Source organism: Rhinatrema bivittatum, chromosome 7 (assembly GCF_901001135.1).
Source record: "Rhinatrema bivittatum chromosome 7, aRhiBiv1.1, whole genome shotgun sequence".
NCBI lineage: Eukaryota > Metazoa > Chordata > Amphibia > Gymnophiona > Rhinatrematidae > Rhinatrema > Rhinatrema bivittatum.
The window spans coordinates 157,268,277-157,340,365 of record NC_042621.1 but is presented as its reverse complement, the minus strand read 5'-3'; positions in this window follow the sequence as shown (position 1 = coordinate 157,340,365).

The following is a 72,089-nucleotide window of genomic DNA, read 5'->3' as shown; positions in this document are numbered from 1 at the left end:
GCTTTGGAAAGGAAAAATGTTTTACAAGAATCCTGTAAAACTGTGCAGTGGCTGACCATTCACAAAGCTTGGGGGCAATTACATTGTGTAACCACACAACATTAGCAGGCCGCTCCAGCATGTGAAGAGAAAGGCATGCCCTGGTGCTCTGGCATCTACACCTAACAGTACAAGCCATTTAGCAGGTAATCAAGGCAGTTACCTCCCCCTAGCCCCCTCCTTGTCCCAGCAAGTTGATGCAAACACAGAGCCAGAGAATAATTAGTAAAAGAAGCATGTGTCTTAACTACAAGCCAACCATCATCATAGAGGCCATCTTCAAAATCTTCAAAGAAGCCTGATTGCCTAAGTATAAAGGAATTGTGAGTGGATCCTGAGTACCTGGCCAAAATGTCGAGTATGTGCAGTTGTATAGGGATGTGCATTCATTTTGGATGAATTAGACAATTTCAACGGAATTGTCTAATTTGTCCCGGTTCGGAGGACCCAAAAAATAATCGGAATTTTTCTGAAATTTTGGAAATATTAATTTTTCAGGTTAGCACTCACTAACGGGAATGCGCGCTAACCCAAAAATCGGGGGTCCCCGAAAAATTAAATTTCCCGCGGCGGGACGAATCCAAAGCCTGGAATGAATATTTTACCCAATGCACATCTCTACAGTTGTGCATCACAGGCCATTTGCATGTTGATGGAGTGGAAGAGCTTTCTGTTGTGATAGATCTCCTCCCTGTTATGTGGTGGGATGATGGCTATGTGAGTGCAGTCAATAGCTCCCTCAACATTTGGAAAATGTGCAATGGCATAAAAGGCTTTCTTGACATCCATCAAGTGCTGGAATATTATGTAACAATCATGCAGTTGGATACAGCTGCTTTGACCTGGCCCAGACAGAAGGAAAAGTGCTTTAGGACATTCCGCCAACTATCCCTATTGTCGTTTGGAAGGAGCCAGTTGACAGTAAATGCAGGGTGGCCAATAGTTTGGAGAGCCCAGGAACAGCTTGAGACCAGTCCGTGACTGGATCCAAATACCCTCTGATTTCATCATATAATTCCATGATAGCCCAAGAGGTGAGGCAATACTTGCTTACCACATAATCTTCTGGCATGCCCAGTAAAAAGGTTCATGGAGGGAAGATGTGCTCCCTGTATCTTCTGTGTAGTGGACAATTGCATGTCAAAACCTGTTGTGGGCCCCAAAGCTCTCTGTGTGGGACCACTGACTCACACTTGTGTGCTGAGACTTCCCGAGGATGGGCTGGATATTCCCTTTCATATTTAGCGTGTAATGGTTGGGCTTCTTCTTCCTTGTCTTGTTGTTGTCTGTGGTGATTCCCCTCAAGCATCCAGTATTCACTCATAAGTACACTTGCCAAAAACATAATGGATGAAGGAAGGGCAGTCCAGGTGGGAACTGTTGATTTTATTGGCACAGGAGGGCCTGGTAGGTGTGTTTGCAATAAGGTCCAAAATTATCACGCGTGGTAATAGACGCGAACAGTGATAATGGCCTAACATGTGTGATAAAAACGTTTTTCCCCCGCCCACCCAAAAAAATAGGTGTAGTTATTTCTGATGTTAATTCTTACATTACTGTGCATTAATTGGATGCGGGAAATGGTAGAAGACCCTCTTTTGCATTTACGCCTCCTACTCTCCTCCAACTTGCACGGTCAAGTGTATATTTGCATATACAATTGTGTTACGGTATTTATCAAATGCATTAGGGCTTTATCGAGTCCATTAGCTTGTTACGTGTGCATTAAGACCCTATTGCAAAATGATAAATGGCATGGTAAAATTGCAGCAAAATCCTCAATATTAGTATTTCTTTCCTTTACCCTTTCTTTTACCCAGTTAACGTCTAAGTTTCACCTGTCACCAGGGTTCATCAGGGGAATATTACACATTCAACCTACAAGTAACATAATGGCACAAAATATGCAATACAAAATGTGCACCTGAAGTTCTTTGTACAGGTCCTACTGGAATTAATCCCTTGTAGTGTGTCATGTTACATTCATGTTGTTCCAAATGGATTGTATATTCTGTATATGTTATCGATTAATGCTTCAGTTCTCAGTGAGAGTTCCAAGAGCTTTAATTCCACAAGGGGGTAGACAATAGTTGCAGCCTGTTACCACTGTCAAATAAAGAAATTAATAAATCTTTTTAAACCACTCGGTTCCAGTGGCTTAAATATACAAATTCCATGATTTTTCAAATTGTATTTTTTAGAATTTTTCCTACTCCTACTATAACAATATACCTTTATTGTGGTTATAATTCAACTACATAGCAGAGCACACCATATCCTTTCTCTTGCTCATACATCAAATTGAAACAATAAGAGGTTTTAATGTGCATTCCGGCAGTAAATATATAAGTAAGAGCAGAAAAAATCCTTATTAACCTCGCATGTCCCCAATGTGCAAAACATGCCACCTGGAACCTCCCCCATCAATAGTTACAGCCATGCTTTCAGTAACATCTTAAATGAAACACATAGGCCATGGGATTTGATCTCCCTCCTAATACCTCTAAACAATGGCTATACCAGCAGTCAGACATCCAGTTCCTAAAAACATTTTTTTACAGCCAAAAACTATATTAAGAAAACTTTCTAACACACCTCTTATTTTCAAAAGCAATCCCTCCAGTTAGCTGTGTGTTAGAAATTCCTGCTGCCCTTTGTCATTGGCTTAGTCATCACTGATTTAATGGAAAATCTCTCGCTCAGTTCTTGTTGATTATTGGTTATAACCAGCAAAGCCATGACAAATATGGAAACAAACAGCAGAAAAGCCCCAGTCAACTGCTATTCTGCACATTCTCCAAAACTTTACACTGTGTAGCACGACCGCCTGACTGGCTATAACTGTACCTTAAGTGAAAACAGAGATTGGATCACATCGGCCACAGCCACCCTCCTTTCTCATGGCCCCTCTGAGAGTCTGATATACCTGCAGGCAAACGTTCATACGTGTATTATTCCTATGCTTAGAATCCTATAACTTTATAGGCTAACACTCCAGCCCAGCCCATATTACAGACACACATCCTAGTCTAGATCCTGTGCTTTAAATCCAGTAAATTTATAGGCAAGTGTTCTAGGCCAACCCAAGTTACAAGCTACAAACTTTCAATTACTCCAAAATTCAAGATCCTATCTGCCATTATTATTATGCCTATAATCCCTGTCTCAATAAAATACTTCCCACTCAATTCCCAAATCCAAGCCTTTTGGGGCCACTGTCTGCTAATTGAGATATATCACTGTTCCTATCACCGCAGTACTATTTATTTGTTTAAGTCTTTTATATACCGTCATTCATATGTACATCATGCTGGTTTACATATAACATAGATAACTGGAAAAACGGAGTTACATGGAACTGGTTCAGGGTTAACAAAGGAGTTAGGAACTTAAAAAATTCATCTGTACATCATGCCGGTTTACATATAACATAGCACTAGGAATAAATCACCCCCTCTAATACATTGCATTTGCTGAACAATAAAAACACACACATCATCTTCTGCTGGTATAGTTTTTCAACTAACTTTGTGCAATAGGGGCCGCTACCTTCCTCATTCTTATATAACTTCTTTTTTGTATAATGTGTATCTTTAAAGTTCTCTCTGTATGACTAGTGTATTATTCATTACAATGTCATATTATAGCATAGATTACCTGCATGGAATTGCAAGAGAAATTCCCTCTCACCTGATGCTTAATTTATAAATCTGAGTATTGAAATGATCTGATTTGTAGTATGTTGGGACATACTACACAGTTCTCACAAGGGAACTGTCTCCAAATAGGTACTGTCCCCATATAGATGGATTTATCCCCATTTTAGTCGCATCAGTTTTAACCAGAACATCCCTCAAACTACATTAACTAGTGTTCATGAAAATAAAGTTATTCTTGAAGACATCATAATCTGACAGCATATGCTAATGTTTTAGAATTATTTCCTGCACCTCCAATGTACGAGTGGAGTAAGGTAATACACAGATCATTTGATCGATTGGATTCTTAACAGAAGGTTATAATTAAACTCCCTGTTAGCATAAAGTGCTCTCTTAATAATTGACTGGGAATATCCTCACTGTCTGAACCAATTCTTCATCTTTTTTTTGCTTGATCCTTGAAATCTCCCACTGAGGTACAAAGATGCTTCAATCTTAAAAACTGCCCCACTGGGATATTTTCTTTAAGTCTCTGCAGATGATGGCTGTAAAAGAGAGTAACATATTTCTGTCAGTGTCCTTGTGGAAAATTGATGTACACAGATTATACCCCTCCTTAAAAACCATAATTTATTTTATTTATTTATTTTTAATTTTTATATACCGACTTTCTTGCATAAAATGCAAATCAGGCCGGTTTACATTGCAAACTGAACAAGCAGGAAATATAATTCCTTAGTCGGATACATAGAACATCTAGAATTAAAAATGTAAAAGCAAACTTTTTAGACAGCTTAATGTCCAAAAAGGAACCCTCTCTTCACTGTTTTGGAATGTATAATGTAGGTTTTCATTTCTAGTCGGCTCAGTGTACTGTGGCAGTCAAAAAAGCAAACAGAATGTTAGGAATGGTGAATAAAATGGTGGATGTCATAATGCTCCATATCACTCCATACCTTGAATACTATGTGCAGTTCTGATCACCACAACTCAAGAAAGATATATTTGCCTGGAGAAAGTACAGAGAAGGGTGACCAAAATGATAAAGGGGATGGAATGACTCCCCTCTCAGAAAAGGTTAAAGAGGTTAGGGCTATTCAGCTTGGAGAAGAGACAGCTGAGGAAGGATATGATAGAGGTCTACAAAACCATGAAAAGACTTGAACAGTAGGGGTGTGCATTCATTTCCAATGTATTGGTAATCCGCAACGTATATGGCCATATTCATTGTATTTGTGGGGAAGCGAAACGTATCGCGATTCCCCACGAATACAAAGAATCTTCGCCGAATTATTCGACCATCTAAAGGAGCAAATTTAAACAAACCCCCTACCCTCCTGACCCCCCCCCAAGACTTACCAAAACTTCCTAGTGGTCCAGCGGGGGATCCAGGAGCCATCTCCTGCACTCACACCCTCAGCTGCCGGTATTCAAAATGGCGCCGATAGCATTTGACCTTACTATGTGACAGGGGCTACTGGTGCCATTGGTCGGCCCCTGTCACATAGTAGGAGCAATGGATGGCCCCTGTGACATAGTAAGGTCAAAGGTTATCGGCGCCATTTTGAATACCAGCAGCCGACAGTGTGAGTGCAGGAGATGGCTCCCGGACCCCCGCTGGACCACCAGGGAGTTTTGGTAAGTCTTGGGGGTTCAGGAGGGTGGGGGGTTGTAATTAATTCAATTTTAGCCGGAAAACAAATAAGAATTAATGCATGAACGTATCGGGGGCCCCCCTTGCCGAATGCAACGTATCTGCCCCCCGTATCTGCCTGCACATTCCTATTGAACAGGTACATTTGAATTGGTTATTTACTCTTTTGGAAAATATAAGGACTAGGGGGCACTCCATAAAGTTAGCAAGTAGATCATTTAAAACAAATCAGAGAAAATTATTTTCCACTCAACACATAATTAAGCTCTAGAATTCATTGTCAGAGGATGTGGTTATGGTAGTTAGTGTAACTGAGTTTAAAAAAATTCTGGATAAGTTCCTAGAGCAGAAGTCCATAAACTGCTATTAATCAGTCTATTGATTATTCATTCTATGGGATCTATTCATTTAAGAGTACATTTTTAAACCCCAGCACGTGTAAATCACGGTGTTTACATGTGTGGCCGGGCCTTACGTGCGCCGGGCCCATTTTCAAGTGGGCCCGGCCATGCGCATAAACCCCAGTACGCATGTGTATGCACCGGATAGTGCATTCACATGGAAGCGCGTACGTATTTTTTTTAAAAATCTACCCTTTAATGTTTGGGTTCTTGCCAGGTACTTGTGACTTGATACTGGGCTTGATGGACCCATGGTCTGACCCAGTATGGCATATCTTATGTTCATATGTTCTTATGTATTATACCATCCCTCAAAATCCACTAGCTCCCTCCTACATGCCATCCAGATGAAAAAAATATCATCAATGAATTTGACCCAAACCTTTATATGGTCCAAAAAACTAGAGGGGTAAACAAATTCTTCCTTAAAATATGCCACATACAGGCAGGCTATTAAAGGGGCCGTAGTGATCCCTAATGCTGTGCCCTTTACTTGGTGAAATATACTATGCTGAAATAAAAAAAATAATAATTTGGGCAAGGCATGCTAGCTCAATGATCTCCTGGAGGTACAGTGGGAGAGATGTGCTACTATGGACCTCCTCAGTAACAGACACTGCTGCTACTTGTTGTATATTTGTGTACCTTTTGTAATGTCTGCTGTCACAAGTATCCATGAGTCCTGAACTTCAGTGATCATTTCAAGTATTTGGAGTAAATGAGTGGAGTCCCAAATAAATGATCTACTCAAAGGGACAATGGGTCTTAGAAAAGAGTCCACATACTTTGATAAACGTTCAAGTAAAGATCCTATGCCTGACACAATAGGCTGTCCTGGCAGATTTTCTAAAGACTTGTGGATTTTAGGGACCAAATAGAACTTGGGCATAATTGGATGTTTCTCTAGAAAAAAAGTAATATTCTTTCTGAGAGATAATCCCTTTTTCCTTAGCTTTCTCCAGTCTCCCATTAATCTCTCCATACAGCTGATCAGTAAGAACCTCCTCCAGTCTCTCATAAAGCTCTGTATTATTTTATTGCCTCCGCGTTATATTTCTCCACATCTTGTACTACCACCCCACCTCCATTATTCACAGGATGGATGACAATACTGGAATTAGATCTCAGAAATATGCACTATGTACGTGGATGGTACAAAATATATATATTTTGATCCAATCAATTTGGAGAGATTTTTGGAAGAGCATAGAAACCAGAGAGGGCGGGCAGAAACTCCAGAAATCAGACCTTGCCCTGAATGTTGGAAATGTATTGAATGAATAATCAGTATTAATTCTGTCTGTTTTTGGATAAATTTAAGTTAGAAGATTTGCTCTATAGGCTCTTCATTTGTTTAGTAACATGGAATCAGGAGATTGAGTAATTTAAATTTATGTTGGGAAAATGTTATGTTCAAAATTGATAGTGAATTCACTATTCTTTCTGATTCCAAAGAATTCAATGTGAATTGAATACAAATATGAATGGTTTGTGTTGTAAACTTAAATTCATAAATAAAGAATTTAAAAAAAAAGAAATATGCAGGCTTCTCTTTCAGCTTTACTCAAATTATTATGACAGGCCAGATTAGTCTGTTCCATACTCTCCAGATCTCTTAAAATCAACATCTTAAATGAAGTGATTGTTGAGCGTCCTGTCCATACTCGGCCAGCACCCGGGCCTTCTCTCCTCTCTAAGACCTCCGCGGGTACCGGGTTGGGCTCCCCAGCAGGGCAGCGTATCCAGCCAGGTCTCGGCATCCCATGGTGGCAGTTGCCGGGCTTTTCTCTTCCAGCCAGACCTCACGGTGGGGCTCGGCATTCTCCATGGCGTCGGCCTCACCCCTAGGCACGTGTGCAGACTGCCTGGCCCCTTAAAGTGCCAGGGGTGGATCCCAGCTCCGCGGCGTGCCCTGATCAATCTCAGCATAAAAGGAAGCTCCTGCCATCACTTCCTTGCCTTGGCAATTGGGTCGATCACATTGTGATTTCTAGTGTGCCTCTGCATTTCCAGTCTGTGTTCCAGCGCCCTTCTGTTCCAGCGCCCTTCTGTTCCAGTGTCCTCTCAGAATGTATTCTCGGTACTGACCTCGGCCTGTTCTTGACTACGTTGATCACTGCCTGCCTCTGACCTTCTGCCTGTTTCTACGACCAAGTCTACTCGCTGCCTGGAACTGACCTCTGCCTGAACTCAACCACGTCTGACTACTTCCTGGAACCTGACCTTTGTTTTGGCTGACTACCCACAGACTGATCTCTGGCACTGACCCTTACATTGTCTGACCACGGTACCTTGACTCTGGCCTTGATCCTTGCCATACATTCAGAGACTCTCTTTTTGGCTTCTCAGGAACCCCGAACTTCTGGCCTGAACATTGACTGTGCACCCTTGATCGTAGTGGGCACACTTCTAAAATTTCTCTCAAGGAGATCCTGTGAGACCCAACTAAGATCAGGCAGCCCGGGTAACCAAGGGTTCAACCCGAGGGAACTCCGGGTTGCTAGTGGTGAAGCTCCAGCTAGCCTCTGTCTCCTCCTGTGCTCCACCTCCTGGTTGCAGGCGCTCTCTGGGTCCGACCAGGAAGCCTACGAATCCTGCACTAGGCCAAGGGTCCACCTCCTGGTGCAACAGTGATAAATGGGGCAGGATGGCCTGAGGGAACCCACCCCATTCTATGGGCTAAAACATTACTGTCTTTTTCAGAGGAACTTCTAGCAAAATAACGTGCTACAAATTGGATCAAGCATCTGACTAATCTATTCATTAGTAGTAGTTATGATCAATATCATTAGATCGTAGGAACATTTATTTAAAATAGTGTTCCATTTAGTCACAAATTTTTCATTGGTTAAGTGCAAGAAAGGATCCTTATATATATGCAAACCTCTTGGTACTCTTTTTACTCTACAGTACTCGTTTAAGGTAGCTGATTGCAAATCTGCATGTATCACTCACTATGAAAATGTCCTATTGATGACCAGTCTGTCTCACTATACCCATCCTCTGTTGGATTATCAAATAATCTTATCCCAGATAGAACTGTAGATGCCTCTTGCTCCAAGTAACTAAGTAGGGTTGGATCATTCGCATCCATTAGTGCCAAACAATATATTAACTATTCAGAAAACATTTTTTGGCAGTGTCCTAAAGTTGGGTCATAAATAAGTTATAGACAATATACCAAATCAAAGAGACATCCAACATTTTACATATTGAAACAATATCTTAATGCAAAGTCTTTATTCATTTTGAAGGCACATAAAAATTTGAAAACACTTTCTAGTACCCATCTCATTGGCATCCATCCCCCCATATGTTAATATCCAACTCACTCATACTCCATACATACTACAAATGAAATCTCACACTCAGAATATCACACTAAAATTGCAGCAAAACCCTCAAATCATTTTAACCCCTAATACACAAATTAAGCATCAGGTGATAAGGCTTTTCTCTTGCAATTCCATGAAGGTAATATATGCTATGTTATGCCTCTGTAACAATTTATACATTGGTCATACAAAGAGAACTTTAAAGACACACGTTATACAACATAAAAGTTGTATAAGAACCAGGAAGGTAGAGGCCCCTATTGTACAACATTGGTTGGAAAAGGGGTACACAGAGGATGATGTTGTTTTTATTGTCCACAAATGCAATGTATTAGAAAGGATGATGTCTCTATCCCTAGTGCTGCAGCGATATGAACAGTGATACATCTACAATTGGCAGACAGTGGCCCCAAAAGGCTTGAATTTGGGTATTGAGTTTGAGGTTTTTTACTGCGACAGGGATTATAGGCATAACAATATTGGCAGACAGGATCTTGAATTTTGGGGTAATTGAAAGTTTGGGACTTGTAACATGAGTTGGCCTAGAATGCTTTTCTATAAATTTACTGAATTCAAAGCATCGGATTTAGACCAGGATGTGTGTTTGTAATATGGGTTGGGCTGGAGTATTTGTCTATATAGTTATAGGATACAAAGTATAGGAATTATACACATATGTACATTTGCCTGCAGGTGTATCTGACTCTCAGAGGGGCCATATGAAAGAAGGCTGGCTGTGACCCATGTGATCCGATCTCTGTTTTCATTAAAGGTACAGTTGTAGCCCCTCAGGAGGTGGTGCTACACAATGTAATATTTTTGAGAATGTGCAGAATAATAGTTGACTGGGTCTTTTCTGCTGTTTGTTTCCATATTTGCAGTAGGTTATAACCTGTAATCCACAAGAACTGAGTGAGAGGTTTTCTATTGATTTAGGGATGACAAAATCAATGTCAAAAGGCAGCAAGAATTGCTAACATTGAGCTAACTGGAGGGATTACTTATGAAAATAAGAGGTGCATTAGGAAGTTTTCTTAATATAGTTTCTGGCTGTAAAAAATATGTTTTGGAACAAGATATCCAGCTGCTGGTGTAGCCACTGTTTAGAAGTATTAGGACGGAGATCGAAGTCTGTGGCCCATCTGTTTCAATTATGGTGTTACAGAAGACACAGCTGAAACCGTTGGTGGGGGAGATACCAGGTGCCATGTTTTGCACATTGGGGACATGCAGGGTTAATGAGGTTTTTTCTGCTCTTAATTTTATATTTACATTGTGAATGTGCATTAAAACCCTTGACTGTTTCAATTTGATGAATGAGCTACAGAAAAGATAGGGTGTGCTCTGCCATGTAGTTGAATTGTAACCACAATAAAGGTATATTGTTATAGTAGGGGCTGGAAAAATACTAAAAAAGACAATTTGAAAAAACATAGAATTAGTATATGTAAGACACTGGAGCCAAGTGATTTAAAAAAGATTTATTAATTTCTTTATTTGACAGTGGTAACAGGCTACAACTATTGTCTAACCCTTTGTGGATATAAAGTTGTTGGAACTCTTGCTGAAAATTGAAGCATTAATCAATAACATATACAGAATATATAATCCATTTGGAGCAACATGAATGTAACATGACACTCTACAAGAGACTAATTCCAGTAGGTCCTGTTAAAAGAACTTTAGGTGTACTTTTTGTATTGCATATTTTATGCCATCATGTTACTTGTAGGTTGAATGTGTAATATTCCCCTGATGAACCCTGGTGACAGCTGAAACCTAGACCTTTGTTGGGTAAAAGAAAGGGTAAAAAAGAAATACTAATATTGAGGGGTTTGCTGCAATTTTAGACCTAGATTTATCATTTTGCTATAAATCTCACCTGAATAGCGTCCTCGATAATGAAAGAGGTGTGGCTAGGGAAATTTTATACCACTGTAGAAGGGTCAACTGGTAAGTCAAGGTGAGATTTTGGTGGTGGTCTAGGGTTTGGAAGGCAGTTTTACATGCATAGTCAGAGGTACGAATGACATAGTACAAATCAGGGAATAGCCACTGCTATTAATTGCATCAATAGCATGGGATGTTTTTGGTGTTTGGGTACTTGCCAGGTTGTTGTGGCCTGGTTTGGCCTCTGTTGGAAACAAGATGCTGGACTTGATGGACCCTTGGTCTGACCCAGCATGGCAATTTCTTATGTTCTTAAGTGAAGATTTGATGTGATTTGGAGTGAGGAAAGGTACACAAAGATGAGATTTGTACGATGTACTCTTGACCTAGTTTGATGCATGCTCTACCAAGCTGTTATCAAGCTACGGTGAGAGTACATCGTACAAATATCATCTTTATGTACCTTTCCTCACTCCAAATCACATCAAATCTTCACTGATGTGCACTGTGCCATTCGTATGACTGTGCATGTAAATCTTCCCCCCCAAAACCTTGTCTACCACCAAAACCTCACCTTGAGTTACTAGTTGACCCTGCTACAGAGAAGAGATGGCTGAGGGGGGATATGATAGAGGTGTTTAAAATCATGAGAGGTCTAGAACAGGTAAATGTGAATCAGTTATTTACTCTTTTGGATAATAGAAGGACTAGGGGCACTCTGTGAAGTTAGCATGTGGCACATTTAAAACTAATCGGAGAAAGTTCTTTTTCACTCAACGCACAATTAAACACTAGAATTTGTTGCCAGGGGATGTGGTTAGTGCAGTTAGTGTAGCTAGGTTTAAAAAAGGATTGGATAAGTTCTTGGAGGAGAAGTCCTTTACCTGCTATTAATTAAGTTGACTTAGAAAATAGCCACTGCTATTACTAGTAACAGTAATATGGAATAGACTTCGTTTTGGGGTAATTGCCAGGTTCTTATGGCCTGGATTGGCCACTGTTGGAAACAGGATGCTGGGATTGATGGACCCTTGGTCTGACCCAGCATGGTATGTTCTTATGTTCTTATGGTATAAATAGATGACAGGTGTGTGTCTCTCTCCCTCTCCCTCCTATTGCAACTCCTGTTTTGGGCTTATCTAACAGCTTAAACCCAGAAAAAAATGTGCAGTAATTTCCAGCGTTAAAACATGCGATAATGTGTGTTATGCTATCACATGCAACATCAAATACCCCTCATTTTATAATCTCCTCCCTTTTGACTAAATTAAAAAAATTGGCATACTCATCTCACAATGCGTTTTTTTATCTTGGGCTTTATGGCGTTATCGCGAGCGTTAGGGCTCTAACATCCATGACAACGCCCTAATGTAATTTCATAAATGACCCTGTTAGTGTGGTATCCAAGTGTAAATTTTTATTTGTCATGTATGATATATATAGCATATGAGTGAATAGTATACTATGGATATTAACATAATGGGGTTATATGGATGTCATTCAGATGGATACTAGAAATGTTTTAGAATTTATATGAGAGTACAAAGTGAATAAAGGCTTTGCATTAAGATATTGTTTCAATATGTAAAATGTTGGTTGAACCAACTTTAGGACAATGCCAAAACATTTTTTGTGCATAATAGACAATAAGTTTTACAACAATATTCCTGGTTTTGTTTGGTATGCATATATAGCTTTCAGTATTTCCTGTTGTAAAGGAAGAATCTCAAATGTCCTTCCTAAGAAAGAAAGCAAAGTATTTATCTTGTGCATTTATTCACAGAAATAGATGACAAACAGTTGTTTTGTTGTTATGATTTTAAATGCTAAAATACAAAGCTAAATTTGGATTTATTTCAAATCACTAAGAATATGTTGTGCTAACATTTTATATCCAGCTCAAGTGAATACACAGAAAGAGGTAGAAGTCCGTGGAATTATTGCACTCCGCCTCTCCCTTTCTCACTTTCTGACAACCACTGTGATTAATTTTATTTGCATATGCAAATGAAAACACTGTGTACTCATGAGTTTAAATGTGTTTTTCATTAGGTAAATGAAGTAGGCATTGGATGCAGTACAAGGGCAATGATTATACAGAATATAAAGAATACCTGAAAGTTTAAAGATAGACTTTGGAATATGTATTCTCAAGATTTTCTAATCAAACATTCATTTTCCCATTGATAGCTTTACATGCATTATTACTGAATAAGCATGTTGTTATACTTTCTTGATACTATGAAATTATTTCTCTTACTGGAAATGACAAGAGCTAGTAAATTATGTTATGACCTGAAAACAATTACTTTTCTTTTTAATTACATTTTGAATATATTTTGCTATCAAGGTAGACCAGTTTGTATAATACACGAGACAGTCTACATAGTAGCATAGTATCATAGTAAATGATGGCAGAAAAACACCAATCAGCTCTTCCAGTCTGCCCAGTTGTTCTTGGCCACACTGCCATATCCCGGCTACCATCTGTATTCTATCATTCTTTATATAAAACCTTTTGTATTCCTCCTCCGCTGTATTCTATCCTCCTTGGTAGCTGAACATCAGGATTTCCATTTTAGTTCACATTCAGTACTCTTCCATGCCCCAGGTACCACAATAATACAAACAGCCCTAAGCACCTGCACAGCTGTTACTAGCCTCCTAGATCCCCCTGGCCATTCCAGAGGGCAATCCTCCACTACCAACATTGAACTAAGCCTATCAACATAAGGATGGCATAGCTGCCAGAAAGAGTCAGATATATGAGCTTCTGTGATATCTTTAGGACTTCTAGTTATTACTGTTGCTGCAGCCTGTCAGAAAGATTCTGCTGCTAATTAATTCTTGTAATCTATTCACATTTTTGCAACTAAGCAACTTCTCTGCTTATCCCATGTCATCTTGAAATCTGTTTCCATTTTAGCCTCCACTATCAACTTCAAGAAAGCATTCTAAATATCCATCACCCTCTCCGTGTAAACATATTTCCTGAAATTTCACCTGAGACTAACCCCTTGGAGCCTCATATCATGACCGGATTTTTTCCATTACAAAATGTTTACTAGTGATCAGGTGTAATTGTGAACATGTAGATATATATATATATATATATATATATATATATATATATATATATAATTTTGAAAATAAAAAGTATGCATGAAAATGATCTCCCTGCCTCAAATCTGCACCCCAGAACATACCTTTGCAGTGCTCATAAAAGTATGCGTGGAATCCCTTTTTTAATGTATTTTATGTAAACAAATCCTGGACAATTTTTAAAAGCCAACTAGGTTTTATGCGCATAAATACTTTGGAAATTCAGACCTTATTGTACACTATTTCATTTCTGCATGCACTATTTTGTATATACTATTTCATTTTTAGGGTGCAGTATTTCAAAATAGTGTAAGCTAAAACCAAACTGACACAATGAAAGAAAAAAAAATGAAAAATGTCACCTGATTGTCCCTATGGGGTATACATTTATTTAATTACAAATATTTAGAAACTGCCTTCTACTTTTAAGAATCATCCAAAGTGGTTACAAAATCAGCATACAGATTTTTTTTGAAAAGGTTAATAAACAAGTAGACAAGGGTGAACTGGTTAATATAGTGTATCTGGATTTTCCAAGGGGTTTAACAAAGTCCCTTAGGAGATGCTTATCAGGAAATTAAAGAGTCATCATATAGGAGGCAATGTCCTATTGTGGATTGGTAACTGGCTAAAAGATAGGAAACAAGGAGGAGGACTGAATGGTCATTTTTCTTATGAATAAGGTAAATAGTAGGGATGTGAATCGTGTCCTCGATCGTCTTAACGATCGATTTCGGCTGGGAGGGGGAGGGAATCGTATTGTTGCCGTTTGGGGGGGTAAAATATCGTGAAAAATCGTGAAAAATCTAAAAATTGAAAAATCGCAAAACCGGCACATTAAAACCCCCTAAAACCCACCCCCGACCCTTTAAATTAAATCCCCCACCCTCCCGAACCCCCCCCCCAAATGACTTAAATAACCTGCGGGTCCAGCGGCGGTCCGGAACGGCAGCGGTCCGGAACGGGCTCCTGCTCCTGAATCTTGTTGTCTTCAGCTGGCGCCATTTTCCAAAATGGCGCCGAAAAATGGCGGCGGCCATAGATGAACACGATTGGACGGCAGGAGGTCCTTCCGGACCCCCGCTGGACTTTTGGCAAGTCTCGTGGGGGTCAGGAGGCCCCCCACAAGCTGGCCAAAAGTTCCTGGAGGTCCAGCGGGGGTCAGGGAGCGATTTCCCGCCGCGAATCGTTTTCGTACGGAAAATGGCGCCGGCAGGAGATCGACTGCAGGAGGTCGTTCAGCGAGGGTTCCGGCGCCTCGCTGAACAACCTCCTGCAGTCGATCTCCTGCCGGCGCCATTTTCCGTACGAAAACGATTCTCGGCGGGAAATCGCTCCCTGACCCCCGCTGGACCTCCAGGAACTTTTGGCCAGCTTGTGGGGGGCCTCCTGACCCCCACGAGACTTGCCAAAAGTCCAGCGGGGGGACACATCCTCCCTGACCCCGCTGGACCTCCAGGGGGTCAGGGAGGATGTGGTATATGCTGACTGCATATACCACATCCTCTGGCAACAAATTTAATTGTGTACTGAGTGAAAAAATACTTCCTGTGATTTGTTTTAAAGGTCTTACATATCTATAAGTATAATTTCACAGTGCAGTAATAATAGTTTCATAGGAAAAGCTTTTCAAAAAACAAAACAAATGAAAACAGAAAAAGGAAAAGCTTTTCAAAAAACAAAACAAAGGAAAACAGAAAAAGGAAAAGGCTTGTTAACTATAACCATATATCACTATTAGCAATGTAGATAAGATATTGTTTATCCATAGATATAAGCAAGATGGATTGAAATTATTCTTTGGGATTGTACTAGGTACTTGTGACCTGGATTGGCCACTGTCAGAGATAGGATGCTGGACTTGAAGGACCCCTTTGATCAGACTCAGTATGGTGTTTCTTAAGTACTTAATTAAAAGACATCACATAAAATCATAAAACAAAACAAATGAAAACAGAAATTGAAAAGGCTTGTTAACTATAGCCTGCAACAAGGCCAATATCCAGCACTACTTAGCCGGATAAATAGGGACTTATCTGGCTAAGGTGCAGCGGCTGAATATCTGGTCTTGTTCAGCGGCCACCACATAGCTGGATATCTAGCGTTCTGGGGAGAAACTATCTGGCTAACATAGCCAGATAAGTAGGGATATTCAAATTTATGTTATGCTAGCTAGATAAGTTAGACTTGTTCAATAGCAGGTTTAAACTCAACTGGTAAGACTTATCCAGCTAACTAGCAATTTATTTGAGTATGTTCAGTGGCTTAGCTGTGCCACTGAATATCTTGTGTGAGTTAGCCAGATAAGTCTTATCCGTCTAACTCAGTAAGGCCTAGATTTTCTAAGACACCGTGGCGTAGTGAATCGTGTGGTACAGGGGGCAGGGGGCAAAGCGGGGGGCAGGCTGGCTTTTGCACCCAATAGCACCATCATAAAAGGTGTTGCTATTGGGCATGAAATAGGCAGCAAAAAGGGTTCTTACCTTTTCGCTCTCCACCATGTCTTTGCGGCGTCCGCCCCGGTGCCGCCCCAATTCCTCCTGTTCCGGTCTTGACGCCGCCCCTTTTTAGGGATCGCATGCATGTGATCGCTTTGAAAAATGACCCCTAAAATGGGAATGTTTGAATATCTATCCCAAACAAAGTAGGTGGTAACCCAAAATTACTGGTATACTTCAGGGATAGTAATAGTGATTGGGACAAAACTTAAACAACAAATTCAGGACTACAATAGCACAAATATTCAAGAGATTCATCAGCCCCATGTGTGAAATGTCCCATCCTACCCCTTGATCATCCTAAGTTACCACACCAAGAAATAGAAGTTCTAGAAAAGTTCAATAACCTGGATCCATTTTCAAAAATTTCAGTCCTCATATGAATCATCATACTGTCTTTAACAGAAGTAATTCTAAATTCCTGAAGCTGTGAATTCTGAACATCTATAGAATTTATTCTTTCATTATGGCAAGAAAGTAGTTTGTTCAACAGCCAAAATGTCCTTAAAAAGCTTCATAAAAGATGAAAGATCCTCAAGTCTCCTACTCTTAGTTTTCTCTAAAGATGTTATAGCTTTCTAAACATCATCCAATGTGGTAATGGTAGGTCTTTCCAGATTGGATTTTTAAGGAGCTACAGACTGATTTAAAGAAGAAGTACCCACAATAAGTAAAGTTGGTTCAAAACTAGTGCCAACCATGACAGATGCATCTAATCCATAATTACTCTTGGATTCCAGAGCAATCGAAGAGTGACAACTATCATCGGGACTCAAGGTCATTTCAAGCTCAAGCACATCAGCCGCTGTCTCTCGAGGCACCTGCAGTGAGCATTGCTCCTGACCAAGGCTGTTCTACACTTCCAATCAATTGAGGAATATTTGGTTGAGAAGAACTAGAAGACAGTAAATGATGGAGATGACCTTTCCTCTTTACCATATCTAGAGGAAAGGAACAGCCATTCAGTGATTAACAAAGTTCCTGCACCAAAGAAAGAAAGGAAATTATTTCCCTAGGAGTATGCCCCTTAGGCTGCAGCAGTGGCACATTGGCAGTGGTGCCACAGCATGCCTCCTTATGTTGGGATCCTTAGGACCTCCCTCTGACATCAGCTGCAGAGCACCTGGAATCAAGCAGACAGCAATATTCCCCAGAAACCATGGGAGCCAGATGGTAAGCCCTCCAACCTCCATGGTCAGCTGCAGGACACCTCCTTATATCAGGAACTTCAGGACCTCCTTCTGATGTCATCCCCAGAGCACCTAGAGCTGAGCAGATAATGATGTTCCGGGAATATCAGGAACCTCAGGACCTCCTTCTGACATCAGCTGCAGAGCACCTGAAAATGAGCTGTCAATGTGCCAGGGCAGTATGGGAGTCCAATGGTAAACCCTCCAACCTCCTTCTTACAGTTTTTTAAACTCCCATTTTCTGTTTACAGATGCAAAAAAACAGCAGTTACATTCAGCAATGAGTTAAAGAAAGACAAGCCCCTGATGCAGCAATCAAAATGTGAAATCATGTCAGGCATAAAGGGAAGAAATGCCTCATGGACTTTTTCAATGCAAATTGAAAAACATACAAAAATATAGTATTCAACACATTACTCACATTATGAAAATTTACTGTGGAAAAAGGTGATGACATGATTATGCATGACCCACAGTAATAAAGGAACATATGTTTTGGCTACATTGCAAGCGTGTTATGATGGTCCCATTCCACATTTTTCATGCTAAATACTGCTGAGTTAATGTATAGTGTAGTATACAACAAAAAAAAGAAAATATTATATATAAAATGCTATTAGTAAGGTTATTTCTGTTCTAAGAGAATTTGATTTTTTCTGACTCATTATTTGGTGATTAAAATAATTGTACTGATGTGGACCCTTGGTCCGGAGAGTACTTACCGAGCAGTCCTGATGAACTTTTCTCCAGGAGGTGGGAACTAGGTGTTGAAAGGTCCCCGAGGAATGAGTACCACTAGAGCTCCGAAGCAGGTGGCTAGGTGAAGTACGAGTCCAGGCAATGGTCACGGCCGGCGGCAAGCAAAGCAAGTCAGAGTCCAGGCAGGGTCAAGGCAGGTGGCAGGCAAGCAAAGTTGGATTCCAGGCAGGGTCAAGGCAGGCGGCAGGCAAACAAAGTCGGAGTCCAGGCAGGGTCAAGGCAGGTGGCAGGCAAACAAAGTCGGAGTCCAGGCAGGGTCAAGGCAGGCAGCAGGCAAGCAAAGTCGGAGTCTAGACAGAGCACAAGCACAAGCACAAGCAGCCACTAACAAACCTTGTTGCAATGCATCTGCTCATTTCCGGGGAGAGGTTTAAATCTCCCCGGGTGATGATGTCATCTTCCGGGACTGACCGAGTCTTCCCGCCGCGGCCCCTTTAAGGGGAGGAGCCTGCCGCACACTCCTCGATGCTGCTCGAGGAGGCGCTGGAGAATTTGTGCTGCGGCCCGCGAGATCGGCTGCCTCTAAAACAGGGTCCCGTTCGGCCACATTGTACCAGTAGGGGTCCTGGCCGGGGGCTACAATGGTCAGGAATCACAACAGTACCCCCCCTCTTATGCCCCCGCCTGGAAGGACTGGGCTTACCAGGGTGTGAAAGATGAAAGTGCTGGAGTAAGGTCTTATCCAAGATGTTCGCCGATGGTTCCCACGAGTTTTCTTCTGGACCAAAGTCTTCCCATGCAATCAGAAATTCCCACCGTCTGTGGTTACAACGGACGTCAAGAATCTCACGTACTTGATAGATCAGATCTTCCTCTGATGCAACGGCCTTTGGTCTAAATGAAGCAGCATGGAACGAAGAGGAGATCACTGGTTTGAGCAAGGAGACATGGAAAGAATTATGAATACAGAGACTGGTAGGCAGCCTCAAGCGATAGGTTACCAGTCCCAGGCGTTTACTGATGAAGAAAGGTCCAATGTACTTGGGAGCGAGTCTCATGGATGGAACCCAGAGACGTATGTGGCATGTACTGAGCCAAACTGGGTCTCCCGTATTAAATAATGGAGAAGGCCAACGATGATTGTCCACCATCTGCTTGGTGTTTGCGGCCGCACGTGAAAGCTTGGCATTGGTAACCTTCCAGAGGTCATGCAGTTGTAGAGCAGAAAGGTGAGCTGCCAGGGAGGCAACCGAAAGGGGCAGAGGAAGGGGAGGCCAGGGCTGCTTGCCCTAGACAATCTGGAATGGAGAACTTCCAGTGGCAGTGTGTCTGTGGGAATTATGCGAGAACTCGGGCCAGGGTAAAAGTGTGGACCAGTCATCTTGGCGATCATTTACAAAAAGGCGGAGAAACATCTTCAATCCTCTATTGATTCGTTCAGCCTGCCCATTCCCTTGGGGGTGAAAAGCTGTGGTAAAATCCAACTGCACACCAAATTTCTTGCACAACACACCCCAATATTTAGTGGTAAACTGTGGCCCCCTGTCCGATGTGATGCGGAGTGGGAGACCATGAAGGCAGAACACATGGAGGGAGAATAGCCCTGCCAATTCAAGGGCGGATGGTAACTTGGGTAGAGGAACAAAGTGTGCCATCTTAGAAAATTGGTTGACCACACCCAAATGACCTGAGTGCCAGAAGAAGGCGGGAGATCCACTACAAAATCAGTGGAAACATGGGTCTAGGGTTCCTGAGGTGGTGCTAGGGGTTGGAGGAGGCCCCATGGCCGACCAAGTAATGGCTTCTGTTGAGCACACTTTGGACAGGAATCAACGTAGGCATGCACATCCCGATGCAAATAGGGCCACCGGTAGTAGCGGGATAATATTTCCAAGGTACCTGCCCTCCCGGGATGGCGAGCTGTAAAGGAATTGTGTGCCCATGAAAGTACCTTGGGACGAAGGCGGAGAGGAACCACCATCTTCCCTGGTGGTGCAGTCTCTGTAGTGGCCAAAATCACCTTGGCAGGATCAATAAATTAGCTGGGGGTGTCATGTGTGTCTTCGGTTTCGTGCAACTGGGAAAGGGCATCTGCACGAATGTTCTTGGTTGCGGGGCGATAGCATAATACAAAATCAAAGCGACTGAAGAATAGTGACCATCGAACTTGGCGTGGGTTCAATCGTTGTGCTTTACTAAGGTATTCCAAGTTTTTATGGTCTGTGTAGACCGTAATTGTGTGTTGTGCTCCCTCCAGCCATTGCCTCCATTCCTCAAAGGCCATTTTTATCGCCAACTACTCCTTGTCTCCAATCCCGTAGTTTCTTTCAGCCTGGGAAAATTTGCAGGAAAAGTAGGAGCAGGGGAGTAATGTTCCTTGGCTGGAATGTTGGCTAAGTACTGCCCCTATGGCAATGTCCGAAGCATCCACCTCCACAATAAATGGTCGCGTGGAATCTGGGTGACGGAGACAAGGTTCTTGTAGAAATGCAGTCTTGAGATTCTCAAAGGCCTGAACAGCCTGGTTCTCCCTCAGGCTTTGAAGAACTCTTTGGACATCTGTGCGGTGAGCAGCCAGACTCTTGGAATAGATTTGTATATCATCAAGATAAATGATTACTCCTTGAAGCAACATGTCCTGAAATACCTCGTTCATTAAATTTTGGAACACCGCCAGATCGTTACAAAGTCCAAATGGCATTACCATATATTCGTAATGACCGTCGCGTGTGTTAAACACAGTCTTCCATTCATCTCCCGGTTTTATCCGGACCAGGTTATAAGCACCGCGCAAGTCCAATTTAGAAAATACTTTAGCTCCATTAAGGCAGTCTAGTAATTCCGGAATCCGTGGGAGAGGATATCGATCCTTGTGAGTTATTGCATTAAGTCCTCGGTAGTCAATGCATGGTCTCAACGACCCGTCTTTCTTGGGGACAAAAAAGAACCCCGCTCCCGCCAGAGACGACGAAGGTCGGATAAACCCTCATTCAAGATTCTCTTTAATGTATTGGGACATGGCAAGGGATTCTGGCCCAGATAATGAATACACTCACCCTCTAGGTGGACTGGTATTGAGAATAAGATCTATGGCACAGTCAAAGGTATGGTGTGCTGGGAGGATCTCTGCCTTTTCCTTGGAGAAGACATCAGCAAAATCTGCATACTGCGGGGGTGGTTGGAGTTTAATAGCAGCTAGTTGAATCTTAGGTTGCGGTCTCTGATTCAAACAGGTATTGAAACATTCTGATCCCCAAGCTGTAATCTGAAGAGTCCTCCAGTCAATGATGGGTGTGTGTTTCTGTAGCCAGGGGAGGCCCAGGACCACTGGGTGGACCACCTTTTCCAAAATGAAGAAGGATATCTCCTCCTTGTGGAGGATCCCTGTATGGAGTGTTATCGGGGCGGTAGAGGCAGTGACTTGACCCGGAAGATTCTCCCCCTGGATCGACGAGATATATAGAGGTGACTCACGATGAAGTACTGGTAATTGTAGTTGGTGAACCAATTCCGCTAAGATGAAATTTCCCCCGGATCCTGAATTGATGAGGGCCAAAGTTGTGAGGGATCCATGGAGGTAATGTAGCGTGACCTGGACAGTACAGTGAGGGATGAGATTGATCCCTAGGGTCAGCCCCTCTGACGCCTAGGTTCGATAGTTTTCCGGACGTTCGGGGCACTGAGCCAGAAGATGTCCCTTGTTACCACAATAGAGGCAAAGTCCCATCCTTCTTCGACGCTGCTTCTCTTCGGTAGTCAGATGGCTCCTTCCCAACTGCATGGGCTCCTCCCTGCCCTCGAAAGATGCTTCAGAAGTGGTCGGATGAACCATGGGGTGGGAGAAGGTAGGGGCTAACGGAACTGTGCGACGGTATGGTCTAGACTCTTTGGCTCATTGTTGTAGTTGTCGATCAATGCGGCCCGTGAGGTCAATCAATGCCTCAAGATCATCTGGAATCTCCCATGCAGCCAACTCATCTTTGATACGAGAGGACAGTCCTTCAAGAAAGATCCCTCTTAAGCAGTCAGTCTGCCATCCCAGCTTGGATGCCAAGGTGCAGAACTCCACTGCGAAATCAGCCAAAGTACGAGTGCCTTAACGGAGGTTGAGGAGTTCCGAGGAGGTGGTAGACAGACATCCTGGTTCATCGAATACTTGGCGGAAGGTCTGGTCAAACAGCGGCAAGTCACCCAAAATGGAGTCTCCACGTTCCCATATTGGGGATGCCCACGCCAGAGCCTTCCCATCCAACAAGGAAATGATGAAGGAAGTCTTAACCCGATCTGCTGGAAATTGTTGTTCCTGCAAGGAGAACCGAATGAAGCAATGCTTCAGGAATCCTCGACATTGTTTAGCTTCTCCAGCGTATCGGGGTGGAGCAGGCAAGTGGGTCACAGCAATCATGGAACTTGGACTCGTAGGAGTTGGAACGGCAGCTTCTGCTCCTCGGACCGAATCAAGCCGGTTTGCTAAACATTCAACAGTGGCGGTCAGAGTCTCTAGGCACTGATGTTGTTGTTGCTGTTGCCGCTGTTGCATAAGTTGTTGATCCAGGCCTGGAATAGCCTGGAGGCCCGTCAAGTCCACCGGGTCCATGGCCTTGCAATCTGTACTGATTTAGACCCTTGGTCCGGAGAGTACTTACCGAGGAACAGTCCTGATGAACTCTTCTCCGGGAGGTGGTACCTAGGCGTCAAAAAGTCCCCAAGGAACGAGTACCACTAGAGCTCCGAAGCAGGTGGTTAGGAGTAGTCCGAGTCCAGGCAACGGTCACGGCCGGCGGCAAGCAAAGCAAGTCAGAGTCCAGGCAGGGTCAAGGCAGGTGGCAGGTAAGCAAAGTCAGAGTCCAGGCAGGGTCAAGGCAGGTGGCAGGCAAGCAAAGTCGGAGTATAGGCAGGGTCAAGGCAGGTGGCAGGCAAGCAAAGTCGGAGTCCAGGCAGGGTCAAGGCAGGCAGCAGGCAAGCAAAGTTGGAATCCAGGCAGGGTCAAGGCAGGTGTCAGGCAAGCAAAGTTGGAGTCCAGGCAGAGCACAAGCACAAGCACAAGCAGCCACTAACAAACCTTGTTGCAAGGCATCTGCTCATTCCCAGGGAGAGGTTTAAATCTCCCTGGATGATGACGTCATCTTCCGGGGCCGACCGAGTCTTCCCGCCACGGCCCCTTTAAGGGGCGGAGCCTGTCACACACTCCTCGATGCTGCTCGAGGACGCGCTGGAGAATTCACGCCGCGGCCCGTATGATCGACTGCCTCTAAAAGAGGCTCCCGTTTGGCCACATCGCACCTGTAGGGGTCCTGGCCGGGGGCTACCATAGCCAGGAATCACAACAATAATAGTATATATAAACAATAACATCAAACATATATGTATTTAAAATAAAAAGATGAATTAAATTTAAATTATATAACATTATAAAATAACTATAAACCAAAACCAAATCAAACATTGACAATGCAGAATTAACAAAGAGATTAGGTGACCCATACTACCTTAGTTGTGAAGCTTGATGACCCTATCCCCATATTTGGACCACACTGTATACAGGAGCTAATGTACTAAAGTGTTTCATAGCTTATTCAACTTTAATGCTTGTTAACACACACTTAACATGCATTAATGCCCATGTTAGCCTTAACACACTTATGCGTTTGTTCACATTAATGTTAAGGTGAGTTAACATGGATTAATGCAATTAAAATATTAATGAGTTATGTTGCATGCAAATTCAAGCAAAGCAGTTCTTTAATATTTAAAATGAGTTAACATAAATTACATTAAGGAAAGTGATTTCCATTTACCATCTGGGAACATAAAATCTTAATTAGTTGGGGAAGTGTAAATAATGTTTTCTATTAGATGGTTGGGGCTAAACAAGGTTTGATGAGGGCTGTGTTCATCTTCACACTTCCTTTAAATCAGACAAAAAAGCCACCGCAAGATGTCTCTCCCACCCATTCCCCATTAGAGATGTCCAGCACCAAATGTTTTGATTCAGTTCGATATATGTTTTGGGGTTTTTGTTTGATTTGTTTAATGTTTTGGGGGTTAACCAAAACAAAACAATAAAAAGAAACCAGTCCTCCAGTAGTTCTGGCTGGCCCTTCCTGGCAAAGAAACTGCCCAGTCCCGGTGTTGAGGTCTAGGCCTTGGTTGGGCTCAGGGTCCTCCTCCTCTGTACAGCAGACAGGGCTTGGGAGCTCCTACCCTGGTGTCTACCTACTTCTTTCCCAAATCCTGCTGTTAACAGGCAAGACTGAGGCCCAGTTGCTCCTCTCTTGGTCCCAGAACTTTAAAAAGTAATGTATCTTTCCTGAAGGATGCTGGTGAAATGAATTCACTTTGTGGTGCTTCCCTCTGTTGCCAGTGGTACCATTGTGATATACAGACATGCATCAAAATAACTCAGCTGCACTGGTGAAAGGCACTGAAATGATGTCACTTTGGTACCATCATCCAGTTAGACAGTACTATTTTAAAAGATCCCCTGCTCTGGTAGCTTTATAGAGATGACTGCTCTATGCCTGACCTCAACTTTAGCCCTAGCCTGGATGACAGCAACGGGCCCAACCGGTGCTTATGTCTCCCACTGGGCCTGGGCAGTTTTTTGTCTGGTAAGACCCAGGCAGGGCCACTATAGCCCATTTTTTAAAAATGCTATGAATATGAAATACTAAACATTTAGAGGTATTTTTATAGGAGATTATTTTCAATTTGTTCCATTTCAAAAAAAAAATGGCATCATTTGTTGAATTTTTTTTAAATCGCTACAAACAGGACTTTTGAAATAATTATACAGGTATTTCACTTTTCACCATGGGAATTGAGTGGACCCATTGAAATACGGGCTGTTGAAATCACTGTGTTCTATGAAATGGGCTGTTGGAGCAATAACATTATGTGAATTCAGATGTTTGACAGTCATCGTTGGAATTTTGATTATGGGTTATTGAGCTCTGAACCATTGAAAAAATGTGGCATTTATTTATTTATTTGGCATTTTTTATATACCGATAACCGTTTGCACATCGTATCGGTTCACAATTAACTTGGAAGTTATAGGCTAGGCCTTTACATGGAACAGATAACAGTTAGGGATGTGAATCATGTCCTCGATCGTCTTAACGATCGATTTCGGCTGGGAGGGGGAGGGAATCGTATTGTTGCCGTTTGGGGGGGTAAAATATCGTGAAAAATCGTTAAAAATCGTTAAAAATCGAAAAATCGAAAAACCGGCACATTAAAACCCCCTAAAACCCACCCCCGACCCTTTAAATTAAATCCCCCACCCCCCCGAACCCCCCCCCAAATAACTTAAATAACCTGCGGGTCCAGCGGCGGTCCGGAACGGGCTCATGCTCCTGAATCTTGTCGTCTTCAGCCGGCGCCATTTTCCAAAATGGCGCCGAAAAATGGCGGCGGCCATAGACGAACATGATTGGACGGCAGGAGGTCCTTCCGGACCCCCGCTGGACTTTTGGCAAGTCTCGTGGGGGTCAGGAGGCCCCCCACAAGCTGGCCAAAAGTTCCTGGAGGTCCAGCGGGGGTCAGGGAGCGATTTCCTGCCGCGAATCGTTTTCATACGGAAAATGGCGCCGGCAGGAGATCGACTGCAGGAGGTCGTTCAGCGAGGCGCCGGAACCCTCGCTGAACGACCTCCTGCAGTCGATCTCCTGCCGGCGCCATTTTCCGTACGAAAACGATTCGCGGCGGGAAATCGCTCCCTGACCCCCGCTGGACCTCCAGGAACTTTTGTCCAGCTTGTGGGGGGCCTCCTGACCCCCACGAGACTTGCCAAAAGTCCAGCGGGGGTCCGGAAGGACCTCCTGCCGTCCAATCTTTTTCGTCTATGGCCGCCGCCATTTTTCGGCGCCATTTTGGAAAATGGCGCCGGCTGAAGACGACAAGATTCAGGAGCAGGAGCCCGTTCCGGACTGCTGCCGTTCCGGACCGCCGCTGGACCCGCAGGTTATTTAAGTTATTGGGGGGGGGGGGTTCGGGGGGGGGGGGGATTTAATTTAAAGGGTCGGGGGTGGGTTTTAGGGGGTTTTAGTGTGCCGGCTCACGATTCTAACGATTTATAACGATAAATCGTTAGAATCTGTATTGTATTGTGTTCCATAACGGTTTAAGACGATATTAAAATTATCGGACGATAATTTTAATCGTCCTAAAACGATTCACATCCCTAATAACAGTAGGTAAAAACTGAGAGAACAAAAACAACCAAAAGTACATAGGTTAAACGCTAAGAAAGAACTTATTTACAGACTTACATAGCTAATCAATGGCGAAAATGGGGATTCCAGAAAAACAAAGAAAAAAAGAAAAAACGTTAATAAGAAGTCAGCATTCACGTTTGGACTTATGGGATGTGCACATTTGGGGTATGAAACAAGTGTGGTGTTTTTATATGTACTAGTACATTTTTAGTGTGAATGAGGTGTGTATGTTGGTTTGAATACAGTGAAAATATTGTGAATATAGAATTTATGAAATAAAGATATTTAATCAATATGATAAGGTGTATGTATTGATAAATTAGTGAGCAGAACAGTAACATTCTCTTGTGATTTTTGAAAAATAAGAATTTTTTAAAAAAACAAATGCTGATAGAGGGCAACCTCAAGCTGAACAAATCCTTCCCAGTCCCTTTTTCACCCCCAGGGCTAACACTCCAAGCCTACCCCATAGGGTGTTATTTAAAAGCTGAACAGGACAGAAGAACTCCTGTCTCTGCCATGCAAACAGATAACCTCACCAGACCCTTGCCCTAAGGGTAGGGGCTTCCTTTAGCATCAGGCAGGAGGATGAGGGGCTCATCCCTTAAGGGCAGTTTGGTCTCACTCGGGAGAGGAGTTCCTGGGTGATCACGTCCACATTGGGTCTTGCAATTAACCCCCTGCAGTTAATGATGAAGAGTTCCTCACAGCTCTAACATATTGGTGTTATCTCCAGTAAAACATCAGCTTTAATGCCCTTTAGTACACTGGGCACTGAATACAATTGCTTCTGAGAAATGGCCCCTACATTAAAACTACCTATTAATGTACGTTTACTGCTAATTTTAATGCATCTTAATACAATGACCCCATTGTGCTTATGATTCCAAATTACCTTTTCTTGGACTGTCCGTTTTTGAAATGATCTAAAAGCAGGGCCTTGGAGAACAATATTATTTTTGTTCATTGCCATCCTGCAGTGTTTTTCCCCCAGGCAGAAAAATCTCTTAAAGCAAAAGTTAGCTTTTCTAACTTAGATTTACAGGGAAAGCAATTGGAGTGCATTATGATCCTGAGATTTAAGAACATAATTACAAGCTGTAGCAGACAGTTGAGGATATAAATAATAGAATGTCCTACTAGTCATTCATTTATATGTGAAGTTAACTATCTGTTAGATAAAAAGAAGCTAGCAAAACTTTAGAACATTAAAACAAAGATCTCTGTCTTTTCTAGCTGAATTTGTGGAACAATAGAGAATGCAATCTACTCGCAAGGCAATAATCAAAACAATTGTAATAAAACATTTCTGCTGTGAGTAATATAATGAACATTTTTATTATGATGAATATTCATGAATTTAAAAATGTATAATGTGTCATTAAAAAGGAATACATTTTCATCCTGCTTTTTGCTGAAATAGTATGTTTACCAAACATTGCATTGTTTAAATTTTAGATAAACAAAGTATTCTTGCATATTGATAACCTTTCCTTTAATGCTAGCAAATATGCTTACCTTCATGAAGACTTTGCAATGTCTCAGATTCGAGGGAACAGAAATCCTTTACATTTTCTATATTTACAAACAAATGAAAGAGTGGCTTGGAACAGATAGAGATAGATCTGAAGGAGGTAGAAATGAATTTTAAAACGAAGGAAAGCATAAAAGCAAAAATATGCAGAGAATGCAGGGAGAATGATGGTACAGTCACACTGTTGTCATCTACAGATATCCAGCATAGTGTAAGAATCTGCTACATATCCATAGGATGGTAATTAAGATGAAAATACTACAGGTGGAAGATTTCAGTTTATTAGATGTTTGCTGGAGCATCCTTTATCTTAGAGTGAGGAGCTTCTTTACTCCCTACAGCAGTGATCCTCACAAAACTAGTAATAGAACCTCACAAAACTAGTAATAGAACCCACATGTGAGGGACTGACATTAGTCCTGGTACTCACTGGAGTCAACTGGCATAATTTAGGAGTTTGGCACCGACAAGGCCAGAGCAACTGAGAATCACTTTTGTCCCCTTTTGACCCAACAGGTAGAGGTTAAACTGAAGGAGATAGACCCTATCTCCTGTGACCCACAGGATGGGGCTTGGGGAGGGGGGGGGAGATTAAGCAAGTTTAGGGTAGAGCCTTATACAGTTGGGCTGGGTTCCAATAGGCCCACTATGCTGAGTCTGAGTATGCTTGGGTTAGAGTGTGGGGTTTAAGCTGTTCAAACCCCTCCAAATAAGCCAATCTTCATCTGTTTAAAGAGTTATCCTGGAGATTAGCCTGAGATATCTGAGGATCATATCTATATTTCATTATCATTATATATTAGTTGCATTGGCTCCCAGTTATTTTTTGAGCCAAGTTCAAGTTGTTGTTCTTGTTCTTTGAGACCCTGAATGATCTTTTACCTGTTTACTTAAAATCCTGTCCAGTGCATTTCCAACCACATAGATCACTTAGCTCTTCTGACCAGCTCTTGTTAGCCAAATTAATTTTTGTTAAAACTACTGACACAGAAAAAAGGTTTAGAGCCATTGGAAATCTGCTGCAATTCAGGAGGCACTGAAAGGTATGGTTATTCAAAGCCTTTATACAGAGGAAATTACTTTTTATTTTATTTTTATATTGTTCTATATTGATTGTTTTAAGTTGGTTTGTTATGTGATGCTTGATTTGTTTTAAATTTTAAATAGTTCTATGCTGATTTTTTTTTTTTTTTTACTGTTAGCATATTGCCTGGAATTTGCTTAGATTGGATGTTTCATAACCCTAAGTTATAAATCAATCTAAATTATAAATACAGAACCTCTAACTTACAAAAAGCAGTGCAAATTTGAACCTGTATAATTTATTGTTCAGTGCTGGCTCAAGTTCACTTAAGAAGTTCTTCTCTGGTTCAATAATCATGTAGTAACCAATCTGACATACCTCTAGTGGTTGAAAGTTTTTACCCTGGGAAATATAGCAATAATAAATAAATTGACGTTGACAATAATTGAAGGTGGTCCAAAAGATTTGAAAAATTTCATTTACCAACTTGGCTACCCTAATATGGAAAAATGAAGGAAATCAAGAGCATGATTTTGATTTTACATTGATGAGTTATAACTAATTTGATTTGCACCCACTTCATTATAATACAATTTTAAAATGGGAAGCAAATTAGCAAAACTTCATTCTGGAGGTCTCTCACCAAAATCAGTCAGCAATGCTTTTAGAGGACTACAATCACAGAGGAGTCTATAGTTTTTCTCCAGTAGGATTGACTATCTCTCCTTTTTTTAACAATATTTCTGAAAACTTGGTTGCACTTATCTTAACTCTCTCTGGGAGTTCTCACAAACAACCTCTTGGTTTCCACAGTCCTTGAGTGTCTTCACCTCTGGGCACACAGCACTCTGCCTCTGGCTTGCTGGTTCCATGCTGTTTTCTTTACAATCTATCACAAAACCCCTTCTCTTTCTGTCATCTGCTTGGCTCTAGGCCACTCCCCTCCAGAAAGCTGAGACAAATGGAAAACCCATGGTTGTTTTTTTTCTGCATTGACAAAACGGCAAACGATCTTCCATTCTTCTTCCTTATTGCTGCTCCACTCTTATAGGCTCACCAAGGTCAGCCGGTCTTTTCTTCTATATTAATCATGTATTTCTGGTTCTGCACATACATAAACTTCATGCAAATAGGAAGTAAATCCTGTGTTTAACATACAGTTCTTTTTTTGGTACTTCACTTCTTACAGCAAGGGACAGGTAATGAGCTGCCCAGTATCATCCTCTCTTTTGCAGTTCTGAGGCACAGTTTTAATAGTTCAAACTTAAACATTCTTTATAATATGAGGTTCCAGCTCAACACATTTCAGGGACCCAGATTATGGAACCCTGCCACACTAATGTTTATTTTTTTCTACTATTTATATAGGGGCAGATTTTCAAAACATTACGCATGCCGGGCCTATTTTAAAAAGGCCCAGCGACGTGTGTAAAGCCCCGGGATGTGTCTAAGTCCAGGGGCTTTCAAAAAGGGGCGGGGAGGAGTGGGGTGAGGTGGGGTAGGGCGGGGTCAAAGGCTCCCAGCACAGTGGCCATTTGCCACTGTGCCAGGGGATCACACGCCGGCAGTTGGCGTTATAAAATTGCGTGTCCATGTGTGCACCGGGTAGCTTGCGCACATGGGCGCACATGCTCAGGTCTTAAAATCTACCCCATATTTTTCAAAAATGAAGATGTGAATCAAACTTTTATTGGTAAAGCACTAATAGACAATCATAATTATCACCCACTTGTGGAGATACAAGTTTTTGAAATATACTTGAACTGCTTTGTTGAAAGAAGAGGTTCAAATTATCAACATTTAAACTTTCAAGTACAATAAATGAAGGTTTAATGCGACAGACATATTTATGAAATGCTTGTCTTACATTTTCTACTGTCAGCACTAACATTTCTGAAATTGTTCAGTCTTACTAACAAAACATCCTCTGTGATTGCCTCTGTTACATTTGAGCTGTTGATTAAATAATTCCCCATCCTCTCTCCAAAATACCCATGATCAATACTCACTTGAATTGCTTGCATTAAAAATTTAACCTGACAAAAATATATTTCCCATCAATTCTAGGCATTTCTTTAGTTTTCATATTTTAAAATATTGTAATATTATTTTATAAAATTGAAGGTCTTCCATAAATGAGTCCAAACACAGATCAAACGTCTTTTCCTGGGTTCCAAACCAAGGTGATTTGTTCTTTAAATGTTATTTAATTATATCATTTATTTTAATCCAATGTCCACTTAATGAAAGAAAAGGAAAAAAAGTCTTCAAATCAAGACAAATCTACAGCATTATATCTATAGGCAAAACCAAGGCTTGATTTTATTTGAAGAATGATTCCAGATCATTACTTTGGTCAATTTGTGTTGCATCCAAATAACAATCAATTTGTTCTATGTGCCATGAAAGATCATTGTCATTATCTTTCATCTCAGTATGACCTGTATTACTTTTTAATTTTGGAGAATAGCAAGTGTTACCTAGGATTCTAACTGTAGGAAAACATTTTCCAAATGTGGTTTTCATGTTTTCCGCTAAAGTTCTCTCTTATGGTGTTTGCAGTTGATGCTCTAAACATCCCCAAAGACATTCTTTGTGGCCTAACTGTTTAGATATCAGCATTTCATTTGCTGCTTTGACAGGGTTCAGAATGGTTGTCAGGTTCTAAACTAGCACCCAGTTACTTTCACTCTTGGAGAGATCTTGACTCAGTATGGCCATGCCTTGGCAACACTCCTGTGGTTCCAACAATCACTCCAACATGTTGCAAATTGAGTGTCATCTTGTAGGGCAATCTAAGATGGATTATTTCAATTTTAACTTTTCTTTTTTTTAAACCACCATTATTGTTTGATTTCTTGGCCTCTCGCATACATACATTTCACTTCCACAGCAGCTTAAACAATTAACTGCTCTTTCATCACATCATCAATTGTTAGGTGCAGTGCATGCAGAGCTTCAAAGAGCTCTGAAGGTCATGTGCTTGCATTATGCTCTGACAACAGAATCTTGCACTAGAGAGAAGTAAAGAGGAAAAAAACTTTTTTACCTGCTTATTTGCAAGTGGCCTCTGGATGATTTCTCAGGAGCTTTTGTATCTCTTAAAGGTTTGTTTTAGATGTAGATTATTTAACATAGTAGCATAATAAATGATGGAGAGAAAAATAACCCATTGGCCATTTATTCTTCCAATAGCAATGCTTCCACTTAGGTACATAAGCATATAAATGCCCTTACTCAACCCAACACCATCTCCCCACACTCATATCTTTTACCAGAACTTTCATTGCTCTTCTTACCACTGCCAACCATATCAATCCCAAGCATGCCCAAGCCTGTTATGCTATGGCCTCCACTACCTCCATTGTTAGAACATTTCATTCATGGCCATTTGATTCCAGGGTTCTGATCTGGAGAGAATTAAAGAAGAAAAACACTGATTTTCTTTTGCCTGCTTGTTCGCAAGGGGTGTCTGTGTGCTTTAGAAACTTGCCTAGTGCAGTGGTTCTCAACCCAGTCCTTGGGAATCCCTACCCTTCCACCCCCAATTATCAGATTTTTAGGATCTCTACAATGAATATGCAAAACATGGATTTATTTACAATGGCAGCAGTGCATGCAGTGAATGAACTAGCATGAAAAGCTTTTGAAATATTATGAATGGTGAGAGTGACTTTTCCCATTTCTGGAGGCTGAGGCATTGAAAAAAGTGGATCACTCTCTAGTGATAGCAGGATTAGATTGCTGTGATGCTTCTTTGGTCAGTTTGCTATTAAGAGTGTTATAAAAATTGGAAATAATACACAATTCTGCTGCTTGTTTGATTTTTGACAGGTCACAGAGAGAGAGAGAGAAAGAGAGAGAGTGAGAGAGAGAAACGTACCACTTCTGAGAGAACTCAATTGGTCACCTATCTTAGTTTTAGTATAAAGTTTAAATTACTCACATTATCATTTAAGGCAATGGGGTCCATCCTATTTGTGAGACAAGTTAAAGTGGAATGAGCCTATGTGTTATTTGAAGTCTATTGTCAATAAGTTTATTTGCATATTCTGTCTTGTAACACTATTAAGCATGCTTGAGTCAAATCCAGAGATTTTTTGTTACCAGCACCTAATTTATGAAATCAGCTTCTGTGTGAACTTAGGGGGTCATTTTCTAAGCATTTTTCCCATAGACATAGAATGGGAGAAAACCTTTAGTAAATGACCCCCTTAGGTTGTAGTCCAATTATGGCTTCTTTAGAAAAAGAAAGAAAATCTAACTCTTCAGCACACTGATATAATTTTATGTCTTTAGCTTTTATTTTTGTTTAATTTTTGTATGCTTCCACTTTACATTTGAGTAGCCCTCTCCCTGTACCCTTCCATTTTCCAGTACAGTGGTATGGATTCTCTGAGGAAGGGGGGGGGGGGGGTGGCAGTTACTGCCAGATCCCTAAGTACATTGCTGTTGAATTACCAAAAATAGGCAATGGACAAAGGAATAGTGTTCCAAACATGTCTTTACTGAAAATATATGGAAATGGAAAAATCACAGATTGGTATGAGAGATAAAAGTGGTGGGGCCACTCGACAACAGTGATCATAGTGAAATCAAAATTGACTTATTGACTAGAGAGAGGACATTAGGTAAATCTACGGCTCTAGAAGTACATTTTCAAAAGGGAGACTGATAAAATGAGGATGATAATTAGAAAAAAACTAAAAGGGACAGCTAGAAAAGTTAAGAGTTTACATCAGGTATGATTATTGTTTAAAAATACCATCTTGGAAGGCCAGTCCAGATGTATTTCATGCATTAAAAAAACTGGAAGGAAGGCTAAATGACTGCCAGCATGGTTAAAAGGTGAGGTGAAAGAGGTTATTTTAGCCAAAAGAACTTCTTTCAAAAATTGAGAAAAAGTATCCATTTGAAGAACATAGAAAAAGGCATAAGCTTTGGCTAGTTAGTTATATGTAAAACATTGATAAGGCAGTCTAAAAGAGAATTAAAAAAAAAAACTCAACATAGAGGCAAAAACTCATTAAAAAAATCTTTTAAAAATACATTCAAAGCAGGAAGCCTGTGAAGAAGTTGCTTAGACGGTTAGATAAACAATGGGCACAGAAGGAAGACAAGGATATCATGGAAAGGCTAAATGAATTCTTTCCTTTGGTGAAAACTATAGGAGATGGAGAGAAACCCGTGCCAAAATTCTGCTCATTGGTGACGATTCAGAAGAACTGAAGCAAATCACAGTGAAGATGGAAGATGTAATAAGGCAGATTGACTAACAAAAGAGTAGCAAATCACTTGGACCACACTGTAGTCATCTTAGTTCTGAAAGAACTAAAAAATGAAATGCAGATCTATTACTAGTAATTTTAATCTATCCTTAAAATTATCCATTGTACCCAAAGATTGGTAGCTGGCCAATGTAACCCTGATCTTTATAAAGGGTGCCAGGTATGATCCAGGAAACTTTAGACCGGTGAGTTTGACTTCAATGCCAGGAAAAATGGAAACTATTCTAAACAACAAAATCACAGAACATATAGAAAAACATAGTTTAATGGGAAATAGCCAACATGGATTTACACAAAGGAAATCTTGCTTTACCAATCTGGTACATTTTTTTGAAGTGGTTAATAAACATTTGGATAATGGTGAACCAGTGAATGTAGTGTATTTGGATTTTTAGAAGGCATATGACAAAGGGCACCTGAGAACATTAAAAAGTCATGGAATCGGAGGCAAAATCCTATAGTGGATTGCAAACTGGTTAAAAAGATAGAAAACAGAGTAAGACTAAAATGTCACTTTTCTCAGTCGAGAAGGATAAGCAACGGAGTGCCTCAGAGATCTATACTGGGAATGGTACTTTTCAAAGGAGATGTGCATTTGGGAGAAAAAAATAGGAAATAAAACAAAATTTCATATCTCGTCTCCTTTCATTCTCAAAACAAAATGATTGAAGATCAGATGAAATTTCATTGGTATTCATGTTTTGTTTTGAAAACAAAACAAAAAAAAGACATGTAGCAGGCCTAGGTCCAGGCTCAAGGCCAGGGTCTTACCTAGGGATTAGGAAGAGGCCCAAAGCAGGGGCCTCAGCCTACGACCGAGTACAATGCTGCAGTTTTGACCTAGGCCTGAACCCAACACCAGAGCCTGAGCTGAGACCACAAAACTTTTGCTGGTAACAAGAAATCCAGCCTCCATTTAACTGATCCATTGGGGTTCCAAAGTCATGGTGTAGGTGCAGGCCCAAAGCCTAGGCCCAGCCTGGAGTCTGGGTCCTGACATCAGGGCCATGGTCTAGGCTAAGATGTGATGTTAAGGCCTGGTCTGGAGGCTTGGTCCTGATGTCTGAGCCTTGGCCCAGGTTCAGGACCAATGCAGGCTACCGGTGCCCTTGGTCAGCCCCTGTCACATGGTAGGAGCAATGGATGGCCAGCGCCATCTTGTGCTCCTACCATCTTGTGCTCCTCTCCCCAAGACTTGCCACAAATCCCTGGTGGTCCAGCAAGGGTCCTGGAGCAATCTCCGGCTGCCAGTATTTAAAATGGAGCCGATAGCATTTGCCCTTACTATGAACAGGGGCTACGGGTGCCATTGGTCGCCCCTGTCACATGGTAAGAGCACAAGATGGCGCCGGCTGTCCATTGCTCCTACCATGTAACAGGGGCTGACCAATGGCACCGGTAGCCCCTGTGACTTCGTAAGGGCAAAGGGCCATCGGCGCCATTTTGATTTGTAGCAGGCCCGACAGCTCGACGGCACAGAAGGAGAGTTCGCTCGCAGGACCCTGCTGGACCACCAGGGCTTTTAGTAAGTCTTGGGGAGGGATCGGGATGGTGGTGTGGTTGTAAGAAAGTAAAATTGAAGGGTTGAGGTGGGGGTTTTTTCCTATTCGGGGGTTTTTTTTTAATTCGTTTTTCCGGGTTCGGGTTCCAGACCAGCTTTGTTTTTGCCAAAAAATGATCCATGGGAAAATGAGTTGAAACCCGATCCGAGCCAGAAAAACGAAGCTCATCTCTAGTACACATGTACTATTTTACATAAGATATGCACTTTGCATCATTCAATGTGAGCATCCAATGCAAAAGTGTGTGGACATCTGTAGCAGACTCGACATTTACAGGTAATGTGACTTACTGGCCCTGGTTTGTTTCATGTCCAGGGTCTTGTCCATCCTTCAAACAAGTCTGATCCTAACCATTGAGTCAGGTGCTCTTCCATTAGCATCAGGTCAATTGGACAAGGGGCTCCTCCTCCAGTTTGCCACATGTATTTGTTCCTACTTGTCACCTTGTTCTTTAACTGTGCCTTTATGTCCCTGTAGTGGTGGGCAAACTGGTCTCCAGTCCTCTTGATGCTGCTGTGCCAAGATATGGCCTGTGCAATGGTCATCCATATCTGGTCCTTGGAAGCCCTGGAGGTGGTCACAGCCTGGTTGCCTAAGAACAAGTGGTAATTCTCCAGGATACTGGTAATGAGCTGCTCATTGTCCTACACACTGATCTTGTAGGCATATAGACATGGCCAAGCTGCTGCCTGGCTGCTGGAGGAACAGGTTGACACTTCCACTTCCGGAGAGGTGGCATCAGTGTCTTTCCTCTACTCCCCACTCCCTTCCTTCCCTGCCCCCGCACCTGCCCTGACAACTCCCCCATCTTCTCTGTCTAGCCCTACCCTGCTGTCCTCCTCCCTCCATACTTACCTGCCTATACCTTCCCTCTCCTGCCTCCTCCTATCTTTTTCCACCTCCCTGTTTCTACTTCTATTTCTTCTATCACTCCTGCCATTTTCCTCCAACCTCCTTTCCTCCCTCCTTTCCTACCTTCTCTCCTCCTGCCTCATCTACTCCCTCCTCTCTTCCCAAACCTACCACAATCCATTTTTTCCTCACCATTCCTCTCACACTACTCACCACACCACTCCTCACCTCTCCTCCACTGCTCACCACGTCTCCACTCCTCTTCCCCACTCCTCAACTCCTCCACACAAAGGGACAGACAGACAAACTAGACAAATGCACGAAAACTTCCACAAACAGATAAAGAAAAGAGATAAATATAAAGGAAAACTGATAAGAACATTAAACAGGACAACACACTCAGGTAATCTAGAAAAAAATGCCTCCTAAACTCCAACTAACCAATCCACCTCCTCCCCTCTCTCTCCAATGCCTGACACACCCTCAAAGAGGCAGCTGTAGGAAGCCATTATATAAAAACAAATAAAACAATGCACCATACCTAAAATGATGCACAACACATAAAATAACACATGATGTATTAGCGTGTCATGATAATTATGTATGTGGTGCTATATGTCCTTAATTTCCCTAACCACACCAATCTATTTAATGCAGCCTGCAAGCACACTATAGTTCATCTTTATTTACCGTGATCTGATGAATCTAGGCCTTATCTTGTCTGTTTATACTGGGATTATTAAATCATCCTTTTGGCTCAGAGGTTTTCATACAGTTTGACTGTTAAGTACATTTCAGCCAGAACACTTCTGAAAAGGGTGAAAGTAGCAACTGTGTTCCTGTCTGTAGAAGGCATTTTTCAAGCAGGTTTAATCCCATTTTGGCACTAGGCATATGGATTTTCAAGACATCTCCCCTATACTGTTATTATGACTGTGACCAGTCAGTGGAAAAAAATAGTTTCTCTGTGCTTGGTGAAGGACCACAACTGTATAGATTTGTAGTACAGAGTTACTATGTTATTCCCATTTTCTTTGCAAGGTTACAACATTTTGTAAACAATATATTAAGTATTTAAAATTTGCAGTATTCATTATTACAATATTTGTACTTTCTATATTTATTTTTATATGTCTATTTTTATTCAAGAATGTTGTTATATTTAATTGGTTGAGAAATTAGTTAAAATAAATAAACATTTAATTTTTGGTAACTGGATGCCTATGGGCTTGTATGGATAAAGATTCCCCAGGCCAATATTTTTTCTACAAACTGCCTTTGCAAGAGGGCAACATTTCACTGAGGATGGTTAAGAACTGTTCAACACCTGACAATCTAAAAAGACATAGGGGGTCTTTAGAAAAGGGCCAACTTTCAAGATATTGGCATGTTTCTCTGGATCTTTGTTAACATTGTTGTGTTTAGTCAGTCCAAAGAGCACTGCAGGTATTCTGAGGCTTAATCATAAACAGTTTCTTTTGATATTAGCATGGTCTGCCATTAACTTTGCTGTATTTGATCTAGCCAAAGAACACATCAGAGGCACTCAGAGGCTCAATCCTGAAATGCTATATTTGGGGAAGACCTTTATGTACTCCTTAGTTAGTCATATAAACAATCAGCTTAAAATCCCTTCTGTGGAATCTTTTTCCCAAGCCAGCCGCAGGCCACAGATTCTGCCACATTTAGAGAATTTATGCTTACCTGGAGTGGTAGTTTTTACACTTTCCTCCCTACATAATCTTCCTTGACCATCCTTTATTCTTCTGGCTTCTCTGTCTTTAGAAGTAGAAAAGACCTACTCTTTACCTGCCTGCCATCTCTCTCCCATTTTTTAACTTTCTCTTCATTACAAGAATCAAACTATCTTAACCAGAATCCTAGCATGTTGGCTTCCTGGGACTACATCACCCACAAGTGTTTGTTTTCTATATTTTTCTCTCTGGATCGCGTCTTGCTGATCCAGTGTATCAAGAGGCCTCTGTCTCTATAGCTTTCTAAGACAACATTACCCAAAAGTTTTACTGTCTTTTTTTTCCCTTTCACCTTTTCTTCCTGTAGAGCTTACTATTTCTCTGACTGCCCTCTTAGCCTCACAGAATGTTTCTGCATGTGCAGAATTCCTGCTCTTTTATAGCATCTCGTGCATCATCACACCCCTGAATGCCTCTTCACTGTGTGCATTAAGTTGTGCACCATGTGGAAGTAGTACAATAAATACCCTGGCTGAAAATTTAAGATGCACCCTAGGCAGGCAAGCAAGCACAGAAGTTACATTTTTAGTTGCATTAAACCTAAGCCTTTGAAAATTGCTAGTTTAAAAAAATTTAAAAATTAAAAAAAAAACCCCTTGTTCATGACCTCTTTATTCTATGGAAAATGTTACCTTCTGTGACTTTACTGTAACTTGCTAGGTACAATATTTGATTCTTATCATCTCTTTTATCTAAAGAGACTGCAGCTTTAGCTCCTTCATTCTTTGTGTACGGCTTACAGTATTTGCAGGCCATGCACCATTGTGGTTGCTCTCCTTTAAATTACCTCTGCCTTGTCAATATTCTTTTGTAGATGTGATCTCCAAAACCAAACACAATACTCAAGATGGGCTCTTACCAGACACCTGCAGAGAGGTGATATTAATGTCCACTTTCTACTAGTGATATTCTGCATTTTTATCATTGTGGCCACCTGTACTCACCATTTTACAACAACCTCAAAGAATATATGTGGCTTTTAAAGGGGAAAACATAACCATATGCTATCCTACCACATCTTGGTGGTACTCTATTACTTGTTTTGCAGCTGCTTGCTCATCGCGTTTCTCCTGTTTATTTCACAGATAACCTTTTCTCAAGGTTGTTTTATCTACCATCTATAGGCATGTTAGCAATACAGTTCTACCCCAAATAACCAAAATACTTTAACTATTAATACAGTATAAATTAGTTAAAAATTACATCAGTAGAGATAAATTAAATTATTAAATTCTAAATATGGGCAAACTAGAACAATGTACCAATATTAAGACTTACAAAGAGAAGAACACAGTCAAGTAATTGATTATTGCTTTGTAGATATTCTGGGGAAAGCAACTTCTTTCTAATAAATACTTTGTAGAAAGGCCTTTGCAGGATGAATATATTTTTTTAAATAGGCACAGTGAATCTGAACCTAGATAATTCATCATTAAAAGAAAAATACAAGCATATGACATTTTTGAAGCAATTTAAGATTTTTATTTTCTAACAAACACTGCAGAATTATTGTGAGCAGCTGGAAGAAATGTCTATCTTCTGAAAGTTGTATAGCTTCTTTCCATGCATTTATAATTTCTCCTGCTGCCTAAGCAAAGCTATATTGCCACAGAGCACTGGCCTAGAGGCTGGCTCCCTTCCAGAGGCCATCTGGACTGGAATCTAATTGGCTTAAGGCCATAGATCTATGTGGGACTGTACAATAACCAGCTGTAAGTGAATGTTGAAGAAATCCAATTTATTCAAACAAGAGTTACAGTACGGAACTTCTCCCTTCATACTTAGCTCCAAACAGGGTCTCCTTATGTTCTAATTTTGACCAAAGGAAAATGTGAGATGCACATGGTCCTAATTGTATACACAATAAAACCAGCATATGTATTAACTCTTTATTTATTTAAAAACAGTGCTCATGAAATAAACATTTTATAATATTGAAAAAGAAAACTATTACATTTATCCTTAGAAATTCTTTAAAGCAGAGGTATTCAATTCTGGCCCTCAAAGTTTGCAACCAGGTCTGTTTTTAAGATATGCAAATGCACATTGATGAGATATACTTGTTCATATTTGCTGTAAGAGCAAATATACAAAAATACATCTCATCAATATACATTTAAATGTTTAATTACCTTAAAAATTCTGTTCTGGGTCTCTCCTCACAGTTGCAGACCATATATTCCAAAGTACCCTCATTCCACTTCATGTAAAAAGAGCTCATCCTCCACCATATTTCGGAACCCCCACCCTTCTGGTAGGCATCCAGGCCCTCATATCAAGAGTCTTCCTTCTTCTCCTAGGTACAAAGGCCTCTTCCACTTACCTTACCATTCACTTCCAGCCCTGGCACTAGGGTTGTGTAGATGCAAAAAATTAATTTTTGTTTCATGTATTTGTTTTTGGGGTTTTTTTTAGTTTTTGTTTTTTTTGGGGTTTTTTTTAGTTTTTAATCGGGGGAATTTCTATTGTATCGCACTCTTTAATGATTTTTGATGATTTAAAAAATATCGGACGATATTTTAAATTGTCAAAAAATGATTCATATCCCTAGTATTGTATTCATTTCTTGCACTGCATCTCAAAAGAGATAGCATAATAGAAAAGGTACAGAGAAGAGTGACCAAAATGGTAAAGGGGATGGATCAATTCCCCTATAAGTAAAGGCTAAAGAGATTAGGGTTCTTCGGCTTGGAGAAGAGATGGGTGATGGGAGATATGACTGAGGTCTAGAAAACAGTGAATGGAGTGGAGCAGATAAACTCAAATTTGTTGTTCAATTTTTCAAAAAGTACAATGACTAGAAGACATGCACGTACTAAATAGTAATTTTAAAACAAATAGGAGAAAATATTTTTTTAGTCAACACATAATTAAGCTCTGGACCTCATTGCCAAAGGATGTGGTAAAAGAGGTTAGTGTAGCTGGATTTTAAAAATGTTTGGTCAAGTTCCTGAAGGAAAATTCATAAAACATTACCAAAGTGGATTTGGAGAAATTCATTCATTATCACTAGGATAAGCAACATGTATTCTATCTACTTTTTTTGGGATCCTGCCAGGTAATTGTGACCTGGACTGACCACTGTTGGAAACAGGATATTGGGCTTGATGGACATTTTGGTTTTACTCAGTATGGCAAATCTTATATTCTTGTGTTATATTCCATAAGAACATAAGAAATTGCCATGCTGGGTCAGACCAAGGGTCCTTCAAGCCCAGCATCCTGTTTCCAAAAGAGGCTGAAGCACGCCACAAGAACCTGGCAAGTACCCAAACACCAAGAAGATCCCATGCTACTGTTGTCAGTAATAGCAGAGGCAATTCCCTATGTCAGCTTGATTAATAGCAGTTAATGGACTTCTCCTCCAAGAACTTACCTAAACCTTTTTTGAACCCAGCAACACTAATTGCACTAACCACATCCTCTGGCGACAAATTCCAGAACTTAATTGTGCATTGAGTGGAAAAGACTCTCCGATTAGTCTTAAATGTGCTACTTGCTAACTTCATCTCTAGTGATTACTTTAAAAAAATTGACAGTAATTACTAAATATTGTTTGATTAGAATTTTTTTCTGGTAGTAGAATAACTTCTCCAATCATCAGTTTTTCCTATTATGTTAACTAAAGATGCAGCCCTTAATAACAGTCAAGTTGATTTTAATGGGATAAAAGTTTCATTTTTACAGATTTAGGGCATGATTTACTGAGACGTTTTCCCATTCTATGTCTTGTCTGTGGGGACAAAAGCTTAGGAAATCAGGTCTCAGTTTTCTGAATGTCTGTTTGTATGCTTGGTATACCTCAAAACAGCCAAAATGAATGTTTAACTTAACACAACTAAGGCACTGTTATTAGATTTTTTTTTTCAGTAGTACATTACATTTATTTACCTATACTTCACTAGATTTAAGAGCAATCAAATCTTATTTCTATTATATTTTACCTTTTTCTCATATGGAATGATTGCTCATTGGAATGATTTTCTTCTGGCAGACAATGAGTACATATTTAACAACTTACTTTGCTTCAGGACATTGTTTCTTCTATTATCTGAAGAAAGCATTCTGCAAACTTATGGAAGCCTTCCTGCCAGATGTGGTGAAAGAACTACATTGAGCCATTTGTCTGAAACTCTGTGCAGTTAAAGTGATTAAGAATCCTCAGGGCAGGCTTAAGGCCAATCCATATGAATATTGTTTTCATCATAGTAATAGGTCTTTGGTGTCTTGGAACCACATCAGCTTTCACTTTGTTGCCTTAGGGAAGCCTTTAAAAAGGATTGTATCATCAAGTGATATTGGAATTACTTCAGTCCAATTCCCTTTGCATTCATGTTTATCACTATTTTTTTTTCAATTTGTGAGTTGTATTAGAAGAATGGTAGAGTACATTTTAACTACATTATATAAACATGTGTGTGTATACAAATATGAATATATATAAGTTGGAGAAAAAGCAGTTTCTGTACTTAATGCAGCTTTGACAAACAATAAATGTAATCTCTCATTTTTAGTTAAACATACTAATAGAAAAAATGAAGAAACATGCTGTAGTACTTTTAGAATTCAAGTTAACAACAACCATGTTGGCTCATCTCCTAAACATTGAGAGGATAACATTCGAAACGGCTTGTGTCTACCCATATACACATGTATATGGGTGCACAAAAATTTACTACTGAATTTTATAACCTGCACTCAAATGATAGACACAGGTGATAAAATACAAGCACATATGTGTACATACATGCTCGTGGATGTAAAAACCATGAGCCACAAGAGTTTGGACTAATCCAGAAAAGTAATGGTGATTTATGCAACTAAGTTGTGGCACTTAGCCGGATAAGTCTCTGATAAGCACTACTTGTCATAAGAACATAAGAAATTGCCATGTTGGGTCAGACCAAGGGTCCATCAAGCCCAGCATTCTGTTTCCAACAGAGGCCAAACCAGGCCACAAGAACCTGGAAATTACCCAAACACTAAGAAGATCCCATGCTACTGTTGCAATTAATAGCAGTGGCTATTCCCTAAGTAAACTTCATTAATAGCAGTTAATGGACTTCTCCTCCAAGAACTTATCCAAACGTTTTTTGAACCCAGCTACACTAACTGCACTAATCACATCCTCTGGCAACAAATTCCAGAGTTTAATTGTGCATTGAGTGATAGAATTTTCTCTGATTAGTCTTAAAATGTGCTACTTGCTAACTTCATGGAATGCCCCCTAGTCCTTCTATTATTCGAAAGTATAAATAACCGATTCACATCTACTCGTTCAAGACCTCTCATGATCTTACAGACCTCTATCATATCCCCCCTCAGCCATCTCTTCTCCAAGCTGAAAAGTCCTAACCTCTTCAGCCTTTCCTCATAGGGGAGCTGTTCCATCCCCTTCTAATTAGCAATTTTTAGACTTATCTGGGTATGTAAGAGAGATGGAAAAGTCTTAAAAAGTATGCTATTTATCTGGATAAGTTCAAATTTGTCAAGCTAAGTAGTGGCAAAAGCACTATTGTTATGTTTTCAGGCTCACAGGATTCTCCTGCAAGCCAGTGACCTCACCACCAGACCCGCCAATACTGCTCCTCTGTTCGCGGTGGGAATGCCACTGCCATGGTATCTCTGGGCTTTCCCCTAGGCATGCACACATGGTCCATGCCCACCTTTGAAGGCCCCACACTGGAAACCTCTTCTGCCTGCACTGGAAGATGACATCACATGGCTGGGTATTTAAAACCCAGCCATGCAAAAAACTGATACCTTAGCAATGGTTTGACTGCTTCCTGTAGCATGAGTTGCTGCTTTTGAATTCCAGCTCAGTCTGCCACGTCTCTCTAGCCCAGCCTACCTAGTCCTTCAGTCCAGCCTGTCCTCTTCTATTCAGCCTCCAGCATTTTCCCTGCCTTCTGTGTCAGTCCTTCTCCTAGCCCTCTCCTGCTTGCCCTGGACTGACTCCTGGATCTGACCTCTGCCTGGACTTTGACTACTCGTTTGCTGTCTGCCTCTGACCCATGCCTGATGCTAGCCCTATGCTTATGCCTGCCTCATAGAGACACTCTTAGCTAAGACCTGCCGGCCCCCGGAACCAAAGGGCTCAACCAGGGGGGAAAGGGGTTGGTTATAGATGAAGCGCCTTACCCATCTCTGCCCAGAATAGCTCCATCAGCTGTTATAGAGAACCCTGTAGGTTTGAGCTAATCTCGCTAAAACACAAGGGTCCATGAATCCAACAGTTATTTAGCCAGATAAGTCAGAATTTAGCCGGATAAGTGTGTGCACATGAAACATTCACATATTTGTACTTTGAATTTTAAAGGTATACATGAATAGATTTTACTTTTCCTATTTAGATGCATTTACTAGGGATGTGAATCGTTTTTTGACGATTTAAAACGATCGTCAGATATATTTTAAATCATCAAAAATCGTTAGAGCCACGATACAATAGCAATTCCCCCTATTTATCGACAAAAAATCATAAATCGGCGCTACCTTTGCCCTCACTATGTCATACGACCCGTATGACATAGTTAGGGCAAAAGTAGCGCCGGCGCCATTTTAAATATTGGCAATACGGCCCGAGTGCAGGAGGTCACTCCCGGGCCCCCGCTGGACTTTTGGCAAGTCTTGTGGGGGTCAGGAGGCCCCCCCAAGCTGGCCAAAAGTCCCTGGGGGTCCAGCGGGGGTCCGGGAGCGATCTCCTGCACTCGTGACATCGGGTGACAGGAAACCAAAATGGCGCTGGTGCTACCTTTGCCCTGTCATATGGTAAAGGCAAAGGGCCACTGGCGCCATTTCTATTAACGCAGCCGTGGCCCGAGAGCGGGAGATCGCGCCGGGATCCCCCCCCCCCCACTGGACCCCAGATAATTTAAAATATTTTGGGGGGGTTCAGGAGGGTGGGGGATTTGTTTTAAAGGGTTGGGGTGGGTTTTAGGGTTGTTTTGGTGTGCCGGTTTTCCCGCCGATTTACGATTTGACGATTTTTTAACAAAAAAAACCATGACGATCAGATTTCCCTCCCCCCCCAGCCAAAATCGATTGTTAAGATGATCGATCACACGATTCACATCCCTAGCATTTACCCCATCCCATAAGTCTGCTTTTACATGCATAAGTAGTCCGGGGATTTTATAACATGTCATGGCAATGAAATAGCCAGTTTTACCAATTAGTCTACCAATTTTCCCAGTTCATCTGCAACTTATGAAGACCCTCCTGGATTTTCACCCTGGAGTCCCCCTATTTTACCCAGAACCGCCCAATCATTTTTTCAGTTTTAAGATATTTACAATCGGTTACCCCAGATTTTGAACAGGAGTTAATATACGAAAGTAAAAGACTTACGCTCAGCACTTTGGCAGGCTGTAAAATAGCAACTTATGGATGCTAATGTTAGCGCTTCCCTGGAACACCCCTGGCCAAACCCTTTTTTACATATACAAATTTACTCAAGGTCCCTGATGTACACGCATATATTGGGGGTCTTTAAAATAGCATATACTCACGTACATGCCGTTTTACTTATGCATCTTCTGAAAATTCACCTCTGACATTTCAAGTAGTATTTTATAAAAATAAAAATTCAGATTGAAATGAACTAAAATAAAAATTGTGTGCATGCACATCCCTATGAATGTGTCTTATACCTTCTTAGTGGAAAAAATATTTTCTCTGTTTCCTTTATTATCCCTCTCTCTAGCTTCTTATGCTGACTCTTATTACTTGATTTTTTGTGTTATATGGCACGTTTTTAAAGCCTACTACAATATGGAATGCTTCAATAATTTCTATCTGTTGACACTGGAAGTTACTACAGGTCACTTAATCTCTTCATTTCCATCCTCTAACCACTTTCCTTTTAATGAAACATGGATGGCTTGGGTCAGAGTCTCAGTTTTTCAGTACCTTCATCAGCAGTTCCAATGGCAAATATAATCTTTCTGAATCTAGAGACCTTTTATTATGCATTTTTTTATGTTAGGGATTTAACCCTCTGATGGACTATCCCTGGTTTCAAAAAATTGCAATTACTTATATAGAATTGCTCATGCCCATATTTGGAATTCCTTTAGCTTAAGTAACTAGAACTTTTCCCTGACTACTAAATTACCTGTTTTTCCTAATAAGTTGTATTAGAAGATTCAGTCTCAGTTATCTTCCTTCCAGGATCACTAGTTTCATCTACAATATTTCCTTCACTTTTCTATCACACTACTAGAAAAAAAAGTCTATTTCTCTTCAATACCTACCCAAGAAATTTCCATCCAAAATATCCCAACCACTTATGGTTAGGTTGGACGTCTTAATATTAATGATCCTGATGTAATTTATGAGAAACGACCTTTCATTGATATCGGTAAACTAAAGGAAATCCTTATTAACATCCCTGAAAAAGCTGAGAATGTACATTTTAATGCTTTCTTTAATGAGTGGGTTTTCTACTTAATGTCTTCTATTGATAAAATTGCCCCTTTGAAATCTTTCTTGTTTTCTGATCTAAATAAGAAAAAGCCTTGTCCCTGGAATTCCCCTGCACTAATTCTGTTACGGCGACAGCTTCGTAAATCTGAACGTAAGTGGTCCAAATATTCTTCCTGTGAGAATGCTAGTATATTTCGATCTTCACTAAAACAGTATCAATCTGCTGTCTTAGTTGCCAAAAAGGAATATTATTCGAAAAGGATAAATGAAATAGGCTATAACCCTAAAGCTTTATTTTCACTGGTTCATAGATTGACTGAAAAGCAGAAATCTAAGAAGTGCGCTGAATCTTCCATGCTAAATGCTGACTCTTTTGTTAGGTATTTTTCTACTAAGTTAGAGAATTTACTCTCAACTTTTAAGGATGTTCCTTTATGGTATCTAGACTTGCCTGACAGAGGTCTTTCTTTGTGGTCTGAATTTGAAATTGTTGCATCTGTTCAAATTGCTAGTGTAATTGCTAATCTTAACAACACGATGTGTCCCCTTTTGAAAATCTCTACTATTTCATTTAAAGAGATATTTGAAATTATGAAAGTGTCAATTTCTTCTTTGGTAAATTTTTCCCTTAGTAGTGGGACCATACCCATGTTCCTAAAATCTGCATTGGTTAAACCTTTACTTAAAAAACCTACTGCAGATGCGTCTAAAGTAGAAAATTATAGACCCATCTCATCACTTCCATTACCTATTAAAGTAATCGAAGGGATTGTTCTTCAACAATTGACAAACTTTCTTGAGAAGCACGATGTTTTGAGTCCCCATCAATTTGGTTTTCGTCGTGGTTTGAGTACTGAGCTTCTTTTGATTTCTTTAATTGATTCTATAAAAAGGGGTTTAGACAGTGGTCAGCAGTTCATTTTAGTTTCCCTTGATATTACATCAGCATTCGATTCCATTGATCATAAGATTCTACTATACCGTTTGCGGGAATGTGGTATTACTGGTACAGTGCTTCGTTGGTTTGAAAATTATCTTTCAGAACATTCTCAAATGATTTGTTTCAATAATCTTTGCTCAGAAGTTCAGTATGTTAAAGTCGGGGTTCCACAGGGCTCAGCCCTTTCTGCCATGTTGTTTAATGTCTACCTTGCTCCCATTGCGAAGTTATTAGCCATCATCACAGATGGCTTTAAGATATATGCGGACGATATTCAATTCTATGTCAAAGTCAAAAATTCTTGGCAAGAAATAGTTGACTCGCTCGCTCTTTGTCTAGATACCATCAATCGTTGGTTAAAACATAATAAGTTGTTACTTAATACCAACAAGACTACTATGTTGTTAATTCATCGCGCATTATCTATTCCAAATCAAAATTATCTGGTCATTGATAACATGTCTTTTTCCCTCCTTAACCCGATTAAGTGTTTAGGATTTTTGATTGACTCCACTCTATCTTTTAGACCTCAAATTAGAATGCTAATCGAAACTGGGTTTTTTAAATTGCGTTTACTCGTTGGTCTATGCCATTTGTTATCTGAGAGAGATTTTCTGATGGTAGTTCAGGCACTTATATTTCCACACAATGATTACTGTAACGGTCTCTATATAGGCTTGCCTAAGTGTTATATTCAGCCCATTCAGTTACTATTAAATTCTGCTGCCAGGTTAGTTTCCAATTTAAAACATTTTGAGAGGATTTCACCAGTTTTGTGTAACCTTAAATGGTTGCCAGTTCATGAAGGATTGTTTTCAAAATAGGGATGATAGTTTTCAAACTTCGTACGTCCAATTCCTCTTATTGGTTTAATGCACTTTTGAGGATCCTTAAACCTGCTAGATGCTTGAGATCGTCACAGTTGAATTTACTTGAGGTTCCCTCTGTTCATCAGGCTCATTTATTTACCACTAGAGAGACATCTTTTTCGATTGCGGCACCCTGTCAATGCAATCTTATTCCCTTGGATATAAGATCTCTTGAAGATGTCAAGAAATTTAAAACATCTTTTAAAGAATTTTTGCTTGCCCGTGCATTTAATGTTTAAAATTGCGGAGAGAAGTTTTCAATATATGACAGCTGATGTTTCAGTAATTTGGTCTTATTTATGTTTTGTTTTGTTTTTTTTTCAGTTTTATCATGATGTGTATTATTATTGTTATGATTTATGTTTTTTGGTTTCTGTGAAACCATGTATTTGTAAAGATCCAATTTTATGTATGCAATTATGTTCATCGCCTAGGCCTTTTTTGTGTTAGGCGTTTAATAAATTATTTTAAATGAATTCTTTTTAAATGAAATATAGGGGTCTCTATCTAATTATATGGGCATTATGACAGACCTACTATAAGAAACTTGACTATTACAGTCACCATTACATATTCTGTGCATGTTGAGAATGAGAGGAATGAGTTATATAGTTACATATTAGCCTCTATAATTGAAAAGTAATTGTATGTAGTAGTACTGGTGGCTAGTACTAATATGACAAAAAAACAAGGGTCAGTGCATATAATAGTAACCAACACATCAAATTTCAATAAATATCTTTTTGCAAAATTACATAAAAAGTCTTTAAAATAATCATGATATATATATATATATATATATATATATATATATATATATATATGAGCATTTTAATCTTAAAGTCACTTAGACAGTATAGCATTTATAAGTTAAAGCCCATAATATTGAATACAAAATAAATAAACATATTCAACAAAACACGCATATAACACTTCCCATATGCCTTCTTCCTTAATCATAGTAAACAACATAACATTTATAAAATAAAAACCATAATAAATACAAAACAAACATACATTAAACAAAGCATACATGAATACCTCTGAGTTATACCCAGGCTTCCTCTCACAGTGCAACTAGGTTATATTTTGACTCAGGGGAAACTAAAAAGAAAAAAAATTATAACATATAAGACTAAAAGACTACTTACCCAACCTAAAACAATCCCATAAAAAGTAAAAAAAAAAAAAAAATCCTTCACTAACCCAAATTCAAAACTACAGAAGAAAGCTCAAAACAATACACCCTTAACTTAAATACAACTATGAAAAATATATATTCAAATCAATGTAACCTTACTTAAAAATATTTTATCTTTCAAAAAAATAAATCTTTAAACTTACCAAAAATTCACTCACAACACATGAAGTTAAACAGAGTAACCAGCAGCTATATTAGAAACCTTCAAAAAGACACCAGACCATACAGGTTGATACCTGTTATGCTTTAAATATCTTATTGACAGATACTAATACCCAATCAGTGTCCTACCTAGTTTGCAATAGCAACCAATCAAAATAAAACATTCACCCACCAGAGGGAATAGACCAGCCAATCAGATACCCAAAACTCAGTTAGCATGCTTGTACATTCAGAAAAAAATATCCATCCCAAGGGAATATTGTCCTGGTCTTGAGAAATTGTAAAACAAGATACCAAATTGTCCCACAAATATCTAGCCTGCTTATATGCAAAGGGGGTTTTGAGAATACAGTAAACTCACATAAAACAGGCCAATGTTTAATAATTTGAACTAGGGATGTGAATCGTGTCCTCGATCGTCTTAACGATCGATTTCGGCTGGGAGGGGGAGGGAATCGTATTGTTGCCGTTTGGGGGGGTAAAATATCGTGAAAAATCGTGAAAAATTGTGAAAAATCGTGAAAAATCTAAAAATCTAAAAATCGCAAAACCGGCACATTAAAACCCCCTAAAACCCACCCCCGACCCTTTAAATTAAATCCCCCACCCTCCCGAACCCCCCCCAAATGAGTTAAATAACCTGCGGGTCCAGCGGCGGTCCGGAACGGCAGCGGTCCGGAACGGGCTCCTGCTCCTGAATCTTGTTGTCTTCAGCCGGCGCCATTTTCCAAAATGGCGCTGAAAAATGGCGGCGGCCATAGACGAACACGATTGGACGGCAGGAGGTCCTTCCGGACCCCCGCTGGACTTTTGGCAAGTCTCGTGGGGGTCAGGAGGCCCCCCACAAGCTGGCCAAAAGTTCCTGGAGGTCCAGCGGGGGTCAGGGAGCGATTTCCCGCCACGAATCGTTTTCGTACGGAAAAAGGCGCCGGCAGGAGATCGACTGCAGGAGGTCGTTCAGCGAGGGTTCCGGCGCCTCGCTGAACGACCTCCTGCAGTCGATCTCCTGCCGGCGCCATTTTCCGTACGAAAACGATTCGCGGCGGGAAATCGCTCCCTGACCCCCGCTGGACCTCCAGGAACTTTTGGCCAGCTTGTGGGGGGCCTCCTGACCCCCACGAGACTTGCCAAAAGTCCAGCGGGGGTCCGGAAGGACCTCCTGCCGTCCAATCGTGTTCGTCTATGGCCGCCGCCATTTTTTCGGCGCCATTTTGGAAAATGGCGCCGGCTGAAGACAACAAGATTCAGGAGCAGGAGCCCGTTCCGGACCGCTGCCGTTCCGGACCGCCGCTGGACCCGCAGGTTATTAACTCATTTGGGGGGGGGGTTCGGGAGGGTGGGGGATTTAATTTAAAGGGTCGGGGGTGGGTTTTAGTTGGTTTTAGTGTGCTGGCTCACGATTCTAACGATTTATAACGATAAATCGTTAGAATCTCTATTGTATTGTGTTCCATAACGGTTTAAGACGATATTAAAATTATCGGACGATAATTTTAATCGTCCTAAAACGATTCACATCCCTAATTTGAACTACATTCTTGGTAAATGGGGTACGTGGAAGTACACATACCAGCCTATCTGTGGGTACCACAGGTTTCTTTTTCAATAATAAATTGCAATTTCAAAAGCATGCTCTCTTATAGGGATGTGAATCGTTTTTGAACGATTAAAATTATCGTCAGATAATTTTAAAATCATCCAAAATCGTTAGAGTGCAGGATACAATACAAATGCCCCCGATTTATCGTCAGGGGCATTTGTATTGTATCGTTAAATAGGGCACGGGAAAACCGGAACACCAAAACAACCCTAAAACCCACCCCGACCCTTTAAAACAAATCCCCCACCCTCCCGAACCCCCCCAAAATGTTTTAAATTACCTGGGGTCCAGTGGGGGGTCCCGGCGCGATCTCCCGCTCTCTGGCCATGGCTGCGTTAAGAGAAATGGCACCGGTGGCCCTTTGCCCTTATCATGTGACAGGGCAAAGGTAGTGCCGGCGCCATTTTGAATATTGGCAATACGGCCCGCGTGCAGGAGATCACTCCCGGACCCCCGCTGGACCCCTGGGACTTTTGGCCAGCTTGGGGGGGCCTCCTGACCTCCACAAGACTTGCCAAAAGTCCAGCGGGGGTCCGGGAGCGACCTCCTGCTCGCGGGCCGTATTGCCAATATTCAAAATGGCGCCGGCGCTACCTTTGCCCTGTCACATGATAAGGGCAAAGGGCCACGGCGCCATTTCTCTTAACGCAGCCATGGCCAGAGAGCGGGAGATCGCGCCGTGACCCCCCCATTGGACCCCAGGTAATTTAAAACATTTTGGGGGTGTTCGGGAGGGTGGGGGATTTGTTTTAAAGGGTCGGGTGGGATTTAGGGTTGTTTTGGTGTGCCGGTTTTCCCGCCCTCCCCCGACTTACGATTTTTAACGATAAAAAAAACCAAAACAAAACACGACGATCAGATTTCCCTCCCCCCCCAGCCAAAATTGATCGTTAAGATGATCGATCACACGATTCACACCCAATGCTTAATCATACTTTGAGGATATTTATGCTCCAAAAATGACTCCCACATCACTACCACTTGTTGTTTAAACTCATAGATAGTGGAGAACACCTTATACAAACAGAAGAACTGACTAACAGATATGCCCTCTTTCTTCATGCAAAGATGGCAACAACTGTAAAGTAGGAAAAAGTGCAGGACTGCGTCTACTGTCAAGTCCAAAAGCAAAGCACATTCATACAGCAGCATTATCAGGAAGGTTGTTCACTCTGTAAAAATGTTGCTAGCAGTAATTTTGTTATGGGTTTGACAGTTACTTGGTTTTGATTGTTAATATTACTACCATTAACATAAGACTTAGGGGTATCCTGCAAGGATCAGCTTTTACTACTGTAAGAAACTTTCTGGGCAGACTGAATGGACCATTTGGTCTTTTTCTGCCGTCATTACTATGTTACCTGTGTATATCGGGCAGTCAATTTTGTGAAAGCCTATTTCTGTTATTCGTTGAAGTCCGTTTGAAAATTACCCACTATTTTGTTTTAATATCTCTAAAATCCTTGGGAGTAGCGGTCACTTAGTTCTGGGTTGTGTGTTCGAGTAGTTAGTGTGAGGAGTGCAAGTATGGGTGTGAGGTATGACTGAATAAATGAATGAGAGAGAAAGTGGAAGTACAACAAGACTCAGGATAAAATAAGAGAAATGGTATGTAAGTTACATAGTCCAATGAAGGCATGAGAAAAGGCAAACACATTTAATAGAATGCAAGTTTTGCAATCACTGTAAGGAAAATGGGCACTGTCCCTTTATATTGTTTTGGGAAAATATAGCAAGTGTTTAAATATAGGAGAAAGTTGTTAAATTATTTTGGCAATGCTGTCTGATACTGTTTGGAACAAGACTTTGCTCAAGATTACTATCCTATTTTTACTTAAGTGTAATTACATTTTTATTTTTTCAAAATTGCTCCTATAGGACGTAATGGAAGCTGCATAGCTATAGTTGTGTTACTGTTCAGATTTATCCCTTTCTTAAACATAAGGAGTATTCAAGTCTGAGGACTGCTGGTTGTAAAAAAAGGGGCTTATGTAGGTGGGTGAATGATTGTTCATAGGGTATTAATTGAACATCTATGATGATTTCTCATCACACTCAAAATATATTTCATCAGGTTGCATCAGTTATCTTTGTTTTTTGTTTTCCTAATATCTTTAGGATATCTCCTATTTTAGTGCACACTAAAATAAAACAAAAAAAATAGATGATAAAAAATGAAAATGTTCATCCTGCCCTTCTACCATTGACTGCATAGCTGGTCAGCTGAGAATGCTGACATGAGGTAGCAGTATGGAGTCTTGATGTTGGGATACAGAGTTGTGAGTACAATGCTTTGGGAGAATATTGGAAACTGGAAGCAGAAGCTGTCTAAGGGGAATTAACTCACTGAATAAGGAAGCAGCTCAGGCCAGCAGAACCCCAAAGCCTGCCCATTACATAGAAGTAATGCTTGATTAAGCAGCTGGATTCTCCTGAAATGACAGGTAGCTGCAGAATCTGAAGCAGCTATATATTTTTGACAGGGCAGGCAGCTTATTCATTAATGAGTTAAGCAGCCAATTTGTTGATGAGGCAAACAACTGAACAACTGCACGCCAGTCTCCTTCTCCTTTTATGCCCCACTGCATCACCTTTCCCTCCTGCCTTTATACAATTTCACATGGCATTTTAAACTGTGCTAGGAATTTTTCTTTAAGTCAGGAATGGAGGAAGCCAGGGCATAGTTGTCACGTTACATAGCATCTCCAGTTTGCCTGTGGGCATGAGACTTGGCAATTACATTAAACTATTCTTGCCTTATCCATATTTTTTAAATGGTTTTGAAGGCTATTCTATGAAGAATGATGTTTTGCTGACTATGTCTTTAAAACAAATGCTTTAAGATAATAGGTGAATTTTTAAAAGTCCGGCACGTGCCAAAAACTGGTAGATACGCGCACAAGTTAGGCGGCGCAAGCTGGGCGTATTTTAAAAGCTGCCCAAGTGCACACATACTTGCTGCTAGATGCAGGAACACCCATGCCCTACCCAGCATGGTCTGGGTAGGGCATGGGTGTTCCTGGATTTCATGTTGAAATTAGCACATAAATACTTACATGCACAGGCGCACACTGGGGTCCCCTGCTATGTAACTTTACTTCTGCTATGGATGACATATACAATGCAAAACAAAAAATTCTAGTTAGATCAGTGGGATTTTAAAGGTCAGGGCTAACAGGGGAGAAGGGGGGCTATTAAATTAGAGGGGTTTGGAAATCCTATCCCTTACCTGGGTGAACTGGGAACAAACTGGGAAACCTGGTAATGGTGTTGGCGCTCGTGTCTATTAAAATCCCCCCACTTGTGCATTAAGTGGCATTTGCACGCATAGACACGTGTCCACTTAAAATTGCACGCATATGTGCATGCAGTTAACCTATTTTATAATGTGCGCATACATGCGCGTATATTTTAAAATGGCCGGTTCCTTGGGCATGGGCTGATGAATGTGTGCACATGTGTGCCTGCATGCCGGTTTAAAAGTTACAGTGCCAGAATGTAATTCATTCATTCATTCATTCATTCATTCATTTTTAACAAAAGCACATCCCTATAATTTTGCCTTAACTCTTGAGAAACAAAAGATTCTCAGAATATTGCACGTTTCTAGGTAATTTGAAACCTCACAGTACTTGTGATCATCATTTAGGGGAGCAAATCTGAGTAGCAAAGACTTTCTCAGATGACTTCAGGATGACATTTGGCCTGGACAAATGTGCTAAAATGACCTTCCTTGAAAGAGAATTAAGACAAACTGAAAACATCACTCTGAAGAAGGTAACATAAAAGTACTTGAGCAGAATGATTTCATAACTATCTAGGAGTAGAAGGAGATGCAACAATCCAGCATGAATCACTGAGAGAAAAAAAATCAACAAAGAATAATATGGAAGGCTGATTTATAGCTAAAACTTTAACAGCATGGAAAAAAATACAAATTATAAATCAACTTGCTAACAAGCATAGATCATGGCCAAACAAGGAGCTGTGGCAAAGTGACACGTGCCAGCTGAGGAAAATTTGGAGTTACATTTTACTGGGCGCACAAAATGGGACTTTTTTTGTGCGTGCAAGACTTTCAAAATCTACCTTTATCTTTTTTACTTTAGCTTTGGTTACTGTCTGTCAGCTCTGACTCTGTTAAAGGTGAATTTCAAAAGTCTGGTGCACGCCAAAATCAGGAGATGCATTCACAAGTTGGACTTGCGCGTATCTACCAAATTTTTAAGGCTTCCCAGATCCATGCATATCTCTCTCGATTTCAAAAAGGGGCATGGTGTGGCTGTGGTATGGGCAGGGCCTGGGTGTTTTGGGGCATGGCCATGAGATGTGTAGATAAATATTTACATACCTCAGTGTGTACCTATGATCATTGCCATGTAAATTTACTTCTGCTGTGGAGGAGGTGTAAGCTGTAAATATAACCCAAACAGCTATTTAAAGGGGTTTAAAGGGTCTGGAGCAACTGGGGGGAGTGCAGGATATTAAACCAGAGGGGTTTGGAGGACCTAGCTCTTAACTGGGTGAACTGTTAGAAGAACTGGTGAAACTGGTCATGGCATGGATGTGCACCCTTTATAAAATACTAGGGATATGCATTCGTTTAGAATGAATTAGGTAATTTCAATGAAATTGCCTAATTCGTCCTGGTTCGGGAGACCTTAATCCCGAAACGGACTTTCCCCAACATTTGTGAAAATTTCATTTTTCGGGTTAGCACGGAGGGGGGGTGGGGGGCAAGGCACATTTATTTAAAAAAAACCCCAAACCCAATCCAACCCAACCCTTTAAATTTACTTAATTACAACCCCCCCACCATTCTGATCCCCCCCAAGACTTACTGAAAGCCCTGGTGGTCCAGCGAGGGTCCCGGGAGCGATCTTTCGCTCTCAGGCCATCCATTGCTCCTTCCATGTGATGTGAGGGCCATCCATTACTCCTTCCATGTGACAGGGGCTGACCAATGGCACTGGTAGCCCCTGTCACATGGTAAGGGCAAAGTGCCACTGGTGCCATTTTGATTAGTGGCAGCCGACGGCCTGAGAGGGAGAGATCGTTCCCGGGACCCAGCTGGACCACCATGGCTTTTAATAAGTCTTGGGGGGGTCAGGATGGTGGAGGGGTTGTAATTAAGTAAATTTGGGTGGGGGGTTTCGGTTCATTTTCAAAAACGAAACGAAAAACGTTTTCGGGTTCAGGGAGTGGATCAAAATGGTCCACCCCGAACCCGAAAACAAAAACGAACCGAAAAAAAAATTGTGCACATCCCTATAAAATACCCTAACTTATGCAGTAGAATTGGGATTTGCATGCCTAGATAAGTGCCCACTTAAAATTGAGTGCACATGTGTGTGTGGCCAGGCTATTTTATAATATGCACGAATATGTGCACACAAGTTATATAATGGCTATGTATCTAAGCACGTGCCAAAGTGTATCTTTGTTCCAGTTTGAAAGTTATGGGCCCCGTTTTCATTGACAGTCAGCTGCTGCAGCATTTAAGTATTCTGTTTGCTCACAGAAAATGTAGTTTGGCTCCTTGACTAGCAACACCCCTTTCTTCAGAAAGGAATGTTCCTAGAACAATTTTCTTTTTCAGCCAATTATAGTTTCTGTGTTTCTACAATTAAATCTCCTAGCAAGCAATTTAGGTATTGCTGCCAGCACATTCTATCAGTATCATGGAACAGAATGGGGAGTTATGAACTATTAATCTCTCACAAAGGAAAACGTCTACTAACAGTCCTTATCAATATTTATTTATTTATTATTTGGATTTATTGCACACCTTTTTGAATAATATGTTCAAGGCGAGTTCTAACAGTATTAGAGTAGCTGCATACAATCATGGATAAGTACCAGCTTACAGTATAGAATAAGGTGAACAGTGAGAACAGAACAAAGAACAAATCAACAATATTGACTAAATTTAACATTAACAGTAGTGCATTGCTTGCAGCAAAATACATGTAAACAAAATCAGTAATTGTGGCCTAGTTTGTAATAAATAAATACTGGGCTATAGCAGCAAGTTTAAGGTACTCAAGATGGTGCCCATAGTTCATCGAGTCAATTTAGTTCAATGCATGTTTTCTGGGATGGAAGTTTTGCTATTAAAGGGCTGGGAGAAAAGCCAAGCCTTTACTTGCTTTCAGAAGCGAGAACAGTCCTGCATTTGGTAGAGTTCTTCCGGGAGTTTCACAACGCACTCTCTCCCAGGAAAGAATTGTTGGTGGGCATTTGTTCTTTTCAATATTTGTTGTTGCAAAGGTTGTTATAGAAGAACACAATGAGAACCCAGCAGAAAACTGTGTGATATATTCCCTGGTGGTAAAATAACATGGCTTAGTAGTCCCCCAAATGCCACGTGATGGCAGCCCCTTCTCCGGGGGCCACCATCTTTTTAAAGGGCCTAAGCGGCCCAAGGAAAGTCCCCACAAATAGAAAGGGATAAAGCCCGAGTGTCTTGTCACATCTTGTTCTACCTCCTGCCACCTTAGAGGTGGCTCCAAGCCCTGGCTGAGACTGGGGAAAACTATTGACCCAAAACAGCACAGCTTTTGAATGGAATCCTACCTTCCCTTATGTAACCAGTGCAGCCAGAGCTGGTGCAAGAGTATTAGGTGCCATTAGTGAACCTTTCAGCCTTACACCCCCACAGCCATGTTCTCCCCACTCAAAAATGATGCATTTATAATAACATATTTTCACTGAGAAGGGACATTCAAAGTACTGCTCTTCTGCGGTAAAAATATAATTTTCAACAGCATGCAGGGTGGATGAGTAGCCTAGTGGCTAGAACAGCCAGCTGTGAACCAGAAAAGCCATGGCTGAAATCCTATTGAGGCTCTTTGTGACCTTTGACAAGGCACTGCACCCTCTGTTGCCTCAGGTACAAATTTACTAAGACAGGTTAGACATTTATCATGTGATAGGGGCATCATTTGAAATGAAGTCAGCGGATGTAATTTTAACTCAGATGGTGCAGGGCCTGAAGCAGCCTAGGGGGTGATCCAGGCCACACTAGGACACCAGGGATAGTAAGGTATGACCAGGAGGGGTTGGGGTGCTTTTGGAGGAGGAAGACTGGAGGCAGGGGTGGGGGGGGGGGGATTGTTTCAAAGGGATGAGATTGGGAAGGTCGGGAAGGGACCTTCATCATGCAAATTTTAATTTAGTGCCTTGAGGCCAGCCAGGACTTAATTTTCTTTTTTTTTTAAGCCCTAGAGGAACAGCGTGGATCACTTTTAGTTCGCCTCTCCTCAGGGCCAATGCTAGCTTTTTTGCCGCCTTGTGCGAACAATTACTGTACTGCCTCCCCACCACCGTTCATTCTCTTGTCCCAGGCCCACCAAAAAGAATACCCAGCTCCATTCAGTGATACAAACTTTAAAAACTGACACCATCCCCCCACCCAAACCCATGGCTGGTTCAAGGATATTAGGTGCCCTAGGCGAACCTTATAGCCTTGCACAATGCCCCCGCCCCATTCCACACACACAGGGGCGGATTTTCAGAGCCCTGCTCGCGTAAATCCGCCCAAAACCGGGTGGATTTACGCAAGCAGGGCCCTGCGCGCCGGTAAGCCTATTTTACATAGGCCTACCGGCGCGCGCAGAGCCCCGGGACTCGCGTAAGTCCCGGGGTTTTCGGAGGGGGCGTGTCGGGGGCGGGCCCGAACCGCGTGGCGTTTTCGGGGCGTGTCGGGAGCGTTCCGGGGGCGGGCCCGGGGGCGTGGCTATGGCCCGGGGCGGCCCGGGGGCGTGGCCGCGCCCTCCGGACCTGCCCCCAGGTCGCGTCCCGGCGCGCAGGAGGCCCGCTGACGCGCGGGGATTTACGCCTCCCGGAGGGAGGCGTAAATCCCCCGACAAAGGTAAGGGGGGGGTTTAGACAGGGCCGGGCGGGTGGGTTAGGTAGGGGAAGGGAGGGGAAGGTGAGGGGAGGGCAAAGGAAAGTTCCCTCCGAGGCCGCTCCGATTTCGGAGCGGCCTTGGAGGGAACGGGGGTAGGCTGCGCGGCTCGGCGCGCGCCGGCTATACAAAATCCATAGCCTTGCGCGCGCCGATCCAGGTTTTTAGCAGATACGCGCGGCTCCGCGCGTATCTACTAAAATCCAGCGTACTTTTGTTTGCGCCTGGAGCGCAAACAAAAGTAGGCTATTTGCGCGCCTTTTAAAATCCGCCCCACAGTTAAGAGTTATGTATTTATAATTTACATGAAAAATATCAAAGAACAATATTCTGAGGTAAAAATATCACTTACATTATATTTACATGCACTGCTGTGATGCCAACTAGAAATCCCTGCAAAAATGACACTTGGAACTCATATGTTATTAGGCATATTGTGATGTGTGTTGGGTGTAGGCTTGACCCTCTGAAAGTCCTAAAACATTAATACACTTCCTATTAGGAGTATCACATAAGCAGACCCTCACCAAATACAGAACAGAGCAACCATAAAGTAGAAATACAAATGCACAGACAAAAACTGAACTGGAAACCACAAAATGCCAGACACTATATGCAATGCAACAATGAAAAAAACAGAACCATCACCATTCCTCAAACATCAAACAATAAAATCAAGAAAAAAAATATATGATATTATTAAAAACATACTAATAATATAAAAAAACAGCTGATAAATAAAAGATCAAATAATTAAAAACTCAAATACAAGTTTTTTTTTAAATGTCCCAAACACAAATAAATTATTTTAAAGCAGCAGATACATCAATTAACACTGAAAAATAAAACTAAAAAGGATTTTAAAAATTCACACTCTCCATACCTGGGAACTTTGATTTCCAATCACCCTGAGATTGTCATGGATTAGTAGTAGAGGGATGCACAAACTTTTTCCTTTTTTTCTTATATATATATATATATACACACACACATACACACAAGCTCATACACATATATGCACCCTCTCAGACAAACTCACAGGCATCTCCAGCTCTTCTTTGGTTAGGATCTACCAGCAGCGTCTGACCCTTATCTTCATTTCAGCTGCTGGCAGGTTGGAATCCACCTTCAGCACCCATTCTGTCTCTTTCTCACACACACACACACACAAAACCCAGGCAGCTTCCATTCTCTCTCTCTCACACACACACACAACCCAGGCAGGCTCCCATTCTCTCTCTCTCTCTCTCTCACACACACAACCCAGACAGGCTCCCATTCTCTCTCCCCATCTCTCCCTCACACACACACACACCCAGACAAGCTCCCATTTACACTCACCACATATCCCAGGCACTCACCTATTCTCACAGACAGACCCCAGGAAGACACCCATTCATTCTCATACATAGGCACACCCTCAGGCAGGCACCCATTCATACACATGCACTCACTGAAGTCAAACCCCCTCTCTTCCTTTTGCCGGGAACCTCGGAGACTCTCCCATTTCTCTGCAGCCACTGTTACTGCTGCTACATGGCTAGTGGGGAGGTACCAATCACTGCTACTGGCACTGAAACCTATTCTTCTGCCTCCTCTGTGCAGGCCCTGTGATATTAAACATTTGTGGGCCTTCCAGTTCCTCCATGCTGATCTCATACATTGCTAGATCAGTATACAGAAAATGCTACTCTTGCACATTCCCAAACATAACATATGCCAATCATTAAAAATTCAAAAATTATTATTATTTTTTTTTTACCTTTGTTGTCTGATCTTAGTTGGTCTTTTGCCAATTCTTTCTTGGTCTTTTGCCAATTCTTTTTCAGGGTCTTTTGCCAATTCTTTTTCAGGGTCTCATTTTCCTGTTTCTTCTCTCCCTCCTTCCCTCAAACACACATTCAGGTTGTCATTCTCACACATTGTCTCTCTCTCTCTCATAAACAGGCACAGGCTCTCACATTCACATGCAGTCTCTCTCTCTCTCACACACACACACATATACACACACACAGAGCTCTCTCTAAAATGCTCTCTCTGGGGAGAATCAAAATGGCTGCCCTGCGAGCAACATGCCAAAAATGCTCTTCTTACCTTGGAAGAATATTTCTACTTTTTTGCCTTGATGCCTCATACAACATGTAAGGCTAAAATCAAGGGAGTAGAGCCTACACAGTTTAAGCAATCTGAACTGGTTCAGAAGAAAATCAAGGAGTGTTTTTTCAACGACCCCTGTTCAAACACCCAGAGTGACTGCTGCTGAGGAGGAGGACTTGGAGTGAGCCTCTCCTCCTATGGCAGAGGAGATCTCACTAACCCCGGGAGCGCCGGCAACACCCATACCTCAGGGAGCGGTCTCGGAAGTAGAAGCTCCAGAAACAGAGTTGCTCCGAGAGTGCATGGGAATGTGGCTAACTGAAAAGGAGAGAGCCAGGAGAATTGGAAGGATTCCTGGAATTGCAGAGGAATTGCAGGCTGCTGCGAGGATGTCATTTTCTAGTCAGACAGTAAAGCTACTTACTTCAATCCCAGAAGGCCTGGGAGAATCATCTTATGGAGCTCTAGAAGCAGTAAGTCCATGACCCGAGGGGGAAACATCAAAATCCCTTAGTGGTAAGATTAAAACTGTTAAACCACTTTAGATATATTATGGAGTATGACAGTGAGGCTAGAGGCCGCAGTAAAGATGCTGACAGGTGTTGTAATGGAAACTAATGGAACTCTTAAGAAGAATTCTGATTTAATAGAATAACAAGGGCAAAGAATTACCGAAGTTGAAACAAGACTGAACAAAATAAGGAATGTACAAACTAATCTAGTCCAATCCGAATTATTGAATAGTAAAAAATTGGAATATCTGGGGAATAATATGCGGCTACTGAATTTGCGAATTTTAAATTTCCCTGTTATAGCACAGATGGCACCGAATGAACTGTTTAAAAACTATTTGTCAGTCATTAAAAATGCCAGAAATTTGTATGCCAATAGTGAGCAAAGCATTTTATTTGCCTCAGGGAAATAAAAAGAACCAAAATCAAGACCACCAGGACGAAATGAAAGAAGAAACATCTATAAAGGAAAATGATTTGATTTTGAATTTGTCTGAATTTTTACAAAATTCACAAGATATGGAGATAAAAAGAAGAGGAACATTATTGGTTACATTCACATTCCAATCGGACAGAAATAATGTATTAAAATTTTTCTTTAGAGCAAGAATATCGCTATTCTATGGGCAGAAGATTTGGGTATTCCCAGACCTCACAAGGGCTACACAAAGCAGAAGGAAGACGTTTCTAGCATTAAGACCAGATGTATTGGCTAAAGGTGGGTAGTTTTTCCTGCGATATCTGTGTAGATGCCTTGTGAACTATAGGAATGACAAATACGTATTTCTAGAACCAGATCAGCTAAGGGTGTTGATGGAGTCCACCTAATAAACCGGCCGTGATATAAGAGATGGGGTTTATGCTCAATGTATATTTTTGTTATTTCAGTATATATATGCTCTAATTCTTGGCTTCTCCCCTTTTTTCCTTTGTAATATATGGGTTATTGTGAGTCAATATTACTGAAAGGATCTATATTTTTCTTATATATTATATAAATGTAACATAATCCATATTCCTTTGCAAGATGATTTCTTGTAATTTTGTTAAACTGCATTAAAAAAAATAAAATAAAATGCTCTCTCTTTCAAATGCTATCTCACTCTCATGCAAACACACAGGCTCAATTACTCTCACATGCTGTCTCACACAAATGTGCAGTCTTACTCTCATATGCTGTGTCACAAACACACATACACACACACACACACCTTTTTCACACAGACAGCTCTCACATGCTGTCTCTCCAATCTCACTACCACACATAGACTCTGAATGCACTCTCTCTCACACACACACTCAATCTCTCAACTCAACTCATCTCATACACACACTCACACACACACACACACACACACACACATACACACACTCTACAGGGCCTCAGCCTGTCTCTCTGGGCCTCCAATTCATGGTTCACCATGAGGTGGATTCCGCGGCAGCCATGATCTTCTCAGGCCACTGTGAGGTGGGATCCAAAGTGGTCCTACTGCTGGTCTCCTCTTCTCAAGCTGCCGTGAGGTGGAATCCGTGGCGGTCCTGCTACTGGGCCTCCTCTTCTCGGGCTGCTGCGAGGTGGGATCCCACCTTGTGGTAGCCCTTACACAAACACTGCTCCTCTTCTGCAGCGGCTGATACTCCTCCTCTTTCCTGACTGTGTGGCTCTGGCAATGTTTTTCTTCCAGGGCCTGGCAGGCAGGAAAGAGGAGGAGCACCTTGATGTGATGTTTTCTTCTGCTGCCGGTGGTCCCGAGTCCACCGGTGGTACCACGGGCCTCCACTTCTTCCACCGCCTGTGGGAATGGGTCCACCTGCAGCAACATAAGCCTCTCCCTGCTGTCTATGCCACCCCACCGGGTGTGCTGCCCCATGCAATTACACATTGCATTACATGGTGGTGCTGGGCCTGCCTCCCCTGGAGTAGAGAAGCAGAGGAAAGCCTAGGAAGCCATTAAAGCAGCAGAGTCTGTGTAGCACACACTCAGCGGGAATGCATTGAACTAGTGGTTGAGAAATGGAGGCAAGCTATAGTCACAGAAATGGTGAGCCAGGAGAAAGTATCTGCACAGTGTTGGTGAGGCATCTGTCTGAGATCAGAGATAGACAACTGGCTGTGGAACCAGTGAGCTTCTTTGAATGTAGAGGTGCTGAGAAGGGTAGGGAATGGGAGAGGGAGAGGGCTACTACAGGCTGTAGAAGGGATGGCAACAAGCAAGAACTTTACTTAATGATGCAGTAGTGGTGGGGTAGAGGGCACTCACTGTAAGGTGAATTTTAAAAGTGTTGCAAGTATAAAAATGAGCGCATGCACGTACAAATAGCATATTTAATAAACTTCAAAAATACATGTGCAAGTAATGATCATGAATAAATTTGCTCATATAAAAAAGGGACGGGCTAGGGGCAGGCCAGGGGCATTCCGGGGTAGGGGGCAACATTTATGCGTTTAAGGTGCTGTTTTAAAACCTGCAAACATTACTCACATACAGATTTTAGCTGTGCATATTTATACCTGCTATAAATAAGGCAGAATATAATTATCTATAGGCAAATACTGACTGGGGAAGGGGTCTGGGTAGACTGGGGGCAAAGTAGGCTGAAGAACCAGGATGGCCTTGATGAGCTACAACTAGACTGGGCAAACTAGTGGACTAATTGCTAGTAATTTCCTTCACGCATGCATGTTAGAAAATGTTATAATTTACATGTGGATAAGCTGACAAGAACTAAGAAAAGTATGCAAGTTAAATTTTCTTGTCTAAATAATTAAAATTAGGTGCACAAATACGCATGCATAGCAAATGTCCGCCACTTATCCGTATATATTTTATGTCTAAAAGGCATAACATAGGTGGATAAGTAAGATAAAAGGATACATCTTCAAATCACTAGTTATCTGGCTATCTTACTTATCCGCCTATGTAACACTTTTATTGTATATATACGTGTGTGTGTATATATATATATATATATATATATATATATATATATATATAGACAACCACACACGCACATACATTAATGTGCTTTCTTTTAATGTTCTATATCTTAATGTTCTTTCTTTTAATGTTTTATACCTTGTTAACCTTTGTGATAGAATACTGAACGATGGTATATAAAACCAATACATAAATAAATAAATAAATAAATACAATCGAACCTGTGAGGGGCACAACTAATTGCATGAATGGAAAGGAGAGTTGGAATGTGCATTCAAGAGAAACGAAATAGGAAAGGACAAAATTTCCTAGTTTATTTCATTTCATTTGTAAAAAAACACGATTGAAAATCTAACAAATATTTGTTGGTTTTAATTTTTTGTTTTGAAAACAAAAATAAAAATAAAAAGTGATCTATTGGGGCTGGGGCCTCAACTAGTGAATAGGTCAAGGCCTAAAGCAGGGTTCTTGACCTATGCCCGAGCTTGATGCTAGATACGAGGCCTGGACCTAGGCTCGAGGCTGGGTTCTTGCTGAGGTGTAGGCTGCGACCTTATGGAGGAGCCATGGCACAGGCCTGAGTATGACACCATTGTCTTGACTTAGGTCTAGGCCAGATGCTGTGGACTTGGCCAAGACCTCAAAAGTTATCCCTACTTACCTGCTTTATCAAGGATACAATGTTGTGGCCCATGTGCAGGCCCAACTCCAAGACCCCACCCAGTGGCTGAATCCCAACACTGAGGCCTCAACTCAAACTGAGGTCCTATCCTGATGCCTGGACCTTGGCCTAGGCCAAGGCCTGGCCCAAAACCGAAAGGTCAGAACCCAGGCCTCTTACATCACCCTCTTCTGTCTTCTGCTTTAAAATGAAGGTGTCCACTGCGGATGCACCAGAATTAATTAACAGCCTTACGTCAAAATGTTTATATCTGCTGAAGAGGAAGGTACTGAAGTGAATTAACTCTGCCACATCCCCAGCATATGCAATAATTTTAAAGAAGAAGACAGAAGAAGATGACACACAAAGGCCTGGGCTCTAACCTCTGGTCATGGACCTGTGCCGGGGCTGGACCCCAGCATTGAGCCTGTGTCTGGGCCAAGGCCCTGGCATTGGGCCTGGGCCCGGAATGAGGTTTCACCATCAGTGTTGGGTCCCAGACTCCGGACCAGACCCCAGCTTTGGGCCTAGGCCGAGGCACTGGGAACAGGCTTTGAAGCCTGGATTTTGCATTGCACAGACCAATGCCAAGGCTTCTGTCTGGGCCTAGGCTTTGTCAGCGGATCACCCTAGACTGGGTAAGTGGGAGGCTTGGAGGATCCTAGTCCTGGAATTTTATTGGTTGGGATGGATGGGTCATAAGTACGGGCAGTCTTGGGAGGCCCCATTTCTTTTTATAATGGGTTTTTGTGGTTTTTAATTAATGTTTATTTTGTAAATAAAGAAAACAAAACATTAAACAAAATTAAGTTCATGAGTAAAAGCATCCCTATAATGAAATTTAAAAAAAAAAACCTAAACTAATTTTTAATTCTTGTATACCCATAGAGGAGACTATAGCTCAGTTTCCTCATCCTTGAACTTGAGTGGATTCTTCCTCTTAGTTATTTATGAAAATTATTATGACATTTATGCTGGAGATTTCTTGCTTAAGTTTGCCAGACTAGATCAGTGATTTCCAAACCTGTCCCAAACCCCCCCAGCCAGTCAGGTTTTCAGGATATCCACAATGAATATGCATAAGAGAAAATTTGCATGCACTGCCTCAATAACATGCACATTTTCTCTCATGAATATTCATTGTGGATATCCTGAAAACCTGACTGGCTGGGGGGTCCCCAGGACAGGGTTGGAACCACTGCTCTAGGTCAAATGATGTACCTCTCAAGGAAGGCAGACAGATACTCTTTTGGATCATTTTGACATAAGGATGATATTTTCTTGTAATTAATCCATATGTTTGGGGCCTACAATTACTTTTTGGTTCATTCTGTGTGTTTAATTTTAAATTTTGTCCTTTGCAGCAACAGTGGAAGTTTCCCACTGCTCCTCACTGCTTTTTTTTGGCTTCTGGAATGCCAAAATATTACCCCATGTTGACAGTAGTAGTGCCTTGAACCCTGTTCCCAGTTCTGGTTTCGCAACTGACCCCTGATATCATTGCCCATTGCCCAATATAGCAGTAATAACAGGGGAGTCAGTGCTGATGCTCCAACTGTTCCTTCAGCTCCTTCATCTCTTCTCTGCTTTCCAGTGCTTCTCTTCTGCAGTGGGTGAAGAATGACATAATTCTAGCCATTGTCCCATCTGTTCAGTTCATTCACTTCCCTTATGATTTTCACAAAGCTGTTATGGTCCATATTCCTCCTAGGGTGCCTATGGACAAACCCAGGAGCCCAGCAGTGATTCACTGCTTTTCCATTTCTGGCTCTTTGATGGACTTCTTATGTTCTTTGATGGACTTCTTATGTTCTTATGACTGATTAGACCAACTATCCCTCAAAAAGCTTTCACAGCTCTCCACTCCTAATAGAAACAAAAGCAAAGACAAAACAACTTTCAGCTATGTGCACCATCTTATATTGATCCCAAGGAAGCTCCCATTTATAGTTATCCTGCACACTATTGCTTAAAGGACAATAACTTAGCATTTTAACCCACAAGTACACATTAAATAACAACCCTAGACATTTCTTCCAGGAACAAATCTCTAGTGACCAGGATCTGACTTATGACACTATCACAAAAACATAACATAATTGGTAGCTAGTTGACAAAATACTCTTCACAGATATAGCAGATGCATTTGTTTTGCATGGTGTATACACTTTATTCAAATAAAGGAGGGCTGTGCTGCATACCGAGATGATGGATATCAGTCATACCTCAGTTAGTATTAAGGATGATCGAGGACTAGCAACTAGACTAGAGATATAGGACCGTTTCTGTTTGTTTAGCTTTTTCTTTGGGGGGGGGGGGGGGGGTTTCAAGGGATTTGTTACTTTGGATTGCACCAGACAATATGGAATTCTCTGGGGTTGAAGGCCAAAGAATATGGCTTCAGTCCTGAAGGACCTGATGGAGAGATGCAGGAAAATAGTGGAGGAGATATCCATTAACTGCTATTAATCAAGTTGACTTAGAGAATAGCCATTGCTATTACTGGCATTAATAGCATGGGATCCACCCTAATGTTTGGTACTTGCCAGGTACTTGTCTCCTAGATTGGCTACTGTTGGAAACAGGATGCTGGGCTTGATGGATCCTTGCTCTGACCAAACTTCTTGGCAACTTCTTATGTTCTTAGTCCCATCACAAAAGCTCAGGCTTCATCCCAATGCCAAGGTTCAGCCTGGAGGTCTGGTTCTATCACTGAGGCCAAAGCCTAGGCCTGGTCTTGATGCTGGGACTCAGCTTGTAGACCTGGTTCTTATTTCTGAGGCCTAAACTTAGGCCATGACAATAGGACAAGGTCTCCAGACTGGACTCCAGCATCAGGCCTAGGCCTAGGTCTCAGAGGCAACACCCCATCTCCAGGCCTGGTCCTAGTACTGAGCTCTGGTTCTATATCAGACCTGTTTTTCAATGGGATGGTTCTGAAAATATCCAAAATGGCTATTTTCAGTTTGTTTCATTTGAAACAAACAAAAATTAATTCCTTCATTACATTTTGCACATTCATTATAAATGCATACACATCCCTAGCAGGAATCACTGGGCCAGTCTTGACTGGATGTAGGCTTCAGATTCAATAGCTCCACTATTTGTTTTCCTAAGGATGATCCCAATCATTTCATAAATGTGACACACTCCAGCCACATAATTCTAGTGATTTACACTGAAGTCCTCTGAAAATACTTTTTTTAATCAACTATTCTCACTGATACATTCTCTTCATTGTCTTGTATGATCTGTATGCATTATTGCTATTGTTTAGTAGTTTTCCTAGTTCCAAGTCTGCTATGCTATATTTTCTTTAGCTAACAGTGCTATTGCTAGAGTAGAAATGTTGCAGAAAAATTTCTAGTCACTGTTATGAGCAAGACACAGAAATATAAAATTCATAATTGGGAAATAGTTCTCCAGGGCTTTGGCTCTCCATCTGTTTAGAGGTTTTTATAGTGCATTACTTGCAAAAGAAAAACATGTGAAAAAGCCTCCAGAACAAAAAGAACACAGCTGCTTTTCCTTGCAGTAGCCACTGTTTACTCATATAAGTCTCTCGAGTTATGGTACCTACAAAAAAAAAATAAAAGTGGGATGGCATGGGTGTTAAAAAGATTCTTAACTCTGTACTATAACTTGTTATTTCAATAGCAATCCTCAAAGCAACTATAATTATGCTTGAGGCATAAAGGACATGAATAGAGGAAATGGATTAAGAACACCACCAGACAGGGTGAAAGGTTTAAATGGTGCCTAAGGAATAAAGAACAAATCAGAAATGCATGAATTTCCATACAGATCACAGCCACTAGAACAATATCTTCTAGAAATTAGACTGGGCTTTAGTGGGACAATTTGTCTTGCTACTACATTTACCAGTATGCATCTTTATGTTTTACAGATATACTGAACTAAAGCGCACTTGTCTACATGCAAGATAATCACCACAATTACTTCCCCAATGATGGCAAAATCACAGAAGGTTTTTACCCTGTCTTTATGAAATGAACTGTTTTACTTTAACTTTTATTGGAACTGGAAAAAAAAAACATGCCTTTGACCAAACTGAATAAAAAGTCAAACAACATAAGAACAAATCTATTTAAAAAATGGAACTTTTCTAGACTGCTAGATTGTATTTTTTGTTTCTTTGGCAACATTGGTAACATAGGATTAATCATTTACTAGAATACAAACTGTTGTAGCAGACGAAAACCAAAGATCAAGGTTGAACTGCATAATGAAATGTATGCATGTCTTGCATGTATAGCACTCAACGCACCTTCTTGAAGATATATATGCGCATCTACGGGGGCTTTGATAGAAGGGCCTTTGGTGAATGCCATTGTACAAATCTGTAACAAAAGCTTTTTCCTACCAGTTTGACTAACCCATTTAAAAGCCATGTGTCTTCTGCCTATTTAAGCATGTATTCAAGGAAAAGTTTGAAAAATTCAAGATGGAAATGAAAACCTTCTTTGGATCTTCAAAAAAATCCAGTAGATCTTAAAATTTATATTTGGATGTTCCCTATATCTAGCAAGAAACATTTACATGGAGTATTGTAGCAGCTCATGGAAAAATCCACATTTCCAATTGAGCTAGAAAAAAACAGTATAAATAGGCTAAAATCCATCTGGTTAAAGTTGAACTACATACATTTCTTTTGGGGAGAGCAGGACAGGACGCAGTAAATTGTGCAACAAGAAATTTATCAAAGAAGTATGGCGAGCATATGTCTGTATGTGTGTTTGTGTGTGTGTGTGTGTGTGTGGTGGGGGGGGGGTAGTTGTAGGGTGACTGGCAGGGGAGTGCAGCACCTTGTAAAAGAGGAGCAGAAACTTGAGTTTAATGAGAAAAGAAATGAGGAGCCAATGAAGCAATTCAAAGGAATGCAGAAGCAGACTCGTGAAAGAGGCAAATCACTTGTTTTGTTATTGTTTCATATTGATGATTTTATTCTGTACCTCACATGGAGTGTCTTCAGATAAAAGGGCATGAGCTAAATATGATTAAATAAAAGAATGCATTCTTGTTGCTACATTTTTGATGGACTGAAAAAGAAAAGGTGGCAGATGGAAAGGGTAGAGAAGAAAAAGTCACAGTCATCAAGGTCAAAGTTGGCCAATGCAAGACTCACTATTAAGAGCTCTGTGATAATTTAGTTCTATTGTATATACTTGAATTCATCAAATAGTGTAGTCCTTTTCACCACTATTTTTCTCTTGTTTTCTTTAGGAATAGTATCCATAACTCATTCATAAAATACAGCTCTCTAGAGTAAATTCTTTGAGTGTCATTAAGTAGTAAAAAAAGAAATCTGAGTATAAAAATATCTCATAGATGTGTCAACACATTTTGGATTTTCATTCTTGAGCATCGGCATCAATTCTATCTGATTTACAATTATTTCAGTAACATTGCAGTACTCAGTAGCAGTTTTCAACTAGAATCAACATCTTCAGGTTTTAGTCTTTTCACTTAATCAAATTATTTCTACTTCTACTACTGCTACTTGTCATTTCTATAGCACCACTGGACGCATATGTTTTGATGTTCTGGTCAGTGTCAGTGGTGTCATTTTGATTTTAGCACTGCTGCTGGCAGAAAGAAAACTGGCCTACAATATAGCATTTTATTGATCCATGTACAGCCCCAGACTCCAATACATCCAAAATCCTTTTCTTTACATCAGGTTTTGAGCCATGTGTTGTAATTGCTGATACAATGTAGCCTTCCCTTTTGCTTACAAGAGACAGGTAATATCTGAGAAAATACGGTGGCCTTTGAAAGCTATCTAAGATCGTCTCATAAATTATTGAATTCCCTTTCTCCCCTATACTATACCAATTCCATTTATAGCTAAGACATTGGTCCCCAAGTAGACTATCACATTAACTTCAGAATCTCTTCATTCTGCTCATATTATATTAAGAGACTGGTTTGTATTCCTGTAAGCTTAGGATCCCAATAGACATTTTACCTTTTAGATTCCTTACAAATGTGGCCCCAAGTTAACACTTTTGTGATAGCATGGGGGCAACCCTTGGATTCAGGGACAGTGCT